Below are 64,163 nucleotides of genomic sequence, written 5' to 3'. Positions count from 1 at the left end.
GCATTGCATTCTGCAGCCTGATTGACAAATCTGCTCCGTGCCGTGTCTCCTGCGCTTGCCAAATTTATCACGTTTGGTTTTGATAACCATCACGTCCAATAGAAAAAACAGCACAAAAACACCCATAACTACGACCCTCATTCGGAAATACACACCTGCACCGCGAGGGAAAAAGGCGCACGAAAGTGGCGGGCAGATGAAGACAAACCGCGGCATAATAATACTTTTACGTTTTGCAATCTACAAAGGTTTGCACTTTGAGAATCAATTGTGAGAACTGTGACCAATGTTCATGTGTGTGGGGCAAAAAGTGTATAAAGTGTGTGGCGAGGGGCTAGTTATTCTGAGAACCCCTGCTGCAATAAATGAGGGACCACTGTCTACTCTACGATTATTATATTCAACCTGTTAACATTTAATACTGTATTGATAGAACCAACTGATTCTGCAGCAGAGCATCCCCAGTCCCTGAGCTCCTGCTGCTGCACCCACAGTTATGTACAGCAAGCACTGATACCTTTTTAGTCGGTGGGATTGCCTTGTGATCACCTTTACTAAATATCTACAACCAATCTGATTATATCCTGTTATTGTTTTTTTTTGTTTTTTTTTCAATGTTGAAATTAAAATCTAGTAGCAATCTTCTCATTTCTTTGTGTTTTGTGCTGTTTTACAGGCCCACAGGGGAGGACGGCTCCGAGGCAGATGAGGGACAGGTCCCAGGACGGTCCATCGGCGGTGGAGCTGGCCATCCTGGTGTCCCTGAAGAGGCCACACCAGTCTCCAATGGAGCATTTCCTCCTCAGCCATGTTCCTGCTCTGGAGAGCAGCTGGTCCTTTTTATTCCTGTCTCTCTGTAAATTCTTATATTTTATATATTTATGTTTAATGTTTTTCTGTTTGAGACTTTTAATATTATTTCAAATAAATTTTTATAATGACAAATGTCTCAGTTCTACTACACAGCAAATGTTGGCACACGACTTGACACATGTAGAATTTATTTCATATTATACTAATGACAAAATATACTAATACAGTGGGATGCAAAAGTTTGGGCAACCTTGTTAATAGACATTATTTTCCTGTATAAATCCTTGGTTGTTACAATAAAAAATGTCAGTTAAATATCATACAGGACAGACACACAGTGATATTTGAGAAGTGAAAAGAAGTTTACTGGATTTACAGAAAGTGTGCAATAATTGTTTAAACAAAATCAAGCAGGTGCATCAATTTGGGCACCACATAAAAGAAATGAAATAAATATTTAGTGTATATCAATGTGTGTGTCTCCTATATGATATATGGGGTGCCTTTGTCTGGACGTGCTTCCCATCCAGCTGCACAGCACAGAGGAAAGTTCCAGCGCTCCTGGAATCCCTCTGTGATGGACCGCCAGTCTCCAGGTTAAGGCACAGCCATGAAGTCGTCCACTAGACAGTCCCAGATGGCCGTCGCTGCCTGGGGGGTGATCTGGCTCACCGTGGACACACCGACTCCGTAACTGAATGCTTGGTCGTGAAGGAGTCCCCGGTGACAAGGAACCTGGACAAAATTGTTCAAAATCAGTATTATGTGTACTGCAGTTACAAAATACATTAGTCAAATTCCAAAATACTTTTGTGATGTCAGATTTAAATTACAAAACATGAATCTTACATAGAACATTTTGTAATTATAAGGGTAATTACAAAATGTATATTAGATCATATCTAAAACAGTTGTGTTTTGTTTTAACTTTAACATATCATAATTTGATTGGTAGCAACTTTCACAACTTGAGTGTGCCAATCACTCATAATTCCTAAACATGTCAATCAGGTAGGAATGAAGTAAGACATTAATAGAAATAAAGAGTTGTATGTTGACATGTAGCCCTTTCCTTGCTTAAATCATTAATATTTTTGAAAAATTAATCTGTGGTAAGACATAGCTTATCAAGATAGAACCATGTAGCTAAAGATGAACCAAACTGTTCACAGTTTTATCTAACTCTGTTTTAATAAAGGCTGGTGACCCCTGCTATAGAGTCTGACAGCTGCAGGGATTATATACAAATATTCAACTATCCCAGAATTAAACCAGTTCTAAATAAAAAGGAGTGAGTATTACTACAAAGGTTAACTCAGTGGTCCTAATGCTACAGTTTGATATCAGCAAACACCGAGCGCATACATTGATAGGACACCACAGCCATGCTGTCATTCAAACACTGATAACAGCATAAATCGAATTAAATCGGGACTTGATGAGAGCTTCTGAGTATCACTAGAAATATTATAAAGAGTCGTCTCTGTACCACAGTTTGCTATCAGTAAACACCGACAGCATTCACTGTTAGCATAGCACATCCATGTTAGCAGTGTATAAATGGATGGTTTAGCATATTAGCACAGGTATCAATAAAGGACTACCGTATTAAATAGTTTTACTAACCTCAGGCAGACGGACAGGCGCTCTGCAGGTGGGATTGAGCGTCTGTAGTTGGTGTCTAGGCGGGCGATGCTGGGACCGACGAGGGGAAGCAGGTCCTCAAACTGGCTGACGGTGATAGCGCTGGAATCGGCCGTCATCCAGGCGCAGCTCCTGGAGCAAATGGTGAAACTCACCAAACTGCTCACACCTCTGGAGGACCTGATGGACCCAGGTACGGCGAGGACGTCTTTTACGCCGCTGCTCTGCTCTCCACAGTACATAGAGAAGGGAGACTCTCTCTTCAAGCGCTAGCTCGACAGCTGCCATCTTGCAAAGATACCGGTCTGGCACAACTCCCTCCCACATTCCTCCCACATTTCCGGTTCACGCGCGATAGATTTTTCTTGAGACGTTGAGACGCGAATGTGCATGCGTCAAATTAGGGGCGTTTGGGGCGTTTTGCTCGCGTCCATCGCGTTCGGTGTGAACACACCGTAAAACATCCTCTGGGGAATTTCTACTCAGTGGGGGAGGTCTCCTACAATCTACTCCTAATTTCACGACACAGTGAGGCCTTTATTACTTTAAGGGCAGTATCAATGTCTCTACAGTAGTTCTACATTCTATGATAACACATTTCTAAACTCTAAAATAAGCTAAACATTCTACAGGAGCCACAGCCCCGTCCTCCTGGGCATGAAGCAGGTATGGAGGAAATCAAAACTCCAGACATCCAGAGGCCCTCAGAACACAAGAGACCAAGGAAGACAGAGGGGCAGCCGCGCCACTATCCCAGAAAGAGCTGAGGAGAGCCCCAGATGAGGGGTTACTCAGCAGCCGCAGAGCAGAAGCCAGGGGGGGTTGCAGTGACGTGCCCGTGAGCTCCGCCGGCAGCCAGCTGTGCCAGAGTGACTGAGCCCCAGGCCGAGAGGCCGGGGGCACCCCACCCCCAAAGTGGCCCGAGCGAGCCCCAGGCTCCAGGCCCCGACAAGCAGCCACCAAGGAGTGAGCCGGTGTGTACCTGGACGCCCATCCCCGGACACAAAGAACCACCAACGCACCGATGTCTGAGGGCATCTGCCACTGGCAGGGGGAGTGGTGGGGCGAGATAGGCCTCCATACCTTGGAGGGCCTAAGATGTCCCTAGAGCGGTGGCGTCTGATACCCAACCTGACATATAGACACTGACATACAGGCACACACAGATACAGACATCCATTCCCACCCTCATGCTCTCATATGCAATTACTCAACACTCACCCAACGTGGAGACAGACATAAAGAGACACTGTACAATACACAATCACACCCCCCAAGCGTACTCTATACCCCAGGTCTAGGTACCCTTGCCCCTGGAGGGGGAAACTGCACCCAGACCCCCCCGCTCCAACAGGCTGCAGAGAACAGGGGTGTGTGAAGGTGAACTGAATTTTAACAACACTCAACGCTCATCCATACTCATCCAGTACAGTCACACTCTACAACACACCAGCTCAACATCGCACCTTCAACATTGAGGGGCATCTTCCTATACTCCTGTTTCACACACCCTGCCTGGGACCCAGGTCTATAGGCAGTTTGTGGCGTGCTTTGGCTTTGTCCAGATTTGCTACAGGGCGGCATCTGCTCACCGACGCCACAGGAGAGAGGTTATCAATGTGTCCACATGTGTCCTTGTCCTTCTGTTTGGCACCAGTGGGTGGGTGAGAATGGTGTGTGTGTGTATGTCTGTTACGTTCCCCTGGGGGGTCTAGGCGTGGAGGAGGAAGTAACAAAAGTGACCGGGTCAGAAAACGGAGTCAAGGAGGCGAAACAGTTAAATAAAACAGTTTTATTGAAGTAATTCAACTAAAAGAGCAACCCGTTCTCACTCCCAAAGCGTAACATTTTACGCTAGGTGACAAATCGTCACCATATTACGTTTTCGGCTACCCACCACGTTCCTAAATGACGACCTCTGGAACCGTCTGGACTGAATCTACACATGTTTGCTCTTTTTCTTCAAATCGCCTAGAACCACGCTATTTAACATCATTATAGTCCTGGTTAAGGTCAGGAATAAGGTTATGGTCAGGGCTAGGGATAAGGTTAGGTTTAGGGCTGGAATACAGGGCTGGAACGTCTATTACCGCGGGAGCGTCATTGCACTGGATTCCAGCCATAACCCGCCGCGTACCATAAGAACGCCGAAGGTCTCCTTTCGCGTTCCTCAGGAACGCCGCGGGACGTGACAAAACGTCGACATGTTACGCCTCGGGAGTGAGAACGCTCTGAAAAGAGACGGACAAGCCGCTATCACCATAAAAGTAACACAAACAAAACTCAGGCGTTGGTCAGTAATGCAAAATGTCAAAAGGAAAACGCAGCTCACTAGCTGACAACCACAAAACACAGCTCACCAGCTGGAAACACCGCAAAAACACTCAGCTCACTAGCTGTACCCACACAAATGGCACTCTGGCCCAGAGCTCACCCTGCTCTGGGCTTAAATACCCTTAATTGCTGATGGGAGTCAGCTACGCCGGAGGGAAAGGTGGCATCTCAGGTAGGAGGTAGTGGGACACGCCCACACAGGCACCCTCAGGAGAGAGAGGCCCTGCTATGGCCGTAACACCCCTTCCCATAAATGCAAACCCATGGTTTGTCAAATTACCATAACCAAAAGCGAGTCCACAGCCGTGCCATGACGAAATTGCAGGCTTTCCACCTACCAAACCGCGTAGCAACGGTTAGGCATTTCCTGCGGGAGCTGCCAATCCCATCTCAGTGGGTTCACCACATTATGAGAGTGGCCCCAGACCCTCGAAACAGTGTCCCATGGGATAGCCGGGGCTTCGAACCATCACGTGTGGAGAACCCAGCAGGCAGCTAACAGGCTTCACTGAAACACAGACATGATTGTTAGCAAAAGGTGCAGATCTGAAGGGTGGTTTTAAACATGAACCGGAAAAAAGGGTCAACCAGCGGCAGCTCAGGGTTAGTTGGCCTCGTACACTGGTTACGGGATAATAATAATAATAATAATAATGGATTGGATTTATATAGCGCTTTTCTAGGCACCCAAAGCGCTTTACAATACCACTATTCATTCACTCTCACATTCATACACTGGTGGAGGCAAGCTACAGTTGTAGCCACAGCTGCCCTGGGGCAGACTGACAGAAGCGAGGCTGCCATATCGCGCCATCGGCCCCTCTGGCCATCACCAGTAGGCAAGTAGGGTATGCTAGGGATGCTACCGAGCAACTGTGCTCCAGGTTTAGCCTTTTAGTAGGCCTGGCAGGCTTGTCAGTTTGAGAGCCACGACTGACTTTACTCAAAACAGGCCCCTTTCGTGTTGAGTGGGCTTTCTGTTTGAGTGCCAGTCTGACACAATTGGCAACCACATGGCCAGGCTTGTGACAGAAAAAACACAGTTTGGGCCTAGGTCTTAACACCATAACTGCGTTTTCCTTCTTAGCTGGCCCACTTTTACCTGTCCAGGCTGCGCTATAGTGCAGAGGGATATCCTGTCCTACCGCACTTGCTGTATGAGTCAGCTTAACACTTACACCCCCGGAGAGCAGTCATTTCGGGGTAGTACCTTAGACCCCCGCGGAGTCATCATTTTGCGTTTCTACCTTTAAAAGCCGGAGAGCAGTCAAATGCTGGAAGTGGAAGCTAAATTGGCTAGTCATTCATATGTATATTGGGTCGTTACCTAGGAATTCTGGAGGGAGGGGATTGGGGGAGAAATCAACACACATGAGTCTAGGTCCTTTGTTGCTGACATTTATTGATAAAAACAGTAGTTTCATTTCATGTTATTTCCTTTTTCATTTCAAGCAAGGAAGTGGATGTAGTTAGTAAGTAAGATATTTCAGACATTATTCTGACACAGAGGAGGAGATACTGGAATTATAATTAGTATCTATGCATGCATTTGTGATTTTGTTTGACCTTCCCATTGCTTACAGTACAAAAAACCAACCATTTGTACACATATGTACTAATAATAATAAAAAGTGAGTGCAACACTGCAACCCGTCACCCCGTCGTTCAGTGGTCGTTGATCAGTGGTCCATTGTGGCACCATTCAGAGCACTGGTACAATAGTACCAGCAAGATATGGGAAGACATTGCAAATGTACTTGGATTTTAGGTTGCAAGCCACCCAAAACTTGATCCCAAACTTGTCAGGTTTACTTGCAAACACTTGGAGTGTTTCAGTATGCCATCTTAGGGAGAACTCAACACACATGTAGGTCCTTTGTTGCTGACATTTATTGATGAAAATAGAAAAAAAACCAACCGTTTGTACACATGTTTACAAATAATAACAAAAATTGAGTGAGTACATTACAACATTTTCAGCAATCACTCACAATCCTGGCACTGCCACGGTATCTGTCGCCTGCATTTACCACATGTGTACCTGTAGCAGTGAACACATCGCACAGTGGCCTGATTTTTTTTGCATCTGTGTTTGACCTGACACGTGGCCCTTTTTCCAGGGCTCGGTGTGGAGGGTTGTGTCCGAAGCAACTGTTCTTTTCTTTCCTTCTTCGCAGCTACATGAGAGTGAGCCAATTCGGTTGCAAGGGCTACCAGGAAGTCCACCCGTCTTTCCTTCGTCCCGGTGCATTCTTGATACAGCACATGTGCATTCAGTGCTGCCATGTCAATCATGTTATAAAACACGGCAACTGGCCAGCGCCGTGTTCCTTTGCGGACAGTGTACTCCCGAACCATCTGGTCCATCACATCCACGCCACACTTTGTCTTGTTGTAAAGGGTGACAGTGTTTGGCTTCCTTTTGGTAGTGTTTTCGGTCTGAACCACGCTGTGCATGCTGCTAAGAATATATACTGTCTTCTTCCGTTTGGCCGCATACGCCGTCAGCGTGGCAGCAGAGGTTGAAAACACCTAAGAAATAAGATAAATTGTTAATTCCATAGCCCTTTTACACACAATGAAACACATAAACATAGAACCACAAAAGACCTGCAACATACCTGAGTGGTGAATTCATTGCGATCTGTCTGTCTAGTGGATTGAGGAATTTCCCTGCGAATCTTGTTGACTGTGCCGAGGATGGTGGTTTTCCGTCTAAGAAGTTTTTGCGCAAGTGAAAGCGATGTGAAAAAATTGTCAGTGGTAACATTTCTGCCCTTGTCCAGGAATGGTTCCATCAGCCTCATAACTACATTTTCGGAAAGTCTCTCCCCAGTGGGACGATTGGGGTCCTTGCCAAGATATGGGAAGACATTGCAAATGTACTTGGATTTTAGGTCGCAAGCCACCCAAAACTTGATCCCAAACTTGTCCGGTTTACTGGCAATATACTGCAGGAAACTGCACCGAGTTTTTGATGGGAAAAGCTGTTCATTGATGGTGATATGTAGACCAGGGTTGTAGCACGTGATGCAGTTGGTGACAAATGATCCCCACACACTGGAAATTGCTGCGAACTTATCAGTCTTTGCTCGATCACAGCGGGTGGACTTGTCATCAAAGCGTAGGTGTTGCATGATGTCTTGGAAGCGGTTTCGTGCCATAGTTCCAATTATCTGTGGGTTTCCCAGGTTTGCTGACCAGCAGTCATTTACAGATGGAACCCTGTAAACCCCCCGCAAGATGACAATAGCAATAAATGCCATTAGTTCAGGGAGGTCCATGAACCAACAAACATGCTCCGTTTGCTGTGCATGTTGAATAGTCCATTCTTGAATGCTACGAAGCATGTCAAGAGTGATGAAACACAGGAAGCTCTGAAGGCGACTCAAGATACTTCTCCTGGCCTTAGCCGTTGGCTCTCCATCTGCAGCGTACGGTTCTATAGGGGTGAAAGGGAGACGGGTCCCCACATGTTCTTCACGCCACACTGTGCCATCTTTCGCTGTCTCAGTCCCCAAACAAGCTCTCTTTTTCGGTGGAGAAGCAGTCTCCTCATCTGCAGTGTGAACAAATTCAAATTGTGAGCAATGGGAAGGTCAAACAAAATCACAAATGCATGCATAGATACTAATTATAATTCCAGTATCTCCTCCTCTGTGTCAGAATAATGTCTGAAATATCTTACTTACTAACTACATCCACTTCCTTGCTTGAAATGAAAAAGGAAATAACATGAAATGAAACTAACCGGAAGACTGATCAGACAGCTCTGAGTCCGAATCCGGCTGAACTTCTAGGTCTTCTCCATCCGAGTCACAAGGGTCGACTTCCGCCAGGATCATTTCCAACGCCTGCTGGGTGGTGAGTCTTCTCTGCATTTTCTTTCCTTGGAGAGGAGGTCCGTACACCACAGGATTCTTCAGGGCAATGAAGGGTTAGGCTAAGTGCAGTGAGATTGTATCATATATATACCCTTGATCACAATTGATCAGTGGGGTCAGGTCACACTGATCAGCGGGGTCACACCCCCGTCGTTCAGTGGTCGTTGATCAGTGGTGCCACAATGGACCACAGAACGACGGGGTGACGGGTTTCCTGCAGTATATTGCAAGTAAACCTGACAAGTTTGGGATCAAGTTTTGGGTGGCTTGCAACCTAAAATCCAAGTACATTTGCAATGTCTTCCCATATCTTGCTGGTACTATTGTACCAGTGCTCTGAATGGTGCCACAATGGACCACTGATCAACGACGGGGGTGTGACCACATAACAATGCAACCCGTCACCCCGTCGTTCAGTGGTCGTTGATCAGTGGTGCCACAATGGACCACAGAACGACGGGGTGACGGGTTTCCTGCAGTATATTGCAAGTAAACCTGACAAGTTTGGGATCAAGTTTTGGGTGGCTTGCAACCTAAAATCCAAGTACATTTGCAATGTCTTCCCATATCTTGCTGGTACTATTGTACCAGTGCTCTGAATGGTGCCACAATGGACCACTGATCAACGACCACTGAACGACGGGGTGATGGGTTGCAGTGTTGCACTCACTTTTTATTATTATTAGTACATATGTGTACAAATGGTTGGTTTTTTGTACTGTAAGCAATGGGAAGGTCAAACAAAATCACAAATGCATGCATAGATACTAATTATAATTCCAGTATCTCCTCCTCTGTGTCAGAATAATGTCTGAAATATCTTACTTACTAACTACATCCACTTCCTTGCTTGAAATGAAAAAGGAAATAACATGAAATGAAACTACTGTTTTTATCAATAAATGTCAGCAACAAAGGACCTAGACTCATGTGTGTTGATTTCTCCCCCAATCCCCTCCCTCCAGAATTCCTAGGTAACGACCCAATATACATATGAATGACTAGCCAATTTAGCTTCCACTTCCAGCATTTGACTGCTCTCCGGCTTTTAAAGGTAGAAACGCAAAATGATGACTCCGCGGGGGTCTCAGGTAGAAGCCTTCTTGACTTGACTGCTCTCCGGCTTTTAAAGGTAGAACGGTAGAAGCTGGGAATTCCAGTGTTAAACTCATCTGCCAGGGTGGCAGCTTGCTGTAGAGTTGTAACCCTCTGTTCACTTAAATAAAGGCCCACAGACTTAGGAACAGAGTTTTTAAAATCCTCCACCAGCATAAGCTCACGTATGGACCCCACATCATTATCCTGGCTTGCCGCACACCACCTATCAAAGAGCCTCGCCTTCTCCCTGGCGAAGTCAAGATAGGACTGTCCCTGTGCCAACTCCAACCCTCGAAAATGCTGCCTATAGGCCTCAGGTACCAGTTCATAGGCTTGGAGGACGGCACTTTTGATCTTTCCATAAACCAGGCCGTCCTGCCTAGACAGACCAGAACACGCTTCTTGAGCCTTACCTGTCAACCGACACGGCAACATCACCCCCCACACATCTTGAGGCCACTGCAGTGCAGTTGCCAGGCGTTCGAACACACTGAAAAAGCTGTGAACACTGGATTCACAGAAGTCTGGAACCAGGTGAATGTTATTGCTCACAAACGAGCCTCTAGACACCTGTACACTAGCAGCTGTGTCAACCATTTTGGGATGGTGAAGAGTTAGAAAAACACAACCTAAGTAAGACAATTAACAGACCACTACACAACTTACTTTAGCTGACCAACTTACCTCCCGCCACACACACGTTAACAAAACAACTTACCCAGTTCCAAAACCTTGCCCTGTCTATCTTCCGGAGCGTGCTGGGCTCGAGGCAACTTTAAAGGCAGAACTTCAGCGACCGGAGCCCTGAATTGCCTACCCCCGACAGAATTAATCCCCACCCAGGATTACTCCAAAAATAAAGGCAAAATAACAAAAGAGTGCCCGAAGGAGGAACTTGGAAAGCTCAGCTGGACACTCACCTACCTTAACTGGGAAGTTAGGAAACTCTAAAAGGTGCCAAAGCGAGATAATAAAAAAAAACAAACAAACAAAAAAAACAAATTCAACACAGAACTCCCTTTTCAATTATCCCGGACAAGCCCCCACTTGTTACGTTCCCCTGGGGGGTCTAGGCGGGGAGGGGGAAGTAACAAAAGTGACCGGGTCAGAAAAAGGAGTCAAGGAGGCGAAACAGTTAAATAAAACAGTTTTATTGAAGTAATTCAACTAAAAGAGACGGACAAGCCGCTATCACCATAAAAGTAACACAAACAAAACTCAGGCGTTGGTCAGTAATGCAAAATGTCAAAAGGAAAACGCAGCTCACTAGCTGACAACCACAAAACACAGCTCACCAGCTGGAAACACTGCAAAAACACTCAGCTCACTAGCTGTACCCACACAAATGGCACTCTGGCCCAGAGCTCACCCTGCTCTGGGCTTAAATACCCTTAATTGCTGATGGGAGTCAGCTGCGCCGGAGGGAAAGGTGGCATCTCAGGTAGGAGGTAGTGGGACACGCCCACACAGGCACCCTCAGGAGAGAGAGGCCCTGCTATGGCCGTAACAATGTCTGTGTGTGTGTATGGCGGGCCTGGGGCTTGCTAGGCCTTGGCCCCAGGACACATGGTCACTGGATGCTTCTGCCCCTCCCGTGGATGCTTGTTGGTCCTGGTCTGCGTGTCTGGATGTTCTAGTGTGGTCGTTATCTCATTTCCTTGGTGGCTCGGGTTGTTGTGTTGTCCTGGACCTCCCCTGTATCAGGGGACCTCCCCTTTATCAGGGGAGGTCCAGGGGAGGTGACTGGGGAGGTGCCAGGGGAGGTGCCTGGGGTCCTGGGACCCTGCTCTCAACTTGTACTAGGGTGCTGGCCTCTAGCAGGGTTGACTGCACATTGCACCCGGTCCTCTGGGACTCTCACCCTTTCGTCATAGTCACCCCATTTGGAGCCTTGCCCCTTCTGCTGCTGGATACACAAGCACACACACTGTGTACTTTCAGATTTTTTGTGTTCCAGGTGCTATATGTTTGTTTTCTTTTGTTTGTTTTTTCGCTCTCACAGGTGCATCAGTGGGCGATACATTGTGCATTTCTATTTTATTTCAATCCCCCCATTTCTACCCCCACCCCACCACCAACACCTCTTTTTTTGTTTCCTCTTGCCTCTCTTGCCTTGGCCTTAGATATAGTCATTAAAAAAACACCCAGCACGCCCCTGCGGGCGGTTTATCCTTCAAGCTCGGGTCCTCTACCAGAGGCCTGGGAGCTTGAGGGTCCTGCGCAGTATCTTAGCTGTTCCCAGGACTGCGCTCTTCTGGACAGAGATCTCCGATGTTTTTCCCGGGATCTGCTGGAGCCACTCGCCTAGCTTGGGAGTCACCGCACCTAGTGCTCCGATTACCACGGGGACCACCGTTACCTTCACCCTCCACATCCTCTCGAGCTCTTCTCTGAGCCCTTGGTATTTCTCCAGCTTCTCGTGTTCCTTCTTCCTGATATTGCTGTCATTGGGAACCGCTACATCGATCACTACGGCCGTCTTCTTCTGTTTGTCTACCACCACTATGTCCGGTTGGTTAGCCACCACCATTTTGTCCGTCTGTATCTGGAAGTCCCACAGGATCTTAGCTCGGTCATTCTCCACCACCCTTGGGGGCATCTCCCATTTTGACCTCGGGACTTCTAGGTTATACTCGGCACAGATGTTCCTGTACACTATGCCGGCCACTTGGTTATGGCGTTCCATGTATGCCTTGCCTGCTAGCATCTTGCACCCTGCTGTTATGTGCTGGATAGTCTCTGGGGCATCTTTACACAGCCTGCACCTGGGGTCTTGCCTGGTGTGATAGACCCCAGCCTCTATGGATCTTGTGCTCAGAGCTTGTTCTTGTGTTGCCATGATTAGTGCCTCTGTGCTGTCTTTCAGTCCAGCTTTGTCCAGCCACTGGTAGGATTTCTGGATATCAGCCACCTCCTCTATCTGCCGGTGGTACATACCGTGCAGGGGCCTGTCCTTCCATGATGGTTCCTCGTCTCCCTCCTCTTTCTTGGGTTTCTGCTGCCTGAGGTATTCACTGAGCACTCGGTCAGTTGGGGCCATCTTCCCAATGTATTCTTGGATGTTCCTTGTCTCATCCTGGACTGTGGTGCTGACACTCACCAGTCCCCGGCCCCCTTCCTTCCGCTTAGCGTACAGCCTCAGGGTGCTGGACTTGGGGTGAAACCCTCCATGCATGGTCAGGAGCTTTCTTGTCTTTATGTCAGTGGCTTCTATCTCCTCCTTTGGCCAGCTTATTACCCCAGCAGGGTACCTGATCACGGGCAGGGCGTATGTGTTGATGGCCCGGATCTTGTTCTTACCATTCAGCTGACTCCTCAGGACTTGCCTGACCCTCTGCAGGTACTTGGTGGTTGCAGCCTTTCTAGCGGCCTCTTCATGGTTCCCATTTGCCTGCGGGATCCCCAGGTACTTGTAACTGTCCTCTATGTCTGCAATGTTGCCTTCTGGTAGTTCAATCCCCTCAGTTCTGACTACCTTCCCTCTCTTTGTTACCATCCGACTACACTTCTCCAGTCCGAACGACATTCCAATGTCATTGCTGTATAGCCTGGTAGTGTGGATCAGTGAATCGATGTCTCGTTCACTCTTGGCATACAGCTTGATGTCATCCATGTACAGGAGGTGGCTGACAACTGCTCCGTTCCGTAGTCGGTATCCGTAGCCAGTCTTGTTAATGATCTCACTGAGGGGGTTCAGGCCTATGCAGAACAGCAGTGGGGACAGAGCATCTCCTTGGTAGATCCCGCACTTGATGGTAACTTGTGCTATGGGCTTGGAGTTGCCCTCTAGTGTTGTACGCCACATCCCCATTGAGTTCCTGATGAAGGCTCTTAGGGTCCCATTGATCTTGTACAATTCTAGGCATTCCAGTATCCAGCTGTGGGGCATTGAGTCATAGGCCTTCTTGTAATCAATCCAGGCAGTGCACAGGTTGGTCAGTCTGGTCTTGCAGTCTCGGCTGATTGTTCTGTCTACCAGTAGCTGGTGTTTTGCACCACTGGTATTCTTGCCAATTCCTTTCTGTGTCCCGCTCATGTATTGACCCATGTGCCTGTTCATCTTAGCCGATATGATGCCTGACAGGAGCTTCCATGTAGTACTGAGGCAGGTTATTGGTCGGTAGTTGGAGGGGACCGGTCCCTTCTTGGGGTCCTTGGGGATCAGGACCGTCCGGCCTTCAGTTAGCCATTCCGGGTGTCTTTCGTTAACTAGCAGCTGGTTCATTTGTGCTGCCAGACGCTCGTGGAGTGCAGTCAGCTTCTTCAGCCAGTAGGCGTGAACCATGTCGGGCCCTGGTGCTGTCCAACTCTTCATACTGGAGACCCTTTCTTGGATATCTGCCACTGTGATGGTTACTGGACCCTGTTCAGGGAGGTCGCTGTGGTCTGCCCTCAGATCCTCTAGCCACTGAGCATTGCCGTTATGGGTTGCATCCTTCTCCCATATGCTCTTCCAGTATTGCTCCGTCTCCAGCCTTGGTGGTGCTGTTCTCTTATTGTTCCCTTGCCACTGAGAGTACACCTTTGCTGGTTCTGTGGAGAACAGCTGGTTTATTCTCCTGCCTTCTATCTCTCTGGTGTACCTCCTCAAGCGGCTGGCCAAGGCTGTGAGTCTTTGCTTGGCAGTTTCCAAGGCCTCAGGTATGGACAACTTGCTGTATTTCTTAGGCACCTTATTTGTCGCACCTTTCTGCAACTCCGTTAGTTGGCTAACCTCCCTCCGTGCTACTTTGATCTTGCCCTCTAGCCTCCTTCTCCATGGAGGGTACTGCCCCTTGTGGCTGTTCAACTTGTAGCATCTCACTGATCACTGCTGCCGTATTGTAGATCAGCTTGTTAGTGTCGGTAATCGTGGTTGTAGGTATTGCCCGTAGTGCTGCATTAACATCATCTAGCAGACCTTCTGAGGGTACTTCACGTAATCTTGGTAACCGGCTACGGGGGATCCAGGTTTCATTATATATATATATATATATATATATATATATATATATATATATATATATATATATCTCCGATGTTGTTCCCGGGATCTGCTGGAGCCACTCGCCTATCTTGGGAGTCACCGCACCTAGTGCTCCGATTACCACGGGGACCACCGTTACCTTCACCCTCCACATCCTCTCGAGCTCTTCTCTGAGCCAGAAGAGCGCAGTCCTGGGAACAGCTAAGATACTGCGCAGGACCCTCAAGCTCCCAGGCCTCTGGTAGAGGACCCGAGCTTGAAGGATAAACCGCCCGCAGGGGCGTGCTGGGTGTTTTTATATATATATATATATATATATATATATATATATATATATTAGGGGTGCAACGATACACAAAATTCACGGTTCGGTTCGGTTCGATACTTTGGTGTCACGGTTCGATATTTTTTCGATACAAAAAAAATGTTCATGCCTTTTTAATTTGTCATTTATTAAAATTATAAATATATATTTTAACTCAAAAGTACAGTTTTTAAATTTAACCCTAACCCTAGTGCGCGTTTTTTATTTTGACAGCGAATGCGCACCTGCGGACCACTTATGTGCACCCCTGGTTATTTAGCTCGTCATATTGCAGCCACAGAAATTCTTTTGTCCATGAAACCATAAAGCTGCACTTTCTTTTTGCCTTATAGTCTCATTTGTCATAACTTCTCCGTTTTGTGGTAAGCTTTTCTTTGGCTGTCACTTCTTCACCCCGACCTGTCTTATTTGGCTCAGCAGAACTGAAATGCTTTTACACACGCACTCACATAAGCTCAGCGATTCTCTGCGCGATCAACCTCTCACATGTTTAAGCTTGCTGCGGGAGATTTCACTTGTCATGTTTGCATAGTAAGCTAACGATTAATAAGACGATGTCAGAGGAATTGGTGCACAAATTTTCATCACTCACAGATCAGTGCTGTCGCTCTCTATACACAGTTCGCACGATTGCAAAGTGAAAGCAAAAAACAAGCGCAAATTCAAACGCGATTTCAATATGTCACATATTGACAGTGGCTCACCGATGCCAATGACATAATTACCCAGCTACATTTCTGAAAGAATGCAAAAGCATTGACATATATTTTTCCTACAATAGCCCGACGGGCAGGGAAGAGATAGATTTTGGTAGCCCGACTGAAAAAAATCGCTAGCTCCAGGACGTCGGGCTAGCGATATTGCAAGCCCTGTATCTGATTGAGGAATCACTCATCTTTGGAAAAGAGAGTTTATTACAGAGAAATGTCTCTTTCCAAAATAAAAGCTATACTATCCGCTTCTTCTGGGCTATATTCTCAGCAGCATAAGGAGAATCATGTGCTAACAGCTGTCTAAATGACTCGGCTAAAGTTAGTAGCATGCTTGTTGTTTTTGTCTTTGCAGTAGGATGATGTCGGCGTAAATGTGCAGTCATATTCGTTGTGTTCCCACTAGTGATTTCAGGTTAATCTGAAGTGACCTTAACGCCACAACACGGCAAATCTCCGTTAACGAGCTACCGCCGATCGCCCCGTGCATGGGGCTAGACGGCCAACACGTTAACGAGCTAACTACGCTAACACACTAGTTCCCTCCCATGTAATTGAGCATTGCACGGCACATCCAACATACTGTTTTACTTTAGTCCATGACTCGCTTACCTTCAGGGTCATACGTCACATGAAAACCAAAATAATTCCAAACGCCAGATCTGAATGGGGGAGGTCCATGTTGCAAGGAGAGCTTAACTTCTGTCTTGCTAGCTTGCCCTGCACTCTTCATTCTGACTATGCTGTCTGTGTTGAGCGCTCAGTGGATCTGCGCTCGACAGTGCAGCCTAGGCGGAGTAGTCGAACGCAGATTCACTGAGCGCTCAACACAGACAGCATCGTCAGAAGGAAAGTTGATAAAATAAATTACAAATGTTGTATTGTTCGATATATATGCGTACCGAACCGAAAGCACTGTATCGAACGGTTCAATATCGATACGAATATCGTTGCACCTCTAATATATATATATATATATATATATATATATATATATATATATATATAGAGAGAGAGAGAGAGAGAGAGAGATATGTATAGAGATATATAATAATAATAATAATAATAATGGATTGGATTTATGTAGTGCTTTTCAAGGCACCCAAAGTGCTTTACAATACCACTATTCATTCACTCTCACACACTGGTGGAGGCAAACTGTGGTTGTAGCCACAGCTGCCCTGGGGCAGACTGACAGAAGCGAGGCAACCATATCGCGCCATCGGCCCCTCTGGCCAACACCAGTAGGCAGTAGGGTAAAGTGTCTTGCCCAAGGACACAACGACCAGGACAGAGAGCCCAGGGATCAAACCGGCGACCTTCCGGTTACAGATGCGCTTCCCAACCCCCTGAGCCACAGTCGAGATATATATATATATATATATATATATATATATATATTTATTAGGGGTGCAACGATATTCGTATCGATATTGAACCGTTCGATACAGTGCTTTCGGTTCGGTACGCATATGTATCGAACAATACAAAATTTGTAATTTATTTGATCAACTTTCCTTCTGACGATGCTGTCTGTGTTGAGCGCTCAGTGAATCTGCGTTCGACTACTCCGCCTAGGGTCGACAGTGCAGCCTAGGCGGAGTAGTCGAACGCATATTCACTGAGCGCTCAACACAGACAGCATCGTCAGAAGGAAGAGCGCAGGGCAAGCTAGTGAGACAGAAGTTAAGCTCTCCTTACAACATGGACCTCCCCGACTCTCTTTCAGATCTGGCGTTTGGAATTATTTTGGTTTTCATGTGACGTATGACCCTGAAGGTAAGCGAGTCATGGACTAAAGTAAAACAGTATGTTGGATGTGCCATGCAATGCTCAATTACATGGGTGGGAACTAGTGTGTTAGCGCAGTTAGCTCGTTAACGTGTTGGCCGTTGTTCCAGATCTACTGGCGTTTAGATCAACTGGCGTTAGTCGAACAGATGTGTGGCAGTCTTGCGTTTCAGGAGCTCCTACCGACAAACCAGCAAAAAACGCCAAATGTGTCATTTGTGACACTTGTGAGGTTATCTCAAACACACTCCGTCAGTCTTGATGCTGTTGAACAACAAAATGTTTAAAAATGTGGCGAGTTTACCTGGTGATATCCTCACGCGCGACGCGATCGCGAAAACAGCAAACAAGTAACACCACGCCGATGTTGTTCACGGGACAGCAAGAGTAAACGATCGGGAGACTCTTGTCGTCGTTATCGTTCCCCTCGCACGGTTTATTTCTCCGGTTTCAGCGTTTTTGCTTCACAACTAAAGCGAGCAGTTTGCTTTGTGTGCACTAACATGGACTCGAGTCAACCAGCGCCACCTCTGGCCAAGTGCCACAGCCTACAGCCAGATCAACTGGTGACACACATCTACACCACGTTTGAATTCGTGTCATGCACAATACATTTGTACCTTTCAATTGTGTCTGTTTGTGCGTCATGCAAATAAACCATTGAAATGAATGAAATGATATCATGTATTTATTATCAGCCTACATTTGTACAAAATGCCAAACGACATACACATAGTCATAAGAATCACCATCCTTATATCAATACTTTTGCCCATAAGAAAAATGTCGTGAACAAATATATGACACACTAATATTTCACCAGTGTTGTAACATCACATGTCGTTAGCATAGTCTGTCTGTGTCTTCCCTCTGCAAACGAACATTTCAGAGTTGGTTGTGATATACAGTCTGTATAAGTGTGGTTAATCCAATGAAGATTTGTAAGGAGATGGCAGTTACTTTGAATTTACAGCAGTTACACAGTGATTAGTAATAAACAGCCAGTGAGAGTGAGTGGATTTAAGAAAGTCAGTGACTCAGGTGTGTAGCTTGGTTTGTCATCTGTTTGTGAGACTGGAGGAGATGTAGAAATCTGTTGTTTTAAATCTTAGTTAGGAAGGTTCCTGTTTGAAAACAAGCACTTTTTGTGAGAAATGCAAGAAGTACATCTGCAGAAAGCACACAGTTACATTCTGTCCATCATGTGGACAACATCGAAAATGTTGAGCATTGAAAAACTGAGAACGTTGGGCAAGTTCAACAGAAATGTGTTTGTAAGAACGAAAAACCAAATTGTTCCTAAAATAGTTATGGAAAGTCACTGTTGTATGTCTGTGTTCTACATGTTTATCTGATGGGAAATAAAGTTGCTATTGTTTTATTGCAGTTTTTGGATAATTCTGAGTGGATTTACACAGTACGGGTCAAAATGACCCGCAACAAAATCAATGTCACTTTTTTGTTTTTCAACATAATACAAGGGTTAATTTCCAAAACTTCCATATGATCTTCAATTTGTAGCAGATCCACTATCACACAGCAGCTGGAGCAGTTTCAAATAGAGGTCAGTCCACTACTACCATAGCCTACTACTAGATTAACTTGTGACACATCTGCACCTGCTGCTATGATCACATTGAGTAGAGGCTGAGTGGCTGCACTAACCCCTGGTACATCCAAATCTACCCACAAACATGTTGACAGATGCAATGCCAGCAATGTGGATTGTCAACACTGAAAACAATCAGTGAGCAAAGACAACAGGGATCACTTTTTTCTGTTTATTTAGCATGCACAACATTTGTAGTCGCCTTCTGCACAGGGGAAGTCCAGACACACTGTGTGATGCCACTTTCCACAGAAGGTGCATTCAGTCTGCAAGATTGAATGAGATTGTCAGAGTCATTGTCTGACTGTTTATTACTAATCACCTGCGGTACATTCACAGTAACTGCCATCTCCTTACAAATGTTTATTAGATTATCCACACTTATACAGACTGTATATAACAACCAACTCTAAAATGTTTGTTCGCAGAGTAAAGACACAGACAGACTACACTAACGACATGTGATGTTACAACACTAGTGAAATATTAGTGTCATTTCATTCATTTCAAAGGTTTATTTGCATGACGCACAAACACACAATTGAAAGGTACAAATGTGTTGTGCATGAAACGAATTCAAACGTGCTGCAGATGTGTGTCACAGGTTGATCTGGCTGTAGGCTGTGGCACTTGGCCAGAGGTGGCGCTGGTTGACTCGAGTCCATGTTAGTGCACAAAGTAAACTGCTTGCTTTAGTTGTGAAGCAAAAACGCTGAATTCGGAGAAATAAACCGTGCAAGGGGAACGATAATGACGACTACAGTCTCCCGATCGTTTACTCTTGCTGTCCTGTGAACAACATCGGCGTGGTATTACTTGTTTGCTGTTTTCGCGATCGCGTCGCGCATGAGGATATCACCAGGTAAACTCGCCACATTTTTAAACATTTTGTTGTTCAACAGCATCAAGACTGACGGAGTGTGTTTGAGATAACCTCACAAGTGTCACAGATGACACATTTGGCGTTTTTTTGCTGGTTTGTCGGTAGCAGCTCCTGAAACGTAAGACTGCCACACATCTGTTCGACTAACGCCAGTTGATCTAAACGCCAGTAGATCTAAACGCCAGTAGATCTGGAACACTGTCTAGCCCCATGCACGGGGCGATCGGCGGTAGCTCGTTAACGGAGATTTGCCGTGTTGTGGCCTTAAGGTCATTTCAACGAGATTAACCTGAAAGCACTAGTGGGAACACGACGAATATGACTGCACATTTACGCTGACATCATCCTAGTGCAAAGACAAGTGGAAGCAGAAAAAAAACAAGCAAGCATGCTACTAGCTTTAGCCGAGTCATTTAGACAGCTGTTTAATATGCTGCTGAGAATATAGCCCAGAAGAAGCGGATAGTATAGCTTTTATTTTGGAAAGAGACATTTCTCTGTAATAAACTCTCTTTTCCAAAGATGAGTGATTCCTCAATCAGATACAGGGCTCGCAATATCGCTAGCCCAACGTCCCGGGGCTAGCGATTTTTTCAGTCGGGGTACCAAAATCTATCTCTGCCCTGCCCGTCGGGCTATTGTAGGAAGGAAAAATATATGTCAATGCTTTTGCATTCTTTCGGAAATGTAGCTGGGTTATTATGTCATTGGCATCGGTGAGCCACTGTCAATATGTGACATATTGAAATCGCGTTTGAATTTGCGCTTGTTTTTTTGCTTTCACTTTGCAATCGTGCGAACTGTGTATAGAGAGCAACAGCACTGATCTGTGAGTGATGATAATTTGTGCACCAATTCCTCTGACATCGTCTTATCAATCGTTAGCTTACTGAGCAAACATGACAAGTGAAATCTCCCACAGCTTAAACATGTGAGAGGTTGATCGCGCAGAGAATCGCTGAGCTTATGTGAGTGCGTGTGTAAAAGCAGCAGGATTTATATTTGACTACAATGACCTGGATGACTGAGAACCTTCACAGACAGATATATATTTTAGTTCTGCTGAGCCAAATAAGACAGGTCAGGGTGAAGAAGTGACAGCCAAAGAAAAGCTTACCACAAAACGGAAAAGTTATGACAAATCAGTCTATAAGGCAAAAAGAAAGTGCAGCTTTATGGTTTCATGGACAAAAGAATTTCTGTGGCTGCAATATGACGAGCTAAATAACCAGGGGTGCACATAAGTGGTCCGCAGGTGCGCATTCGCTGTCAAAATAAAAAACACGCACAAGGGTTAGGGTTAAATTTAAAAACTGTACTTTTGAGTTAAAATATATATTTATAATTTTAATAAATGACAAATTAAAAAGGCATGAACATTTTTTTTGTATCGAAAAAATATCGAACCGTGACACCAAAGTATCGAACCGAACCGTGAATTTTGTGTATCGTTGCACCCCTAATATATATATATATATATATATGTATATATATATATATATATATATATATATATATATATATATATATATATATAAACAAGAGTACGCAACACTTGTGTCAGTGGATCTCCAGCTTCCTAACTGGCAGACCACAGGCAGTAAGGATGGGCGGACATGTCTCAGCCTCCACCACTCTCAGCACTGGAGCCCCCCAGGGGTGTGTTCTGAGCCCCCTGCTGTACTCTTTGTACACATATGACTGTGTGGCCACTACCAGCTCCACCACCATCATCAAGTTTGCTGACGACACCGTCGTGGTGGGCCTGATCTCTGATAACAACGAGACGGCCTACCTGAAGGAGATTAGGAATCTGGAGAACTGGTGCCAGAGGAACTACCTCCTTCTAAACGTCAGTAAGACAAAGGAGCTGATAGTGGACTTCAGCACTAAGCAGGAGAGGAACTACCAGACCCCCGTCATCAACGAGTGCCCAGTGGAGAGAGTGGACAGCTTCAAATACCTCGGAGTTCACATCACGCAGGACCTGTCATGGTCCTGTCACATCAACACCGTGGTGAAAAAGGCCCGACAGCGTCTCTACCACCTCAGACGCTTGAGAGACTTCCAACTGCCCTCCAAGGTGCTCAGGAACTTTTACTCGTGCACCATAGAGAGCATCCTGGCGGGAAACATCTTAACCTGGTTCGGGAACAGCACCATGCAGGACAGACGAGCTCTACAGAGGGTTGTGCGGTCAGCTGAGCGCACCATCCGCTCCGAGCTCCCTGACCTGCACTCAATCTACAGCAGGCGGTGCTGGACCAAGGCCAGGAAGATCGTGAAGGACCTCAGCCATCCCAACAACAGACTGTTCTCTCTGTTGAGGTCAGGAAAGCGATTCCGCTCCCTGAAGACCAACACAGAGAGACTGAGGAGGAGCTTCTTCCCGCAGGCGATACGGTCTCTCAATCACACCACCACACAGTACTGACCCACACATATGGTTCTTACACACACACTGGACTTTCTGGACTTTGGTTTTGCACAACACTGGTCACTATATTCTTCATTTCCGGTTAATACTTGTACAGCTGCTGTTATTGTGTATATATTTATTTATATTTAGATTTCTTCATACATTCTTATATAGTTCTATATTGTGTATTGTGTATTTTGTTGTACAGTTATTTTATTTTCAACTTTAATTTATATATTTATCTTTATCTTATTCTTCCCAGTTAAATTTACCCTTCATTCTAATTTGTGTTGTACAGTTATTTCATTTTTAACCTTAATTTATATTTTATTCCTTCCTAGTTAAATTTACCCTTTTTAATTTTTCATATTTATTTCCTTTCTTATTCATAGCCTTTTCCTTTTTTGTTTTCTTTAGGTCACGAGCAGTTGTCCAAGTTTTCCACTACATATCGTACTGTGTATGACTGTGTACGTGACAAATAAAAATTTGAATTTGAATTTGAATTTGATTTATCTGAAAAAAATCAAAATACTTTTTTTCCCCTGGGTCCATATATACAGTGGCTTGCAAAAGTATTCGGCCCCCTTGAACTTTTCCACATTTGTCACATTACAGCCACAAACATGAATCAATTTTATTGGAATTCCACATGAAAGACCAATACAAAGTGGTGTACACGAGAGAAGTGGAACGAAAATCATCAATGATTCCAAACATTTTTTACAAATAAATAACTGCAAAGTGGGGTGTGCGTAATTATTCAGCCCCCTGAGTCAATACTTTGTAGAACCACCTTTTGTTGCAATTACAGCTGCCAGTCTTTTAGGGTATGTCTCTACCAGCTTTCCACATCTAGAGACTGAAATTCTTGCCCATTCTTCTTTGCAAAACAGCTCCACAGCTGCCCTTTGACGGCCTCAGTGGTTGTCTAAGAGAATATTAGGAGCAACAACACCATGAAGTCCAAAGAAATCACCAGACAGGTCAGGGATAAAGTTAGTGAGAAATTTAAAGCAGGCTTAGGCTACAAAAAGATTTCCCAAGCCTTGAAAATCCCACAGAGCACTGTTCAAGCGATCATTCAGAAATGGAAGGAGTATGGCACAACTGTAAACCTACCAAGACAAGGCCGTCCACCTAAACTCACAGGCCGAACAAGGAGAGCGCTGATCAGAAATGCAGCCAAGAGGCCCATGGTGACTCTGGACGAGCTGCAGAGATCTACAGCTCAGGTGGGGGAATCTGTCCATAGGACAACTATTAGTCGTGCACTGCACAAAGTTGGCCTTTATGGAACAGTGGCAAGAAGAAAGCCCTTGTTAACAGAAAACAATAAGAAGTCCTGTTTGCAGTTTGCCACAAGCCATGTGGGGGACACAGCAAACATGTGGAAGAAGGTGCTCTGGTCAGATGAGACCAAAATGGAACTTTTTGGCCAAAATACAAAACGCTATGTGTGGCAGAAAACTAACACTGCACATCACTCTGAACACACCATCCCCACTGTCAAATATGGTGGTGGCAGCATCATGTTCTGGGGGTGCTTCTCTTCAGCAGGGACAGGGAAGCTGGTCAGAGTTGATGGGAAGATGGATGGAGCCAAATACAGGGCAATCTTGGAAGAAAACCTCTTGGAGTCTGCAAAAGACTTGAGACTGGGGCGGAGGTTCACCTTCCAGCAGGACAAGGACCTTAAACATAAATCCAGGGCAACAATGAAATGGTTTAAAACAAAACATATCCATGTGTTAGAATGGCCCAGTCAAAGTTCAGATCTAAATCCAATCGAGAATCTGTGGCAAGATCTGAAAACTGCTGTTCACAAACGCTGTCCATCTAATCTGACTGAGCTGGAGCTGTTTTGCAAAGAAGAATGGGCAATGATTTCAGTCTCTAGATGTGCAAAGCTGGTAGAGTGTAACCACGGTAACTTCTGACCCCACTTCCGCCAGTCCCTTTATTGTGGCGGGAATGAATCCTGTATAAGTTCCGGGTCAATCAGCTGCGTCTCCCTGCTCCTCTGCCTGCTGTTGTCCCTGTGGTTGGCGTACTTGTGAGATATCGACAAATTTTACACTACAGACCAGTTGACAGCGTGCAATAACCATTCATCTTTACACTACCTCACAATCGACTCAACGGTGAGTTATTTGTAGTGATGGTGAGATGAAGCCTCATGATGAACTGAAGCTTTCCATCCAATTGGTCGACTCATGGTTCGAAGCATTGTGATGATTCATTTGCTCTACTGCGCCATCAAGTGGACAATTCAAGTGAAGCGGGCTCTTTGATTATAATGATGTGTAAACCTTATGTACATCTGGATAATGACACAAACTAGTGTTTGGTGCTTCACTTTTTAATAAACTAAAAGACAGAAATCAGATTATAGGATGTGTAGTGTTGTTTATTTATATTTTGGTGTTTATCATTTGTGATATTTATTACTGTGTGCATACTTTATTAGGAGAGACAAAATAAAAATAAAAAACATCTCTTCCTTGCTGGTTCCATCGAAGAAAAAATGCACAAGTAACTATGTAGCACGTACGTAATCCAATTCCACAACATGGTGTGATGGGGAATCAGCTGTTTTCCTGCCCATGTTATTTCGAATCTGGCGCGAACCGATGAACCAGTCCCTGAATCAGTCACGTGGTACGGACTGCCCGCGAGGCCTCGAACGTCACTGCATACGTAATCAAAGCAAGCCTCGATACGCGCTTCAGAAAAACGCCCCCGCGATTACCCGACGCACGATTCGAAGCTTCGACACACAGGACACATCACTAGTTATTTGTTTCTTTTGTTTTGTCACAATTAATGAACATGCGGAGCCGCGATCGCGCATCCTAAAACGCCGGTAAGCTAATGCTAGGCTAGCGACAGTAAGTGCAATTACTAGTTTTATTTATTGAATATTGTTGTTTTTGTTTATTCCATTATGGCCGAATGTTGACTTAACGTATCTAGAGTTGAACGAGTTATTTGAATTTTGTAGTTTTGTCCGTTTTGGATGTTTTTTGTTACTTTTCTGATGAAATGCCAAAACGGCCTATGAGATTTTGCATAGTTAAATTCCATTGAGATTATTGAATCTGTTGCGCAACACCTGTGGTTAAATGAGTTTTGTAAATATATTTGGTTAACTTTGGATAATGTTTATTAGCTTTATTGCTGATATACTTTGATGGGACCCATAAGAATGTTTTTCTATAATAGTATTTTGAATGAAATTCATTATAAGAGATGATGGTTTATTGATTTTTGTGTGAAACATGGCATTAATTACTTGTCTTTGTTATTTATGGATTTATTTTGTCACAGCAGTAGAATGCTGTTTCATTTTCTTCGGTGAATGATAATTTATGTTTTTGACCTTGTTAGGTTTTTTTTTTCTCTCCCGCGATCAGCCCTGATCAGCGCGAGATGGCGAGCCACCCGACCACCGCTACGTTGCGGTAGGAATCGTAAACCTATGGACTGAATTAAACTGTTGACACATGACCTATCACAGGTCTATGGAACTAAACAAAATCTCATACTGGACTACACCTCATCCCACCTCCTTTTGGAACCTAATAAGCTGTTTTGTATTGTCAACATTATTTTTGTTTGTGATATATATGCATATTTATTTATTTTTTGTACATCTGTCTATACATGTCTCATAACAAACATAATATATATATTTTGAGCTCTACTTTGGTTTCCTGTGTTTTATTCACACACTCAGTATGTGTGTGTGTGTGCTGTTTGTGTGTGTGTGTGCTGTTTGTGTGACAGGTTGAAGGACTACTGCATATAAAACTGTTCAGTTAATACTAATTCATATCTGTTGATATAAGGATGAAAATAATGTAAATATGGTAAGAAAGTGGTTAAGAGTTTATTATTTTTCATGTTATATTAATGGCTTTCATGTTACTTAAGAGAACTACAATCTATACATCAGTGATCGGCTAGTAAGCCTTTTCTGGGCTCGATTAGTAGTGTCTCTATTCTCCACTAGGGGGCTTTCGCGCGTTCTCCTCACTGCAATAAACTACTGCATGAGAGACGCAAGTCATAATCACTCTCGTGATTCTTTTCCCCCTGTTTTCAGGTAAAAGTGTTTAAAAGTTGATATATTTCCAATGTGTACACTGTTAAGATATTTAAGAGGTAACCCTTCATTGTTTTGTAAGCGTTAGAAGCATTACATTGCAGTTTTGTGCACATATACGTGGCGGTTTTGAACTGTGTTTTGTACTGTGTAATGGCCATTGTGATAACGGCAGGAGCTAAGAACGCCGCGGTTGTCAGCCATTTTATCAGGAGGCCTGCTCAAGTATATGTATGATAAGCACTTTGGTGTTTCGGTTTATTGTTTGGTGTTTTTCTTCCACCATGTGACATTTAGCAGTACAGAATGTGAAACGTTTCTGCTCATTTTCACTGCAATAAACTACTGCATGAGAGACGCAAGTCATAATCACTCTCGTGATTCTTTTCCCCCTGTTTTCAGGGGTGTAACATTTGGAGGCACCGCTGGGATAGCTGCTTAGATGTCCGGTGTCCACAATCTGCACATCGTAGTCCAAGCCAGCTAAATCCCCCCCACTACAACCCAGGCAGACTGCAGTGAGGAAAGTGTTGCTGTCGAGGCGAACTGGTAGCTGTGTTTTAGCGCATGTTTCCTGAGGCCAGCCAGAGATCATCAGGGGCTGCAAAAGCGACTCAGCTCAGCGTCACCCGTACATGCAAAATTCTTCCAGCCTACTGCCACAATGTCTTCGGTGGAAGAGCTGCGAGAAGAGGTTGTGCGTGAAATGCACACTCTGTCCAAAGACCAACTAGTGTCAATCTGCGAGTTCCTTGGCATTGCAGAGAAAATAGATGTTAGCAGAAAAACACGACTGTCACTGCTAACACACATCCAAATACACATTGAGAGAGAAGGTATAACAGTACTTGAGGATGAAGGAATGTCAGAACTGTTGTTGCTTAATGATAAGATTGCTGAAATAATGAAAGAGACAATTGTTGAGACTGAACCAAATGCAAATGAAGAGGGTGATTCAGGACACAGAGAGCAACCAAATACTGCAACCTCACTGGTAACAGAGACAGCTAATGCAGTTAACACAGCAATTATTTCTCACTCCCAAGGTAATCGCTTTGTCCCTAACTCATCTGTGTCAAGTACCCCCCAACGACCAAGCCCTTACTGGCAGAAAGATTTCAAAATATCAGGCCAGATTGGCGAACCAGGTCAAAAAGACAAACTGACATTTTCCAGTCTTGCTCACCAGATCGAAAATGGACTGAGCAGAGGTTACTCAGAGCTTGACATTGTAGATGCTGTCATCAGAGCTATCTTGCCAGGTCTACAACTACGCAGCTATTTGGAGGGAAAAGCTCAACTCACCCTTCCGACTCTACGCCGCATACTGCGCTCCCATTTCCAGGAGAAGAGCGCCACCGAACTGTATAAACAACTTGCCTCTGAGGTACAGACCCCAAAAGAGACTGCTCAAAGCTTCCTGATGAGAGTTTTAGATCTAAAGCAGAAAGTCTTATTTGCTTCCCAAGAATCTGAGTCAGGACTCAAATACGACCCAGCTTTAGTTCAGCGTATGTGTTTGCACACCATACTCACAGGCTTCCAGAGTGACAGTGTCAGGATAGATATGCAGCCACTCCTGTTAGACTCTAAGACACCTGATGAACTCCTGTTAGAGAGGTTAAATATGGCTTGTGCCAATGAGGCAGAAAGGAAAAACAAGAAGAGATGTTTAGCATCACAGACTGCTACAAGTGTGAGTGCAGTGCAGTCAGATGATGTGTCACCAGCTAAGAACCCTGTGAAAGAAGTTAAAGCTAAGATACCACCCGAGCTTTTAACTGAGTTAGCGGAGCTTAAGACAGGTGTAGCCTCCCTGAAAGGTCTCAGTGCAGAGATAGCTCAGATTAAAGAGACTCTACAGCAGCCGGTGGCTGGTCCTCAGTCATATGCCCCACCACCAGTTATGCAGTATGATAGGGACCAGCAGTATTATAGCTTCCAGGGCCCCCGTCAAAGGCCACCACCCCCTCAGTATCCTGTACAGCACTACACAGGTAGTCCAGCCCGCCGTGAGAGGAGGTGCCACATCTGCCAGCAGAATGGAGTCAACGAGCGCTGCACCCACTGCTACCTCTGTGGGAGTAGAGAACACTTTCAGGCTGGATGTAGAAGCAGAGGTATGAGACCATATAAAGAGAAACATTTAAACCAGCAATGGTTACCACCGAGGGACGAGTGTTAACCATGCCCATCATCCACAAGTCCCAACATTGCTCCAAGTGTAAACAAGAAAAGTCAGGCATGAGACAGTGTTCAGCATGTAAAAACGCACTTTATTGTTCAAGAACATGCCAGAAACAACACTGGAGACAACATAAGAGACAATGCACTGGCTTAAAGACTAAGAAAGAAAATGAGACTGTCCAGGTACCACTGTCGCCAGCTCATGTAAATTATTCCCCTCACAAAGTCACATCTCTGGTGGGCAGGCAATGTCTGGTTGAGTGTTTTCTGGACGGCCACAGGCTTCAAGCTCTATGGGACTCAGGCTCACAGGTATCAATCATCGATGAGAAGTGGAAAAAGGACTATCTGCCACACACAGAGCTGAGAGATGTAGCAGATATTATGGACACATCTGAACTCACCCTGACCGCAGCAAATGGGACCAACATGCCATATCTTGGGTGGGTTGAGACAACCTTCCAACTTGTTTCCGGAACTGAACAAACTGAGAAATTGACCATCCCCATGTTGGTAATGAAAGGCTTTCAGCTCACATGCCCTATTATAGGCTACAATGTAATTGAATACATTGTGAATAAGACTGACCAAGCTAAACTGTACAGCACAGTGAGAAAAGCATTTCCCAGCCTCAAAAGACACAAGGTGAAAGCTTTTATACAGGCTGTTAGTGCAGATGCAGTTGACGAGTACAAAGTGATGACAAAGAAAGACTGTATTACTGTACCAAAAAAAAGCCACATGCATGTTGAGGGTCGTATAGCAGCAGGGCCATTTAAACAAGATATGGTCATGATATTTGAGCCAGACTTAAACCCCCAGTGGCCAGACAATCTTGAGTTTTTTGACACTTTGGTTAAAGTTAAGAAGGGTACTTTACCTGTCATAACACTAGGTGTCTCTAACCCAACTGACCATGAAATTGTCATTCCAGGCCGTACATTAGTTGGCTCGGTTCAGACTATTACAGCTGTTTTACCTGCCCAGGTGTTTGAAAAAGCCACATCTGTAGCTACTGTTAACCAGACAAATACACAAGCCCAGTGTAGCGCTAGCGAAGAGTGGGACCCACCTGTAGATCTTAGCCACCTGGGTGAAGAGCAGAGAGTATTAGCAAAACAGATGCTCAGAGAGGAATGCCAGTCTTTCTCTAAAACAGACAATGATATAGGCTGTATTGAAAAACTGAAAATGACCATATCACTCAAAGACAATGAACCAGTCAAACGAACATACCTGTCTGTGCCACGGCCGCTCTACCAAGAGATGAAAAGTTACCTGCATGATTTAATAGCACAAGGCTGGGTCAGGAAGTCAGACTCGTCATACTCCTCACCAGTTGTTTGTGTTAGAAAAAAAGATGGTACTTTAAGACTGTGCATAGACTACAGAGACCTGAATCGGAAAACCCATCCTGATCGCCAGCCCATCCCACGCGTCCAGGACATTATGGACAGTTTGGGTGGAAACTCCTGGTTTTCGCTTTTAGATCAGGGGAAAGCGTACCACCAGGGGTTCATGTCAGAAGAAAGTCGTCCACTCACTGCTTTTGTGACCCCCTGGGGATTATATGAGTGGATTCGCATCCCCTTTGGACTTATGAATGCCCCTGCAGCATTTCAGCGCTGTATGGAAGAGTGCCTGGATGGGCTGCGCGACAACATCTGCATCCCCTATCTGGATGACACATTAGTTTACAGCAAAACGTTCAAAGATCACTTGGAGGACGTGAGAAAAGTGCTCCAGAGATTGAGAGGCTTTGGTATAAAGCTTAAGCCAAGTAAGTGTGACATGTTTAAGTCTGAGGTGCGCTATTTGGGCAGAATAGTGTCTGCAGAGGGCAGTAAAGTGGATCCTGCAGATTTTGAAGCAGTCAAAGCACTCAAAGGTATAAAACCACAAAATGTTGGTCAGCTCAGAAAAATGTTAGGCCTTCTCTCCTACTACAGACAATACATAAAAGACTTCTCCAGAAAAGCAGGTTGTTTGTATGAACTGTTAAAAGCTGACAAAACCACAGAGAACTCAGACACCACAAAAGGGACAAGGGCAAGACCAAAGAGAGCCAGTCAAGTTGTGCCCTCCTCAAAACAAATCTTGTGGACTGACCAGCATCAACGTGCGCTTGAGGAACTAATAGACTGTTTGCTCCACCCACCAGTGCTGGGGTTCCCAGATTTCACACAGCCGTTCATCGTACACACAGACGCCTCACACAAAGGGCTAGGCGCAGTGTTGTACCAGAGACAAGATGGTAAGCTGCGAGTTATTGCTTATGGCTCCCGTACTCTAACAGCGGCTGAAAAAAACTACCACTTCCATGCAGGAAAACTAGAATTTTTAGCATTGAAGTGGGCTATCACTGACAAATTCAGAGACTATTTGTACTATGCCCCAACATTTACTGTCTATAGCGATAACAACCCGCTAACGTACATTCTGTCAACAGCCAAACTGAATGCCACCACATCAAGATGGGTCGCTGAGCTCGCTGATTTTCACTTCACCATTAAGTACAAACCAGGGAAGGAAAACAGTGATGCAGATGCTTTATCAAGAATGCCACTTGATGTCGAAACCTTGATGAGAGACTGCTCTGAGGAAGTGCCACCGGACACTATTGCAGCTGCTATCCAGGCCATTGAGGTACAGAAAGACACACCTGCCGCATGGACACTCTCAGCTGCAGCAATGTCAGTCACAGCAGACGGTGAGCCAGCAGAAGCAACATTCACACCCATACCAAAAGAACAGCTTAATGAAGCGCAAAAGTCTGATCCTGTTATAAGCCCTGTATTACAGTGTAAACAGACAGATTCAAAACCACTGCCCAAAGAGCTAAGAACATTTGACCCTAAGACAAAATGCTTGTTCAGAGAGTGGGGCAAGTTAAGACTAGATAACAATGGCATCTTGTACAGGCTCACTTCTGCCCGGAAACAGCTAGTCCTGCCAGATCAGTTCAAAAAGACTGTACTTGAAGAGCTGCACAATAATATGGGCCATCAAGGTGTTGATCGCACAGTGTCTTTGATACGTGAACGCTTCTTTTGGCCACACATGCAGGCAGACATCGAGCATTATGTGACCAACGTTTGTTCCTGTGTAAAGCAGAAAAAGCCCAGCCATGAAACAAGAGCTCCTTTAACAAACATTGTAACTACGCAGCCCTTTGAGCTGGTGTGTATAGACTTTCTCCATCTTGAAAAATGCAAAGGCGGTTATGAATATATTCTAGTGATAACTGACCACTTCACACGTTTTGCCCAAGCCTATGCCACCACCTCAAAGTCAGGCAAAACTGCTGCAAACCTGATATTCAATGACTATGCCCTAAAGTTTGGCTTCCCCTGTCGCATTCACCATGACCAAGGAGGTGAATTTGAAAATCAGCTATTCAGTCAGCTCAAGAAACTGTGTGGCATGGCCGGTTCTAGGACAACACCCTATCACCCAATGGGGAACGGTCAAGTTGAACGTATGAACAGGACATTGTTGCAAATGCTTAGAACGCTAACTGAAACACAAAAGTCAAACTGGAAGGAATCTATCAACAAGTTAATGTATGCATATAATTGCACACGTTGTGAAGTCACTGGCTACTCCCCATTTTACCTACTGTTTGGACGGTCACCCAGGCTACCAGTAGATATGCTCTTTGGACTGTACTCAGAAACAGATTTTAGTGACCACAGAGACTATGTTGAAAAATGGAGAAAGGGCATGGAACAAGCATACTCTATAGCAAATGAGAATGCAAAGAAAGCTGCTGAAAAGGGCAAAAGACACTATGACACAAAAGTAAGGAGTTCTGTGTTACAACCTGGCGAGAGAGTTCTGGTCAAAAACCTGACACCTAGAGGAGGCCCAGGGAAACTGAGAGACTATTGGGAGGACACTGTTCACACAGTAGTCAGACAAATGGGGCCTGACCTCCCTATCTATGAGGTAAGACCGGAGAGAGGCAGAGGGCGCTCTAGAGTGCTTCACAGAAACTTGCTTATGTCATGTGACCACTTACCTTTTGAAAAAGTGCCTGAAAAAGATCATCGTACAAGACATGAACAGAAAAAGACTGATAAACCTGTCGCTGTTGTGCCAGACTCTGATGATGAGGGCAGTGTTGATGAATACCGCTGTCATTACACACCACCTCAACCTGTGTCCCAGCCATCAGAACAAGAACGTCTCACAGCAACGTCTCAGCCCGCAGCTTCAGTCCCTGCTCTTGCACCAACACCAGAGCCTCTTGCTGGAGACCATCTGGAGGCGCCTGACCCAGCTGCCGTGGAGACAACTTGTGAGGAGGCAGAGCCCACTGCAGGTGACATACCTGCCCCTCCTCCACCTGTGGTACTCGAGAGACTTGAGGAGGAGACACCTCAGCGGCCACAGCGAAAGAGACACCCGCCAAGACGGATGACGTATGACCAACTGGGCACCCCATCTTGCTACAGTGTTCAGCCAGCACCGCAACTGCTTCCTGTGTACCCGGGCCTGGTTCCATGGTTTCCAGCTGTGCAGTCATACTGCACCCAGCCCATTGGTTTGTATGGACTCCAGCAAATGTAAGTTGACACTTTTCCACTGATGACTTGAGAACTGTACTTAAAGACTGTCATCAAGAAAAAGACATGAACTTTTCCCCATCTGTGGATTATAACCATAGACAATAGACTTTGTGAAGACTCACATATGGACTGGTTAGAGACTTTGTCTTCAGTCACCAGTGATGGACTGTGGTGAAACAGGTGTTAAACCCACAGAATTAAGGACATTGGTTCACTCTACTGTTGATGTCCTGACTACAAGAGAATATAGACTGAAAAGCATCTTGTTGGTATAATGTCGGGACGACATTTTTTGAGTGGGGGAGAGTGTGACAGGTTGAAGGACTACTGCATATAAAACTGTTCAGTTAATACTAATTCATATCTGTTGATATAAGGATGAAAATAATGTAAATATGGTAAGAAAGTGGTTAAGAGTTTATTATTTTTCATGTTATATTAATGGCTTTCATGTTACTTAAGAGAACTACAATCTATACATCAGTGATCGGCTAGTAAGCCTTTTCTGGGCTCGATTAGTAGTGTCTCTATTCTCCACTAGGGGGCTTTCGCGCGTTCTCCTCACTGCAATAAACTACTGCATGAGAGACGCAAGTCATAATCACTCTCGTGATTCTTTTCCCCCTGTTTTCAGGTAAAAGTGTTTAAAAGTTGATATATTTCCAATGTGTACACTGTTAAGATATTTAAGAGGTAACCCTTCATTGTTTTGTAAGCGTTAGAAGCATTACATTGCAGTTTTGTGCACATATACGTGGCGGTTTTGAACTGTGTTTTGTACTGTGTAATGGCCATTGTGATAACGGCAGGAGCTAAGAACGCCGCGGTTGTCAGCCATTTTATCAGGAGGCCTGCTCAAGTATATGTATGATAAGCACTTTGGTGTTTCGGTTTATTGTTTGGTGTTTTTCTTCCACCATGTGACATTTAGCAGTACAGAATGTGAAACGTTTCTGCTCATTTTCACTGCAATAAACTACTGCATGAGAGACGCAAGTCATAATCACTCTCGTGATTCTTTTCCCCCTGTTTTCAGGGGTGTAACATTTGTGTGTGTGTGCTGTTTGTGTGTGTGTGTGCTGTTTGTGTGTGTGTGTGCTGTTTGTGTGTGTGTGCTGTTTGTGTGTGTGTGTGCTGTTTGTGTGTGTGTGTGCTGTTTGTGTGTGTGTGTGTGTGCTGTTTGTGTGTGTGTGTGTTGTGTGTGTGTGTGTTGTGTGTGTTGTTTGTGCTGTTTGTGTGTGCTGTTTGTGTGTGTGTGTGTGTGCTGTTTGTGTGTGTGTGTGTGTGCTGTTTGTGTGTGTGTGTGTGTGCTGTGTGTGTGTGTGTGTGTGTGTGCTGTGTGTGTGTGTGTGTGTGTGTGCTGTTTGTGTGTGTGTGTGGCAGTCAAATGCATTCCAAACAATCTCACTAGGGCTATAGTTCTTGAGACCAGCAGGTTGGGGTTTTTATATTGTTTTATCTTTTTTTTTTTTTTTTTTTTTTTTCCTGTTTGTTTTCAGCAGATCACAGGGCAGCACTCTTGGCAAAAACAAGAGTACGCAAAATCTGCTTCTAAATCAATAAAGGCAGGTGTACTGATGTGACTGTGTTAGGAAGGTCATGTAGTTCTCACCTGGAGTCTTTTCTTATAAACTGCAAACCTTTTAGTTTAAGGAGCTTGGAAAGAAAAGTGGTTGGACTTCTTTAAGTTTCTTCAAGACGTTTCTCCTCTCATTGGATAAGCTTCGTCAGTTCTTCAGATTCCCAGGTATTTAAGCTCTACTGGGAGTTGTCCCTTAAGAGAGTCGTTCATGTGCCTCATCACATGAGTCAAGGTGTGATTATATATAAGGCCCTGTCATGACAATGACTGATGTATATTGCATATACTGCCTATTTTTTAAAACAATTCATTGCATGCACAAGACGAAATTGAACCGCAGTCGAATTCCTGTTTCGACACTTGCAGTTGGGATGTAAAGTGAAATGATTAGTATGAGATATGAGAACAGAGATGTTGTCCCTCTCTTATATTTCTAAGCCAAAGCAGTTTGCTCCTATGTTCTGATTCTGAGTCTGCACCCAACAGCTGATTCTGGGCACACATTAACATTAATGGAACCTACATCAGTGCCCAGAGGCATTGCGCTTGGTTCTAATCAAAACTGCTGTTGACTATTGATTTTCTGAGACTGTTCATGCTAATGAAGTCTGCAGGAGAGAGTACTCTTGCTTCTTTTTTCCTGGGACTGTCTTTTTTTTCATCAAACTGGTGATTTTCTTTCCTTGTCTAAAGAGGCTCTTAAATATCTTGGTGTTTTTTATTTTTTTTTTTATTTAAAAATTTTTTTTTTTTCTTTAAACTATTCATGTATTCAGTATCCATGAACTGTCTACTCTTTAAAACACTAAGATGTTACTGATTAATGTACTAAAAATAGGGGTAGTTTTCTGGTTACCAATGCAAATGTAAACAACTAACGTTTTCAAATACATTTAGGTCATGAGAAACTTGTCTTATCTTTTTAAAAATGAACTGAATATTGTCACTAACACAACATCTAGATAAAGTCATACATTTACATCTAAGTTTGGTGACAGGCATTCTACTCTTCAAATCTCCACCAGCTTTTCAGGCAACCAGAACTTTTTTGCTGTCAGGTGTTACTGATTAACCAGCAAGTTGTGAATGCCCAGAGGCCCAAATAAATAAGTTCAGAATGCAATGCGAAGACAGACATATTTTTAAAGGCCCTGTTGCTGATCCACAATGACTAAACAGAAAAATTATATGATGATGTATTGTCCCTTTTGGGTTACCAGTTACATGGAAATGTATCATCATTACAAATGACTGCTAAACTGTGAAATGTTTGAGTCGTTTGCTTGTTAATATTGCTGAAATCTGAGGTGATCATGTGACTTCTTAAAGTTTATCCTTTTTTTTTTTTTTTTTTTTTTAACATGAAGATTGATGACCAACTGGCTATCAATGGAAACACAATTGCACTAGTAATTAGCAGGAATAGAGTGAGCCATAGTACCACTAATCAAAACACAGTGGGACTCTCTTTTAATTAAACACAAACAACCCTGTTGTTTAAAAACTATAAATAAGTGCTTCAGCCTAGGAATAGCATTAAAGTTACTAATGAAAGTCAGATTGTTTTTGACGTCTCAGAAAAATGTGTAAACATTTCTCAGGAAAAAACACTGACATCCTCCATGCCAACAAGCGTAGTCTCTCTCAACCAAAAATAAGAAATATGAAGAAAAGTACTGTGTTCTGCGTACATTTCAACTTAAATGTTGATTTTAGATAAGAGAATATTCCTGTTGAAATTATTTTTTCATTATTTATTTACCATTTATGATTTTAGTTAATATCAATTCAGTAATTCACAATAGAAAATAATCATTTGTTGCATTTCATTTCACAAAGTCAGGAAAGGAATATTGAAGTCTAGACTGCTCTAATTTCCAATTCAGTTAAATTCAATTTTATTTCATTTTATCGACTGGAAAAAGACTGCACAAAGCAAACAGCAAAAAGTAATTATTTATTTATGGTTAAATCCAAAAACAAAAAGATGTATACAGAAAATATAAGCTAGGCACAGCTGTGTCTGCAGGATGGATGCATAAAATTAGAGTTTCAGTGATTAGTATTGCTGTAATGTAGCTGTTTTCTTCTCCTTTCTGTATTACATTATGTTACGCTCCAGTAAACTGTTTTAATCTCTCACCCTCTTTCTATTTAATATCTAATACACACGAAAGAAAGTCTTCATTGGGGTGTACGTTTCTAAATAAATAAATACACCATAAAAACTAGAATCACATTGATCTGTAATCATGCAGTGTTGAAATTATTCCAGGAAAGCCACTGTTATGATGAATTTATGACTTTGAATTTTTTATTCTCAGCAATGTATTTATTGTCCATAAAAACAGGCTTCCATCTTAATCTAAAAAAATGTTAATGTGGCAGACTTTAAAAGCCAGAGGCTCATGTATCACTATGCAGGTCATCAAACATGCTCTGCATGAGGAATATGACTGTTCATAATCCACTTTAACATTATAGACTAATACTAATTTTCTATGAGCCATCCACATTTCATCACACATCCCTTATCATGTTTGTTTTCTTCAGTGCCTGTGTATTGCCATTATACATTAAGGAACACTAGAATTAAGGCCTTTAGGTCTTGGATTATTGATAGTTGATGCAAAGACACGACTTCAAACACCCAGGAAACAATGAAAGAAAAGCTAAAGTTTCCTGCTTGTCTATCATCACAGTATCAGACTGCTTGCTGTTTAATTTACTAAGCATCCTACTTCTCATGTAAATGTCAGATATCCTTCATGCCACTACTACTTATTTCCAACGTATATGGTACAAGGTATTTGGCATTGAGGGGATGGAAAATTTTGATGAAAAACACGAAACCATAACCTGTGTTATTAAAATATGTAATATCCCTTTTGTAAGCGTTAAGCTAAGTCTTTAACATTTAATTTCAAATAAATAGATTTAATGAAATGAGTTTTATACTAAATATTGATAATAAAAAAAAAATATAAGAAAAAAATTGAAAAACAAAATCTATGCCAAAATACAGAAGCAGTGTCTGATGCATGTTGAATAGAATAGAATAGAATTCAACTTTATTGTCATTGCACATGCACAGGTACAGGGCAACGAAATGCAGTGAACAACCTTTAGCAACAATAACTTGAAGCAATCATGTTCTGTATAACTTTATTAGTCTCTCACGTCACTGTGGAGGAATTCTGCCTACTCTTGTTTGCAGAGCTGTTTCGACAGAGCTCTTTTAAGGTCCTGACACATCATGTCAATTGGGTTGAGGTCTGGACTTTGAAACACCTTTACTTTTTTTTTTTTTTTTTTTTTTAAGCAGTTCAGTTGTAGAGTTTCTGGTGTGCTTTGGATCAGAACTCAATTTGGACCAAGGTTTAGCTCTTAGACAGATGGCCTTATCAATGGTTTGAGAATACTTTGGTATGCAGATAAATTTGTGGCTAACTTAATGACTGCAAGCTTCCCAAGTCCTGTGGATGCAATGTGCTGATATTCTGTCTTTCATTCTTGCTAAAAAGGACACTGTGCATTATGGCCAAACATTTCCCCATCTGGTCCTGTCCAAATACACCATTCTGTGAGTGGTTTGTTCAGATATAAACCTAAGCCCTTTTCCTTTTCAGAGGAAAAAATATTTTCCTGGCAACTCTTCCAAATATCCTGTACTTATACAATCCTCTCCTGATAAGAATAGCAACTGTGTTGAATGTTTTCCACTTGTGAGTAGCCTTTCACACTGTAGAATGATGGATTTCAAATTGTCTGGAAATGGCCTTATAGCAACCCAGTATCATGACAAAATGTGTAATAGACACGCATGTCCACCGTGTCCATTTCACACTTTGCCTCTCCAAAACATGGAATGGACACATATGAAGAAGTTGCTTAACTGCATGCAGAATTTGCATTACCAGCATGGGGAGATAGTATAGTTAAAATCCACAAAGTCTGTAATGAGCAAAAAATGTATGAAGTACATTCCATGGTCCTTAATCGCTGTGAATGATTTAAGCTAGGCAGCTAATATGTATTTACAAGTAAATGTGCTAATTATATCTGATTAAATTCTTTCCAGTGATTATTTTCATGTGGGCTTGAAATAAAATATCTCCCTCTGCTGTTACTGCAGCTTCCTGCAACTTCTGCATGTGTGTACATTTCACATTTTGGATAGGTAAAGCATGAAATGGACACACCTGCATGTCTTTTACACGTTTTGCTTATAGATCTTCAGTACAGTGGGCAGCAATACTTGCTTCTCTAAGATCCTTCTTCACAGTGTATAGATGTTACAGTAACTGGAGGAACTCAAACGCAGGACTCCTTTGCTCAAAGGAAGAACAGAGGGTTCATTCACAAACACCAGGTGAAATGTGTGACAGTGACAAAATGCTAAATACAAGGGTGCGGGGATCAGGGCTCCAGGGAATCCACAGGGAAAAGCAGGGGGACACTCTCACTCCTCTTCAGTCTCTCTTGGTATCTCACCAGTCTCTCCCTCCTCTCTCGCACCAGGATCGCTGTAGGGAACAAGGGCAGGTCCAGGGTGTCTGTATACAGGGAAACAATGTGTTAACGCAAGAAGCAAAACCACGGGAACTAGACTGCAAGGTCCTAGCCAGGATTTCACTGACACAGGTCAAGCAAAGATTCAGCGAAGATCAGTCTCGCTTCTTCCCTTTAGTAGAGGCCAGTGAATGAGACGCAGGTGTTGATCATCTCCCAGGTATGTAGGCCAAAGGTGGGAGCCCACAATGAACTCTGCCCAGGCGACAGAGGGAGAGAGAGGAAGAGAGGAAAAAGAGAAAACAAAGCAGAATTTCTCAGGCAGATCTGTTGGACCGTGACAATAGATGGATATAGATAGATATACATATATAGCTTATGTCTTAATGTGCACTTTTTTAAAGGGACTTTTTTTTCACATCAGTCCCTAAGGCTCTCAGTATTCACCTTATGCCTTTTAACATCCTCAACCGCGAGCAATCAACTTGCTCGTGGTTGAAGTAATTTTACCTTTTATAGCTCGATATTCTGCCCACACTACCACCTAAAAGTGGCAGAAAAGTAAAAGACCTTGCTGATGACTTGTCCAAAAATGGAATTGGGAAAGGGGAAACGACAAAGGACAGGAATAATATGATGAAAATAGATGGGCTAATGCAGGTAGGAATGTAAATGACATAACATAGGCAGAGTTTAAAGAAAAAGAACATAATGTCAAGTTGTATTTTTGTTCAGTTTTTTCTTTGTTGTTTTCTTTTAGGGGTGTACGGTAGAGTTTGCTCCTGAGTGGTTTCCTAGAAAAGCCATGCATATAAGCTTTGACGATGTAGGAGTTTATGGTTTATCAAGTCTTTTGAAGAGTGTCCTTTTAATTCTGAACCATTAATGGAAAATGGTAATTTGTTAAAAAGAATAAATGCACCACAGTATGTGTGAGACCTTGGGAAAGCTGCAGGCATCTGAAACATACGATGTCTTAATGTGCAGTTATAATCCATTGCCAATTAATTTTGTACTTAAGGTGAAGAATCTATCTCACTTGCTCTCCCTGTTTTCATGTAGTAGTTAAATGGATTTTATTGACGTGGGAAAGGCAATGCAAGGGACAACAAATATTATATAAATATTATTAGTTCCTCATAGTGTGTGCGGCCAACCCATTTTAACGGTGTCTGTTAATATCATTTTGTCAGAGCCACTGACTCACTTAAACACAAGGTATTACTTGACCCAACATATCTGTCATTCATAAACCTAACCAAGACGTTTTCAGTGAGTAAACCTAATCACTGACTTGCAGCTAAAGCAAAAAATACAATTTTCTTTTTTTTAAATTAAAGTGAAAATAAGGCAAAAAAGAGTAGCTCTTTTAGGTCTTAGTTACAAATTCATACAGACCAGCCATTTCAGTCAGTGCACACCGTAGCAACTTCTGCTCGCTAGGGAAAATTGTGTGTTTCTCAACTAGAACTACACATGATTGTTAAAGTTGCCCATAGTTTACATGCGAAACATCAGCTCCTCTCAAAACACTTTCTTCACTCTCTGAGCTGAGAACATGTAACTTCATATTAAAGGTTGGACCATTTGAAATGTGTTAGTTGCAGTGGTTAGATACTTGTGACATGTTGTCTAAATAGGGAGATGCGGGCTGATTCTAACAAAATGGTACTATGAACAACATAGTATGAACCAGGATAAGAACATCTTAGTATTTCTCACCAATGGACAATAAAGAAAGAAAAATGTGTACCACATAAATCTGAAATATTTCCAAAAAACAGGAAAAAGACCAAGGCTGAGTGTGGGCATACGGTCTGGAGGTACACAGAACCATGCACAGCAAGCTGGGATGCACTTTGTCCTGACACTTGTCTATCAAAGTCAGCTTTAACATTTTGAGTACTGCAAGCTTCTTTTTATGGGTCCTGGCTGTTCATAACCCATTTATCATTTTAGTATCTACTAACCTAAGTATTTAATACCCCACAAGACACTGGATCAAATTTGACCCACACTGTAAAAACTGTGACTAGAGGCTACTTAAAAAAGTTATGGCAACAAAGTGACACTTGAAATAATTAAGTAGATTTTAATTTCAAAAGATTTATGTAAAATGTAGAGAAAATGTTAATTAAATTCAAATAGAAAACAAAAGTAGATATTAATAGAATTAAACTGTAAATATGTGTTGGATTTAGGGTCAAAATCTCAAACTGAAGGTTTAAATTGCCCAACTTTACCAAAAAAAAAAATTGATATGAAATAAGTCTCTGAGAAAACTTACTTTGAATTTACTATCTGGCAAAGGTTTAGTAAAAACTTCCTAAAATATCCATTGCAAAGAAATGAAATCTTCTTGTTTTTTCAGTAAAACTCAAATTGGATTCAATAATTTTCCAAATAAACCTTAAAAATAATGACTGAATAATAAGAGAAAATGAAATGAATTTAACTTATTTTCTGAGTAAAATGAATCAATTTCACAAAGAAAACATCAAAACAGCAATGTGTTTTATTGTGGAAAATAAAACACAGTAATTTATAATATAACATTTTTCTGCTCGTATACACTGAATTCTTATCAATCTCCTGATCTCCTAAATACATTCCTCTGCTGTAAATTTGTTTTAGTGTCATAAACAGTTTATCACACAGCTTTGTGTACAGAGCAACAGCAACATAAAGGAACTGCATGAATGTAAACCAGTTTTGTAAAAAAGAAATTAATCTTTAGATTAGACTGTAATATCAACATGAACCTGAAATTTGAATATCCTTTACCGTTTCCTTTATCTCTGTTACTTATTTATGATTGACTAACAAAAGGTTTTGTTAGTCAATCTTTTGTTAAATTGAATCACTCAATATAACTGTAGAACAAAGTTTTTTCACTCATGTACATGGAATATCAATAATGTAAATCAACCTTTTATCCCAATTTGGATGTTTAACCTGAGAAAATCTAAGACACATGTAAGAGGAAGTAACATTTCTACAGCTACAGGACTGCACTTCTGTTAAATTTTAAAGTTGTTTTAAACTAATGTTTTATAGTAACATACACTATAAACAAAGAAAAGCTTCACTAGTGATTCCTCCAATTTGTTGCCTTTCAAACAGAATATTCCTAAGAAACTTGTAGGTAATAAAAAACAAACATTAAAATGAAGAGCACAAATACAGCCTGACACATTGCAGGTCATTTGGGTAAGATATGAATAAGTTGAAATTAACTTGAAAACTGAAAAGATAGCTGCATCTAACAAAGACAAACCAAAGGTTTTCAGTGAGCTTACTTCCTTTTCATTCTTTCAGAGTCCTCGTTTAAGCCAATAACTTGTTCTTGAGGCTGTTCACTTTTGGTGAGAGCTTAGCACAATCCAGTTCAAGGAAAAGTTTCTGGAATACTTCCAAGGTGTATTTTAGCTCTTTGAGATAGGCAAGATCGACTGCATATGTCAATCCAACCAGCATTGCGCATGCTCTTGGAAAATTACCCAGAGCAGGCATAACTCTCACACCCTCCAGCACAATGCCAATGTCATCCTCCTCAGATCCAACAGCCTTGATTTTGTAGATTTTCATCCTCTGTTCAGAAAGATCTTGTGACACACCATCCTCATCAGCATCCTGAAACAACAAACACATGGGTTTTCTGACTGTAGTTGCACACATGAAATATTTCCTGGACACATCCTGTAGCTGAATGACAAATAAAACATGATAATGCCTCAAATTATTTGAAACTTGACAAACACATATGAATAACAAAAACAGAATAATGTTTCTACTTCAACACTTACACTGTACTCTTTGATCAGTTGATCAATGGACTCCCCAAGGGTACACCATCAAGCACTGAATAACCAGATTTCTGGTTATGTTATTGCTAGGATTGCTTGGTGACTGAAAATGAACAAGAATTCCAAAAATTATCATCAGATAAGTGACCATTTATTAAGACAAAACTGTGAGAATTGGCAGTATTAAAAAAAAAACTGTTAAATATCAAATTATCATCACATGGAACATTATGTGCGATAATTAGCTGATGTTAATGCACATGCCTGGTTGCTGACAGTCAACACAAAGGTATTGTCAACACTATATAGGTAAAGACAATTCCAAGTTGTATGCTTAAACAAGTTGTATGCTTGTAAGCTTCAATCTTTAAATGTGTCGTTTTAGTAAATTACATTAATTTAGTCATTTAGTTTTTTATCTAATTTAGTTTGTTTGTCAGAAAGGGTTTTTCCTTCTTGGGACAAAACAAAAACCCAGCAATACCTGTATTACTTTTTTTTTTTTTTTTTTTTTTTTTTTACTAAGAACAGACATGTATTTAAAATACAATTAAAACATGAAACCCATAATTGTGTTGTTAATTATATCAGTGGCGTCCTCTTGCACTGACAAAAACATGCAAACAAATTAGTGGAGCTGTGCACCATGCAAATGAAATTTGACAAAAAAATTCTTTAAATAAAATTCCAAGCTGAAATGTCTGTGGAAAATACCTTGGCTATGACAGCCTGCAACTTCAATCCCATGGCTCCCCCCTTGGAATGGAAAAGGGCTAACAGTTTGGGAGTGTACTCATCCAGCATGGACATGAATTTGGGTTCAAGGTGTACCAGGGTGATCCTGTAGAACTCATCCTGCAGCTGAATGACAAAAAAAACCATGATGCAGCCTCAAATTATTTGAAGTTTGAAAGATTACATTAAAAAAAACCAAAAGCCTACCTAAAATGAATTTGGAACTCACATGAGATGCCTCAAACAAAGCTGGCCATCTGGCTTTGATGTCTTCAATGCTGGGGGACAGGTTGACAATTTCATGTCGTCTATGTGCAAATGTTTTAGCCATTTTTTCTTTTATCACTTTGTTGTTGTCTCTTTTCTTGACTTCAGTAAGCAACTGAATTCTCTCTTCTTCTTGACTGTCCTCATCTTCACCTGCTGGATATGGCGGAAGGTAATTTACCTCTGCTTTCCGAGGCTTTTTCACTTTATTTGCAGACTTCTGGTCACCTGGACTCTTGTGTTTCATGGCATTGCATGTCAACTCAGGAACACCAAACCCTCTAAGTTTTGTACGATAATTGGCCATCTTGTATTTGATGCTTTGTTGCCAACCATAATAACCTGAGAAAGAGCCAGGTTCCTTGAGACAAGGGTATTTTGTCACAAGTGCCTCAGCAACATAACTAACCTGTGCACTTGAAGGATGGGCCGTAAATGTAAATATAGTTTCAGCCAACTTCTCAAGAATATCAGTCTTTACTTTGGAGGTGGGCAGAAGATTTCCATTCTTTTTATACTCCTCAGTGGCTCTTTCCAGGTACATCTCAGTTTCATATGCAAACTGTGGAATGGGAAACTGTTTTGGCCAGGGCTCACAACGTTCTGTGGTCTTCTGCCTTTTGAGAATAATGGTGTCCTGAGAAGAAGTAGTTGCAGCAGAGTCTGCATTGACATACAACTGACTCAGCATATGAGGAGTCATAGTCAGACAGTTGGCCAGAGGGGCCGCCAAAACTGTCATCAACCGGAGTCAAGCTTAGCATGACCGGGATGATGCCAACAACCTTCACAGTGTCTTTGTCTTTTATCTGGTCAGCTCTGTGAAGAGTGAAGTCTTCTTCCTCCTAGCGTTTTTCCCGCTCGGTTGCAGGGTCCGCTTTTCTGCAAAGTCGTCTCCACTTGGGTCGGTCAAGGGCGTCGGTCAGATCGGCTTCGATCTTCTTCACGTCGTCCTTGATTCGGTCCATCCATCTCCGCTTTGGTCTGCCTCTAGGTCGACGTCCTTGGGGGCTGAGCCGCAGTGCTGTTCTCACCACTGAGTTCTCATCGCTCCGTACCACATGTCCGTACCACCGCAGCCTCGCTTCTTGCATCTTATCTGTGATTGGCGCAATTCCCATCCTCTTTCTAACGTCGTTTCATGACGTGGTCCCATCGTGTCAGGCCTAGGCACCATCGCAGCATCCGCATTTCCATCGTGTGAAGGGCTTGTTCGTGCTTTGCGCTGGCTGGCCAGCACTCGGATCCATAGAGGGCGACGGGGCGCACTACACTCTTGTAGATCTTTGACTTGAGGCGATTGGGCATTCTTCGGTCACACAGGACGCCGGTGACTTGGCGCTATTTCATCCACGCTGCGTTGATCCTGGCTCGTACATCTAGTAGGATATCGCCGTCACTGTGAAGAGTGAAGTAGTCCTGGAATTCTGGGTCAAAATACTGAAGACTGAAGTCATTTGAAATCCCAAAAGTATCCTTCACAACACTCTGCAGCTCCTCCAATGTTGGTGGGATCCCTGATGGAAGAACCAACTTCTCGATTTGGTCATCAATAATTACACGAAGCTTTGCCTCCATCTTGTTCAACCTAAAATAAAATGTAAATGGGCAGAGTTAAATTTCCCTTCAATTAAATAAAATTAGTTATTACTTTTCATTTATACAATAGTTGAGATATAAAACTATAAAAAAAAACACGGATGTGTTGGTATGGGGTGATCCTATAAATATATATACATACATCATAATTATTGGTTTGTAATAGTAAAATCTGGCCTATGAGGCGTGATATATTTAACCCAGTTTTCCCAATATGATGTAAATTTCTCCAGCTTGTGGTTAACAGAAGCTGTTATCTTTTCCATGTTATAAATTTCCATTGTGATTTCCATCCATGTACTTATGTTTGGGCTCTCTGGGGATAACCATTTTCTGGTGATATTCTTTTTACAGGCCACCAATAAAATATTTATTAAATGTTTATCATATTTAGGCCATTCCTGAGGTATATATCCAAAGAATATAGTCTTACTCTCGAGAGGTAGTTCACGTTTAAAGATATCCTGTAAGGCATTATGTATTTCTCTCCAATAATCCCTCAAGATTGAGCAGTCCCAGAAAATATGGTGATGATTTGCACTTTGATTTCCACAGTTCCTCCAACAAGCAGGGGGGTTATCATCATAATGAGACTTCTGAGAAGGTGTTATAAAGTATCTAATTAGGCACTTCCAGCCAAATTCCCTCCACTTTTGTGAGCTGGTACACATCCACTGATATCTCCATATTGCCGTCCATTCTTCCTCTAATATTTTTATCCCTCCTTCCTTCTCCCATTTTGTTCTAATATATGAAGTTGAATGTGGTTTCAAATCCATTAGACCCTTATAGAGACATGATACAATTCTATCAATAGTTTCTGAGTTATAGCTTTTTATAAACAGTTCCATCAAGCGTGTGTTTATCATTGTTACGTTTCTCATCTTCGTGTCGGCATAGTGCCTTAACTGCAGATATCGATAGAAGTCTTCTTTTTCTAATGAAAATGTTTTTCTAAGCATGTCAAAGCTGAACAATTTTCCATCCTTCATTATACTGCACAGGGCTGTTATGCCCTTACCTGTCCAGTCCTTGAATCTAGAATCCAGTTCATTAGGTTTGAACTCTGAGTCGTAAGCACACCATTTAAGAACTGTAATATTGGTCTCGAGTTTATATTCCTTTATAATAGTTCTCCATGTTTTAAGGGTCCTTTTCACCCACATGTTATCAGTATTTTTTATATAGGTTTGTAAGTTATTGTCAGCTAGAGTTGCCTGAATAGGTATAGACAGCATTTGTTCCTCAATGGTTTTCCATTGGGCAGTGTATGATTGGTTACACCAGCATATTATTGCTCTCATCTGCGCTGCAAAATAATAATATCTGAGGTCAGGGAGGCCCCATCCTCCCTTTTGCTTAGCCAGCTGTAGTGTTTTAAGGCGAACCCTTGGTCTTTTACCTTGCCATATATATCTAGATAACATTTTATCCCACTCATTAAATTGACTTTGGTTAATCTCTATTGGTAGGGTTTGAAATAGATACAAAAATCTTGGCAATACATTCATTTTAATAGAATCAATTCTTGAATTAAAACTAAAGAAAGGAATTAAATTCCATCTTACTATATCTTCCTTTATTTTTTTGTATAAGGGTAGGTAGTTCTGTTCGAATAGTTTTGTAAGATCTTTCGGTAAATTTATGCCTAAATATTTAAAACACTCCGTTTGCCATACCAGAGAGTAGCTACATTTTATTTCTTCTGGTGGGCTGTAGTTATATGAGAGTAGCTGGGTTTTACCTATATTAATTTTATAGCCTGATAATTGGCCGTATTGTTCAAATGACTGCATCAGCTTGGGTAAAGAATATGTTGGGTGTCCAAGGTAAATCAAAATGTCATCCGCGTAGCAAGCCAGTTTATATTGTGTCCCTTTGATAAAAATTCCCTTAATGTCCTTGTTTTGCCTGATGGATTGAGCTAGTGGTTCCAAGTATAGTGCAAAAAGTAACGGTGACCATGCACAGCCCTGTCTAGTGCCCCTTTTTAGGGTAAAACTGTTGGATAGGCATCCATTAATTTTGATCCTGGCTGTAGGATTATCATATAATGCTTGTATCGTTTTAATAATCATATCATGAAAGCCAAATTTATATAGTACCCTGTAGAGGAACTTCCAATTGACAGAGTCAAAGGCTTTTTCAGCGTCTACACTCATCACAATTGCTTTGATTTTGTGTTTTTGTATATGGTCCATAATGTGTAGTGTCTTTCGTATATTGTCCTGTGTTTGGCGTTGATGTATGAAACCTGTTTGATCATTACATATCAGTGTTGGTAGGAACTCTTCTAGCCGTTTGGCCATGATAGATGTGAAAAGTTTATAGTCCACGTTAAGAACAGAGATTGGCCTGAAAGATCCACATTCCATTTTATCTTTGCCTTCTTTTGGTATAACTGAAATAATTGCCTCCTTCCAACTGGGGGGCATTTGTGCCTTTTTCAAAACCCAATTCAATGTAGGCAGTAAGACAGGTATCAGTTCCTTTTTAAATTCTTTATACCACTCTGCCGTGTAACCATCTGGTCCTGGTGATTTACTTAATTTAAGCCTATTAATTGCAGCTTTTAATTCTTCCTCAGTTATATTCATTGTCATTGCTTGATTTTGTTCTTCATCTAGAGTGGGTAAGTCTAGAGAGTTCAGAAAGCTATCCATCTGAGCTTCAGTCCCGCCCGGGGCTTCAGAGTATAGGGTTTTATAAAATCTTTCAAAGGCTTCCTGTATTTCATTTAATTTATTTTTTATCACTTTTGTACTTGGGTCCCTAATTTTATAAATTGTATTTTCCGCTATCTTTTTTTTCAATTTCCACGCCAATATTTTGGTAGATTTAATGCCACTTTCATATTGTCTCTGTTTCGAAAACATTAAATCTTTCTTGATTTCTTGTGTGGCTATATTGTTAATTTCGTTCCTAATGTTTTTGATGTCCCTTAATATATCCTGTGTTAAGTCCCTTTTATGTCTTCTTTCTAATTCCTTTAGTTTCTTACTCAACTCTTCTAATTTTCTATTCTTATCTTTTTTCCTAAATGAAGCTATTGCTATAATTTTCCCTCTTAGTACCGCCTTCAGAGTATCCCATAGTATGGGAGGTGGTACTTCTCCGGTATCATTGAACTCTAAAAAGAGACTAATTTCTGATTTAATTTGTGCCTTGAAAGGTGAATCATTCAATAGACTTGATGTCATGATCCTGGGTCCTTTTGACCCAGCATTTTGTGTTTTCTCTTCGATTTTGGTTCTGTTCTTCCTTTGTTTAGTGTTTACTCTGTTCTGCCCGTGTGTTCCTGTTTTATTGTGAAGGTCTGCGTCTTTTGTGAGTGTTTTCAGTTTGCCTCCCTAGTCTCGTTATGTTAATCACTCCCAGCTGTGTTTCCCACCTGTGTGTAATCTCCCTGTGTTCTCTGAGTGTATTTAAGTTGTATTTTCTGTCTTAGTAATTGCTGGTTCGTCTGTGTTGTTTCCCCTCGGTCTCCCTGCATGTATTTCCCCGGCCCTCCCTGCACCGTCATTCCTGGTTTGTGTGTTAGTTTACCCAGTTTAGGTTTCGGTTTCATGTTCACACCCTGTTGCTGTTTGTACCCACTGCTGTAAATAAACACTCACCTGCACCAGAGCTGCCGCCTTTTGGATCCTCACTACAAATCCACACGGCTTGCCCCGCAAACCGTGACAGAACGAACCAGCCACCATGGACCCAGCGGCAGTCAATCCGTCCGAGGAGCTCCAGGATGACATCGGCTACAATGTGGAGATCCTCCTCGGGCTGTGGCTGGAGAATCCTCCGCACGAGCTTCGCCGCGCCGTGGAAGGTCGGCTACAACGGCTCTTTTCCGGCCTGCCATGGCTACTAAATTCACTTCCTCCGACCATACAGGCTTTTCTCCGGCACACACCCCACCTTCTCTCAGCCACTCCTGCCTCGCTGCCCGACTCGCCGGATGCGATCTTGCCCGGCCCGTCGGAGCCGTCTGCGGGGAGGAGACGCCGATCGCGCCGCAAGCGCGCCACCCCACAGCTGGACGTTCGGACTTCTAATTCGCCGGCTGTGGTGAGTGAGGACTGTTTTCCATTTGCGGACTGTATGACTGTTCATTCAGGGGCGGTGTTCTGTGCGGCAGATGACTTTGTGAACAGCATATCACCTCCCCCGCAGCCACTCTCAGCCCAGTTAGCTCCCGCGCAGCCACTCTCAGCCCAGTTAGCTCCCCCGTCTCCAGTGCCACCCTCAGCTCCGTCTCCAGTGCCACCCTCAGCTCCGTCTCCAGTGCCACTCTCAGCTCGGTCTCCAGTGCCGCCTGTAGCGCAGGCCCCAGTAGCTCCAGTGCCGCCTGTAGCGCAGGCCCCAGTAGCTCCAGTGCCGCCTGTAGCGCAGGCCCCAGTAGCTCCAGTGCTGCCTGTAGCGCAGGCCCCAGTAGCTCCAGTGCCGCCTGTAGCGCAGGCCCCAGTAGCTCCAGTGCCGCCTGTAGCGCAGGCCCCAGTAGCTCCAGTGCCGCCTGTAGCGCAGGCCCCGATAGCAGTACGGTCCGCTGGTCAGCTTAACATTCAGCCAGGGGTCTCAAATCTCTCTGGCTCTGCATCAGCTCCTGCTGGGAGCTCGGATGAGCTCATCCAGGACTCCGCGGCTCCCACGCCGCCATCTACCTCGTCAGCTGGAGGGTCCGAGGGGCCCGTTCAGCCTCCTGTCTCCGCTGGAGGGTCCGAGGGGCCCGTTCAGCAACCTTCCTCGTCAGCTGGGGGTTCAGGAGAACCGCACCAGCACCATGCCACATCAGCTGGAGGGCCCGAGGAGCCCATCCAGCCACCTTCTGCTACGCCAGCTCCAGCCTGTGCTTCGTCAGCTGCAGCTCCAGCCTGTGCTTCGTCAGCTGCAGCTCAAGCCTGTGCTTCGTCAGCTGCAGCTCCAGCCTGTGCTTCGTCTGCTGCAGCCTCAGAGCCTTCGTCTGCTGCAGCCTCAGAGCCTTCGTCTGCTGCAGCCTCAGCCTGTGCTTCGCCTGCTGCAGCCTCAGCCTGTGCTTCGCCTGGTCCGGCTTCATCAGAGTCTTCGTCTACGCCTGGTCCTGCGGCCTCTGCTTCTGCTACGCCTGGTCCAGCTGCATCTGCTTCTGCTACGCCTGGTCCAGCTGCATCTGCTTCTGCTACGCCTGGTCCAGCCTCTGCCTGTGCTTCTGTTACGCCTGGTCCAGCCTCTGCCTCTGCTTCAGCATCGCCTGGTCCTGCCTCTGCTTCAGCGTCGCCTGGTCCTGTGCCCTCCAAGCCTCGGCCGGTGCGCCTGACACTTGGGCGCCGCCGCTGCCTTCCGCGCGGCCGGCCCCCTGATCGCCATCGCCTGAGTCGCCGCCGTCGCCTTCCGCACGGCCGGCCCCCGGACCGCCATCGCCTGAGTGGCCGCCGTCGCCTTCCGCACGGCCGGCCCCCGGACCGCCATCGCCTGAGTGGCCGCCGTCGCCTTCCGCACGGCCGGCCCCCGGACCGCCATCGCCTGAGTGGCCGCCGTCGCCTTCCGCACGGCCGGCCCCCGGACCGCCATCGCCTGAGTGGCCGCCGTCGCCTTCCGCACGGCCGGCCCCCGGACCGCCATCGCCTGAGTGGCCGCCGTCGCCTTCCGCACGGCCGGCCCCCGGACCGCCATCGCCTGAGTGGCCGCCGTTGCCGTCCGCACGGCCGGCCTCCCGAACTGTATCCACGTCGCCGCCGTTGCCGTCTGCACGGTCGGCCCCCCGAACTGTTTTGGACTCCTGTGCTGTCGGCCCCCTGAACTCTTCTGTTTTGGACTCTGTTTTTTTTCCTGTGTTTTGGTGTGCTTCGTTTCTTTTGGTTTTGGGCTCGTTTTTTGTTTTTGTCTTTTGGCCTTCTGGTGCTCCGGTTTTGTTTTGCTTCGAGCCCTCCTTCCTGGGTCCCCCGCCGCCCGCCCTGGTCGGGTTGTTTTCTGTTTTTTCTGGCTGTTTTGTTTCTTGTTGGGCTGTCTGGAGCCAGCCTTTGAGGGGGGGGGGGGGGGGGGTACTGTCATGATCCTGGGTCCTTTTGACCCAGCATTTTGTGTTTTCTCTTCGATTTTGGTTCTGTTCTTCCTTTGTTTAGTGTTTACTCTGTTCTGCCCGTGTGTTCCTGTTTTATTGTGAAGGTCTGCGTCTTTTGTGAGTGTTTTCAGTTTGCCTCCCTAGTCTCGTTATGTTAATCACTCCCAGCTGTGTTTCCCACCTGTGTGTAATCTCCCTGTGTTCTCTGAGTGTATTTAAGTTGTATTTTCTGTCTTAGTAATTGCTGGTTCATCTGTGTTGTTTCCCCTCGGTCTCCCTGCATGTATTTCCCCGGACCTCCCTGCACCGTCATTCCTGGTTTGTGTGTTAGTTTACCCAGTTTAGGTTTCGGTTTCATGTTCACACCCTGTTGCTGTTTGTACCCACTGCTGTAAATAAACACTCACCTGCACCAGAGCTGCCGCCTTTTGGATCCTCACTACAAATCCACACGGCTTGCCCCGCAAACCGTGACACTTGAGTTCAATTTCCATGTATTATTTTTTAACCGTAAGTTAAAATCAATGGATAAATATATTGGTGCATGGTCACTTATATCTATCGTTCCAATTCCACAAGTATATATTTTATCCTTATCTTTACCAAATGTTATAAAATAATCTATCCTTGTATAAAGAGAGTGTGGGGCAGAGTAGTAAGTATAGTCCTTTCTATTAGGAAAAAGGTCTCGCCATATGTCCATTAATCCTACCTCCTCAAAAAGTGCATTCATTTTGATATATGGAGATTTCATATCGTATGTTTTCTTGCTAGACGAGTCTAATTTTGGCTGCAGGTGTATATTTAAATCCCCTCCACAGATCAAAAGGCCTTCTGTTTCTGTTACCATAATATTAATAATCCTTTGGAAGAAGCTAATATCACTCTTTGGCGGGGCATAAACATTTAAGAGGGTGATCAAATTCCCATCTATTTTCCCTTTTACTAGAATAAATCTGCCCTCTTTATCACCCATTTCAGATACTTTTTCAAAGTTTAATTTGCTTGAAATAAGGATTGCAACTCCTCTCCTATGTCCTGATATGTATGAAGAAAAAAACAGATTAGTAAAACCCATTCTCTTTAATTTTACGTGCTCCTTATCTGTCATGTGGGTCTCCTGTAAGTAGACTATATGGGCTTGTTCTGCTTTCACTTTAGTTAGGATTTTAGTACGTTTAATTGGATTTAACAGCCCATTAACATTGAAAGATATAAATTTTACTTTATCACTAGCCATATGTAATCAGCGTATGTCCATAAAGCAAGTAAAATTAAACTTATCAGATCTACTCCCTAAACAGACAAACATATCAAACATAAACATCAAATACAGAGAAAAAAAACAAACAAAAAACTGTGATTCCAAGGCTGGGGTCTCGGAGAAATGACCCTGTGTAGAGCTAGAGAAAACGTCTAGCTGTGGAGGAAAGCCTCTCCCATATATGGGCTGAGGGCCCCCATCATGGCACTTGAGGCGGCAGAAAACAAAGTCGTTGTTCATTTCACAAAAAGTGTGTCCTTATGTGTCTCTCGCTTATATCTGTGTAATCTCATCCAATTGGGGTAAAGATATACTCACAAAACATCTTGAAATATATTTAACACCACATATTTTTACCTCATTTTAACGTCCGACAGTACTTATAGCTCCTCTGGCGAGGGCATGATCTGTCTTCTGAAGGTTCGCAGTCTCGCCCTGATATCTTTCTCTCGCTCGTCGTCTGTCCCTCGCTGAGTTGGACCTCTCGTGGTTTCCCAGGCGGTACGGGACAGCTGCTCGACCAGACTCTCCTTCGGTGTAGTCACATTAACTGGAAGTCCTCTGTCCTTCATGTCTGTAGTCGCCTCCTCCGCCGTCTGATACAGAACTATTCCATCCTCATAAAACACTCGTAGTTTTGCCGGGAACGGAGTATGGAAGCGGATGTTTTTCTGCTTTAACACCCGCTTCGCCTCTACGTACTCCTTTCTCTTCTGCAGTACTACTGGAGGGTAGTCATGGTCAAAGAATATCAATTTCCCATTCAGAAAAACTTTCTTCTTTTCCCAAGCTCTACGTAGGATCTCTTCTTTAACCCTATAGCGGAGAAATTTGACTATTATTGATCGCGTTTTATCTTGCCTGTCTCCGGCGGGTCTTAAAGCCAGCGCCCGATGTGCTCTCTCAATGCCAAACTCCTCGTTAGGGTTTATCTCCAGAGTGTCCCGCAGTAGTTTTTCCACAAAGTCCACCATAGACGAGCCCTCGGCTCCTTCCGGGACATTATAGATCCTTAAATTTTTTCGTCGGGATCTTCCTTCATAGTCAAGTAGCTTATTTTCTTGTTGATGCATGACTTTTATCATCTTATTCAGAGTCTGTTCCAAGTTTTGAACACGGTCTTCCACTTTTTCAATTCGTACCTCTGCCTCTGTTATTTTTTGATTAACGCTGGTAATCTCTGATTTAATATCAGTTAATTGTTCTTTTATGTCTTTTCGGAAGTCCCGAATCTCCTCCAGGATTTTTGTCAAACTTACGTCGGCACTTGAGAGAGCTGGGTTAGCATTAGCTTCGCCTTCTTGTCCCTTCGTAAGAGAGCTGCTCCTCAAATTTTCTGCATCTGCAGTTTCTGCTGCGGTGGTTTCTTTGTTTGCACGCGTCTTCCCCATTCTTGCCCCTCTCATCTATTCGAGTATTATTTGTAGGTCTAGTATTTGATGTTCTGAAGGGACGAAATAACTATTTTCGCGAGGGAGCTATTGCTTTAGCCTGCCATTCGGGATGGTGACGTCACCGGAACCTTAACTTATTTTCTGAGTAAAATGAATCAATTTCACAAAGAAAACATCAAAACAGCAATGTGTTTTATTGTGGAAAATAAAACACAGTAATTTATAATATAACATTTTTCTGCTCGTATACACTGAATTCTTATCAATCTCCTGATCTCCTAAATACATTCCTCTGCTGTAAATTTGTTTTAGTGTCATAAACAGTTTATCACACAGCTTTGTGTACAGAGCAACAGCAACATAAAGGAACTGCATGAATGTAAACCAGTTTTGTAAAAAAGAAATTAATCTTTAGATTAGACTGTAATATCAACATGAACCTGAAATTTGAATATCCTTTACCGTTTCCTTTATCTCTGTTACTTATTTATGATTGACTAACAAAAGGTTTTGTTAGTCAATCTTTTGTTAAATTGAATCACTCAATATAACTGTAGAACAAAGTTTTTTCACTCATGTACATGGAATATCAATAATGTAAATCAACCTTTTATCCCAATTTGGATGTTTAACCTGAGAAAATCTAAGACACATGTAAGAGGAAGTAACATTTCTACAGCTACAGGACTGCACTTCTGTTAAATTTTAAAGTTGTTTTAAACTAATGTTTTATAGTAACATACACTATAAACAAAGAAAAGCTTCACTAGTGATTCCTCCAATTTGTTGCCTTTCAAACAGAATATTCCTAAGAAACTTGTAGGTAATAAAAAACAAACATTAAAATGAAGAGCACAAATACAGCCTGACACATTGCAGGTCATTTGGGTAAGATATGAATAAGTTGAAATTAACTTGAAAACTGAAAAGATAGCTGCATCTAACAAAGACAAACCAAAGGTTTTCAGTGAGCTTACTTCCTTTTCATTCTTTCAGAGTCCTCGTTTAAGCCAATAACTTGTTCTTGAGGCTGTTCACTTTTGGTGAGAGCTTAGCACAATCCAGTTCAAGGAAAAGTTTCTGGAATACTTCCAAGGTGTATTTTAGCTCTTTGAGATAGGCAAGATCGACTGCATATGTCAATCCAACCAGCATTGCGCATGCTCTTGGAAAATTACCCAGAGCAGGCATAACTCTCACACCCTCCAGCACAATGCCAATGTCATCCTCCTCAGATCCAACAGCCTTGATTTTGTAGATTTTCATCCTCTGTTCAGAAAGATCTTGTGACACACCATCCTCATCAGCATCCTGAAACAACAAACACATGGGTTTTCTGACTGTAGTTGCACACATGAAATATTTCCTGGACACATCCTGTAGCTGAATGACAAATAAAACATGATAATGCCTCAAATTATTTGAAACTTGACAAACACATATGAATAACAAAAACAGAATAATGTTTCTACTTCAACACTTACACTGTACTCTTTGATCAGTTGATCAATGGACTCCCCAAGGGTACACCATCAAGCACTGAATAACCAGATTTCTGGTTATGTTATTGCTAGGATTGCTTGGTGACTGAAAATGAACAAGAATTCCAAAAATTATCATCAGATAAGTGACCATTTATTAAGACAAAACTGTGAGAATTGGCAGTATTAAAAAAAAAACTGTTAAATATCAAATTATCATCACATGGAACATTATGTGCGATAATTAGCTGATGTTAATGCACATGCCTGGTTGCTGACAGTCAACACAAAGGTATTGTCAACACTATATAGGTAAAGACAATTCCAAGTTGTATGCTTAAACAAGTTGTATGCTTGTAAGCTTCAATCTTTAAATGTGTCGTTTTAGTAAATTACATTAATTTAGTCATTTAGTTTTTTATCTAATTTAGTTTGTTTGTCAGAAAGGGTTTTTCCTTCTTGGGACAAAACAAAAACCCAGCAATACCTGTATTACTTTTTTTTTTTTTTTTTTTTTTTTTTTACTAAGAACAGACATGTATTTAAAATACAATTAAAACATGAAACCCATAATTGTGTTGTTAATTATATCAGTGGCGTCCTCTTGCACTGACAAAAACATGCAAACAAATTAGTGGAGCTGTGCACCATGCAAATGAAATTTGACAAAAAAATTCTTTAAATAAAATTCCAAGCTGAAATGTCTGTGGAAAATACCTTGGCTATGACAGCCTGCAACTTCAATCCCATGGCTCCCCCCTTGGAATGGAAAAGGGCTAACAGTTTGGGAGTGTACTCATCCAGCATGGACATGAATTTGGGTTCAAGGTGTACCAGGGTGATCCTGTAGAACTCATCCTGCAGCTGAATGACAAAAAAAACCATGATGCAGCCTCAAATTATTTGAAGTTTGAAAGATTACATTAAAAAAAACCAAAAGCCTACCTAAAATGAATTTGGAACTCACATGAGATGCCTCAAACAAAGCTGGCCATCTGGCTTTGATGTCTTCAATGCTGGGGGACAGGTTGACAATTTCATGTCGTCTATGTGCAAATGTTTTAGCCATTTTTTCTTTTATCACTTTGTTGTTGTCTCTTTTCTTGACTTCAGTAAGCAACTGAATTCTCTCTTCTTCTTGACTGTCCTCATCTTCACCTGCTGGATATGGCGGAAGGTAATTTACCTCTGCTTTCCGAGGCTTTTTCACTTTATTTGCAGACTTCTGGTCACCTGGACTCTTGTGTTTCATGGCATTGCATGTCAACTCAGGAACACCAAACCCTCTAAGTTTTGTACGATAATTGGCCATCTTGTATTTGATGCTTTGTTGCCAACCATAATAACCTGAGAAAGAGCCAGGTTCCTTGAGACAAGGGTATTTTGTCACAAGTGCCTCAGCAACATAACTAACCTGTGCACTTGAAGGATGGGCCGTAAATGTAAATATAGTTTCAGCCAACTTCTCAAGAATATCAGTCTTTACTTTGGAGGTGGGCAGAAGATTTCCATTCTTTTTATACTCCTCAGTGGCTCTTTCCAGGTACATCTCAGTTTCATATGCAAACTGTGGAATGGGAAACTGTTTTGGCCAGGGCTCACAACGTTCTGTGGTCTTCTGCCTTTTGAGAATAATGGTGTCCTGAGAAGAAGTAGTTGCAGCAGAGTCTGCATTGACATACAACTGACTCAGCATATGAGGAGTCATAGTCAGACAGTTGGCCAGAGGGGCCGCCAAAACTGTCATCAACCGGAGTCAAGCTTAGCATGACCGGGATGATGCCAACAACCTTCACAGTGTCTTTGTCTTTTATCTGGTCAGCTCTGTGAAGAGTGAAGTCTTCTTCCTCCTAGCGTTTTTCCCGCTCGGTTGCAGGGTCCGCTTTTCTGCAAAGTCGTCTCCACTTGGGTCGGTCAAGGGCGTCGGTCAGATCGGCTTCGATCTTCTTCACGTCGTCCTTGATTCGGTCCATCCATCTCCGCTTTGGTCTGCCTCTAGGTCGACGTCCTTGGGGGCTGAGCCGCAGTGCTGTTCTCACCACTGAGTTCTCATCGCTCCGTACCACATGTCCGTACCACCGCAGCCTCGCTTCTTGCATCTTATCTGTGATTGGCGCAATTCCCATCCTCTTTCTAACGTCGTTTCATGACGTGGTCCCATCGTGTCAGGCCTAGGCACCATCGCAGCATCCGCATTTCCATCGTGTGAAGGGCTTGTTCGTGCTTTGCGCTGGCTGGCCAGCACTCGGATCCATAGAGGGCGACGGGGCGCACTACACTCTTGTAGATCTTTGACTTGAGGCGATTGGGCATTCTTCGGTCACACAGGACGCCGGTGACTTGGCGCTATTTCATCCACGCTGCGTTGATCCTGGCTCGTACATCTAGTAGGATATCGCCGTCACTGTGAAGAGTGAAGTAGTCCTGGAATTCTGGGTCAAAATACTGAAGACTGAAGTCATTTGAAATCCCAAAAGTATCCTTCACAACACTCTGCAGCTCCTCCAATGTTGGTGGGATCCCTGATGGAAGAACCAACTTCTCGATTTGGTCATCAATAATTACACGAAGCTTTGCCTCCATCTTGTTCAACCTAAAATAAAATGTAAATGGGCAGAGTTAAATTTCCCTTCAATTAAATAAAATTAGTTATTACTTTTCATTTATACAATAGTTGAGATATAAAACTATAAAAAAAAACACGGATGTGTTGGTATGGGGTGATCCTATAAATATATATACATACATCATAATTATTGGTTTGTAATAGTAAAATCTGGCCTATGAGGCGTGATATATTTAACCCAGTTTTCCCAATATGATGTAAATTTCTCCAGCTTGTGGTTAACAGAAGCTGTTATCTTTTCCATGTTATAAATTTCCATTGTGATTTCCATCCATGTACTTATGTTTGGGCTCTCTGGGGATAACCATTTTCTGGTGATATTCTTTTTACAGGCCACCAATAAAATATTTATTAAATGTTTATCATATTTAGGCCATTCCTGAGGTATATATCCAAAGAATATAGTCTTACTCTCGAGAGGTAGTTCACGTTTAAAGATATCCTGTAAGGCATTATGTATTTCTCTCCAATAATCCCTCAAGATTGAGCAGTCCCAGAAAATATGGTGATGATTTGCACTTTGATTTCCACAGTTCCTCCAACAAGCAGGGGGGTTATCATCATAATGAGACTTCTGAGAAGGTGTTATAAAGTATCTAATTAGGCACTTCCAGCCAAATTCCCTCCACTTTTGTGAGCTGGTACACATCCACTGATATCTCCATATTGCCGTCCATTCTTCCTCTAATATTTTTATCCCTCCTTCCTTCTCCCATTTTGTTCTAATATATGAAGTTGAATGTGGTTTCAAATCCATTAGACCCTTATAGAGACATGATACAATTCTATCAATAGTTTCTGAGTTATAGCTTTTTATAAACAGTTCCATCAAGCGTGTGTTTATCATTGTTACGTTTCTCATCTTCGTGTCGGCATAGTGCCTTAACTGCAGATATCGATAGAAGTCTTCTTTTTCTAATGAAAATGTTTTTCTAAGCATGTCAAAGCTGAACAATTTTCCATCCTTCATTATACTGCACAGGGCTGTTATGCCCTTACCTGTCCAGTCCTTGAATCTAGAATCCAGTTCATTAGGTTTGAACTCTGAGTCGTAAGCACACCATTTAAGAACTGTAATATTGGTCTCGAGTTTATATTCCTTTATAATAGTTCTCCATGTTTTAAGGGTCCTTTTCACCCACATGTTATCAGTATTTTTTATATAGGTTTGTAAGTTATTGTCAGCTAGAGTTGCCTGAATAGGTATAGACAGCATTTGTTCCTCAATGGTTTTCCATTGGGCAGTGTATGATTGGTTACACCAGCATATTATTGCTCTCATCTGCGCTGCAAAATAATAATATCTGAGGTCAGGGAGGCCCCATCCTCCCTTTTGCTTAGCCAGCTGTAGTGTTTTAAGGCGAACCCTTGGTCTTTTACCTTGCCATATATATCTAGATAACATTTTATCCCACTCATTAAATTGACTTTGGTTAATCTCTATTGGTAGGGTTTGAAATAGATACAAAAATCTTGGCAATACATTCATTTTAATAGAATCAATTCTTGAATTAAAACTAAAGAAAGGAATTAAATTCCATCTTACTATATCTTCCTTTATTTTTTTGTATAAGGGTAGGTAGTTCTGTTCGAATAGTTTTGTAAGATCTTTCGGTAAATTTATGCCTAAATATTTAAAACACTCCGTTTGCCATACCAGAGAGTAGCTACATTTTATTTCTTCTGGTGGGCTGTAGTTATATGAGAGTAGCTGGGTTTTACCTATATTAATTTTATAGCCTGATAATTGGCCGTATTGTTCAAATGACTGCATCAGCTTGGGTAAAGAATATGTTGGGTGTCCAAGGTAAATCAAAATGTCATCCGCGTAGCAAGCCAGTTTATATTGTGTCCCTTTGATAAAAATTCCCTTAATGTCCTTGTTTTGCCTGATGGATTGAGCTAGTGGTTCCAAGTATAGTGCAAAAAGTAACGGTGACCATGCACAGCCCTGTCTAGTGCCCCTTTTTAGGGTAAAACTGTTGGATAGGCATCCATTAATTTTGATCCTGGCTGTAGGATTATCATATAATGCTTGTATCGTTTTAATAATCATATCATGAAAGCCAAATTTATATAGTACCCTGTAGAGGAACTTCCAATTGACAGAGTCAAAGGCTTTTTCAGCGTCTACACTCATCACAATTGCTTTGATTTTGTGTTTTTGTATATGGTCCATAATGTGTAGTGTCTTTCGTATATTGTCCTGTGTTTGGCGTTGATGTATGAAACCTGTTTGATCATTACATATCAGTGTTGGTAGGAACTCTTCTAGCCGTTTGGCCATGATAGATGTGAAAAGTTTATAGTCCACGTTAAGAACAGAGATTGGCCTGAAAGATCCACATTCCATTTTATCTTTGCCTTCTTTTGGTATAACTGAAATAATTGCCTCCTTCCAACTGGGGGGCATTTGTGCCTTTTTCAAAACCCAATTCAATGTAGGCAGTAAGACAGGTATCAGTTCCTTTTTAAATTCTTTATACCACTCTGCCGTGTAACCATCTGGTCCTGGTGATTTACTTAATTTAAGCCTATTAATTGCAGCTTTTAATTCTTCCTCAGTTATATTCATTGTCATTGCTTGATTTTGTTCTTCATCTAGAGTGGGTAAGTCTAGAGAGTTCAGAAAGCTATCCATCTGAGCTTCAGTCCCGCCCGGGGCTTCAGAGTATAGGGTTTTATAAAATCTTTCAAAGGCTTCCTGTATTTCATTTAATTTATTTTTTATCACTTTTGTACTTGGGTCCCTAATTTTATAAATTGTATTTTCCGCTATCTTTTTTTTCAATTTCCACGCCAATATTTTGGTAGATTTAATGCCACTTTCATATTGTCTCTGTTTCGAAAACATTAAATCTTTCTTGATTTCTTGTGTGGCTATATTGTTAATTTCGTTCCTAATGTTTTTGATGTCCCTTAATATATCCTGTGTTAAGTCCCTTTTATGTCTTCTTTCTAATTCCTTTAGTTTCTTACTCAACTCTTCTAATTTTCTATTCTTATCTTTTTTCCTAAATGAAGCTATTGCTATAATTTTCCCTCTTAGTACCGCCTTCAGAGTATCCCATAGTATGGGAGGTGGTACTTCTCCGGTATCATTGAACTCTAAAAAGAGACTAATTTCTGATTTAATTTGTGCCTTGAAAGGTGAATCATTCAATAGACTTGATGTCATGATCCTGGGTCCTTTTGACCCAGCATTTTGTGTTTTCTCTTCGATTTTGGTTCTGTTCTTCCTTTGTTTAGTGTTTACTCTGTTCTGCCCGTGTGTTCCTGTTTTATTGTGAAGGTCTGCGTCTTTTGTGAGTGTTTTCAGTTTGCCTCCCTAGTCTCGTTATGTTAATCACTCCCAGCTGTGTTTCCCACCTGTGTGTAATCTCCCTGTGTTCTCTGAGTGTATTTAAGTTGTATTTTCTGTCTTAGTAATTGCTGGTTCGTCTGTGTTGTTTCCCCTCGGTCTCCCTGCATGTATTTCCCCGGCCCTCCCTGCACCGTCATTCCTGGTTTGTGTGTTAGTTTACCCAGTTTAGGTTTCGGTTTCATGTTCACACCCTGTTGCTGTTTGTACCCACTGCTGTAAATAAACACTCACCTGCACCAGAGCTGCCGCCTTTTGGATCCTCACTACAAATCCACACGGCTTGCCCCGCAAACCGTGACAGAACGAACCAGCCACCATGGACCCAGCGGCAGTCAATCCGTCCGAGGAGCTCCAGGATGACATCGGCTACAATGTGGAGATCCTCCTCGGGCTGTGGCTGGAGAATCCTCCGCACGAGCTTCGCCGCGCCGTGGAAGGTCGGCTACAACGGCTCTTTTCCGGCCTGCCATGGCTACTAAATTCACTTCCTCCGACCATACAGGCTTTTCTCCGGCACACACCCCACCTTCTCTCAGCCACTCCTGCCTCGCTGCCCGACTCGCCGGATGCGATCTTGCCCGGCCCGTCGGAGCCGTCTGCGGGGAGGAGACGCCGATCGCGCCGCAAGCGCGCCACCCCACAGCTGGACGTTCGGACTTCTAATTCGCCGGCTGTGGTGAGTGAGGACTGTTTTCCATTTGCGGACTGTATGACTGTTCATTCAGGGGCGGTGTTCTGTGCGGCAGATGACTTTGTGAACAGCATATCACCTCCCCCGCAGCCACTCTCAGCCCAGTTAGCTCCCGCGCAGCCACTCTCAGCCCAGTTAGCTCCCCCGTCTCCAGTGCCACCCTCAGCTCCGTCTCCAGTGCCACCCTCAGCTCCGTCTCCAGTGCCACTCTCAGCTCGGTCTCCAGTGCCGCCTGTAGCGCAGGCCCCAGTAGCTCCAGTGCCGCCTGTAGCGCAGGCCCCAGTAGCTCCAGTGCCGCCTGTAGCGCAGGCCCCAGTAGCTCCAGTGCTGCCTGTAGCGCAGGCCCCAGTAGCTCCAGTGCCGCCTGTAGCGCAGGCCCCAGTAGCTCCAGTGCCGCCTGTAGCGCAGGCCCCAGTAGCTCCAGTGCCGCCTGTAGCGCAGGCCCCGATAGCAGTACGGTCCGCTGGTCAGCTTAACATTCAGCCAGGGGTCTCAAATCTCTCTGGCTCTGCATCAGCTCCTGCTGGGAGCTCGGATGAGCTCATCCAGGACTCCGCGGCTCCCACGCCGCCATCTACCTCGTCAGCTGGAGGGTCCGAGGGGCCCGTTCAGCCTCCTGTCTCCGCTGGAGGGTCCGAGGGGCCCGTTCAGCAACCTTCCTCGTCAGCTGGGGGTTCAGGAGAACCGCACCAGCACCATGCCACATCAGCTGGAGGGCCCGAGGAGCCCATCCAGCCACCTTCTGCTACGCCAGCTCCAGCCTGTGCTTCGTCAGCTGCAGCTCCAGCCTGTGCTTCGTCAGCTGCAGCTCAAGCCTGTGCTTCGTCAGCTGCAGCTCCAGCCTGTGCTTCGTCTGCTGCAGCCTCAGAGCCTTCGTCTGCTGCAGCCTCAGAGCCTTCGTCTGCTGCAGCCTCAGCCTGTGCTTCGCCTGCTGCAGCCTCAGCCTGTGCTTCGCCTGGTCCGGCTTCATCAGAGTCTTCGTCTACGCCTGGTCCTGCGGCCTCTGCTTCTGCTACGCCTGGTCCAGCTGCATCTGCTTCTGCTACGCCTGGTCCAGCTGCATCTGCTTCTGCTACGCCTGGTCCAGCCTCTGCCTGTGCTTCTGTTACGCCTGGTCCAGCCTCTGCCTCTGCTTCAGCATCGCCTGGTCCTGCCTCTGCTTCAGCGTCGCCTGGTCCTGTGCCCTCCAAGCCTCGGCCGGTGCGCCTGACACTTGGGCGCCGCCGCTGCCTTCCGCGCGGCCGGCCCCCTGATCGCCATCGCCTGAGTCGCCGCCGTCGCCTTCCGCACGGCCGGCCCCCGGACCGCCATCGCCTGAGTGGCCGCCGTCGCCTTCCGCACGGCCGGCCCCCGGACCGCCATCGCCTGAGTGGCCGCCGTCGCCTTCCGCACGGCCGGCCCCCGGACCGCCATCGCCTGAGTGGCCGCCGTCGCCTTCCGCACGGCCGGCCCCCGGACCGCCATCGCCT

The 64,163-nt window shown here is 43.5% G+C and overlaps 1 protein-coding gene and 3 long non-coding RNA genes across 4 annotated transcripts; all 4 read right to left on the bottom strand.

Annotated features, from left to right (window-relative positions):
- Nucleotides 1–6,175: 6,175 nt before the first annotated feature.
- LOC309697169 (piggyBac transposable element-derived protein 4-like) lies at nt 6,176–9,835 on the bottom strand. Its single transcript, XM_082518862.1, has 3 exons — nt 8,543–9,835; nt 7,413–8,350; nt 6,176–7,323 (listed from the first exon to the last, which is right to left on the bottom strand). Exons 1-3 carry the CDS (start codon nt 8,670–8,672, stop codon nt 6,775–6,777), a joined length of 1,617 nt encoding a protein of 538 aa, XP_082374988.1. The 5' UTR covers nt 8,673–9,835; the 3' UTR covers nt 6,176–6,774.
- Nucleotides 9,836–24,517: 14,682 nt separating this feature from the next.
- Nucleotides 24,518–34,438, bottom strand: LOC309697623. The gene is made up of 3 exons (XR_014273872.1): nt 34,388–34,438; nt 25,859–26,231; nt 24,518–24,613 (listed from the first exon to the last, which is right to left on the bottom strand). It is a non-coding gene; the product is annotated as an uncharacterized lncRNA (long non-coding RNA).
- A 7,320-nt stretch (nt 34,439–41,758) lies between these two features.
- LOC309697409 lies at nt 41,759–45,879 on the bottom strand. The gene is made up of 4 exons (XR_014273819.1): nt 44,207–45,879; nt 43,957–44,103; nt 43,243–43,345; nt 41,759–43,069 (listed from the first exon to the last, which is right to left on the bottom strand). It is a non-coding gene; the product is annotated as an uncharacterized lncRNA (long non-coding RNA).
- An 8,898-nt stretch (nt 45,880–54,777) lies between these two features.
- On the bottom strand, nt 54,778–58,653 carry LOC309696481. The gene is made up of 4 exons (XR_014273509.1): nt 56,981–58,653; nt 56,731–56,877; nt 56,017–56,119; nt 54,778–55,843 (listed from the first exon to the last, which is right to left on the bottom strand). It is a non-coding gene; the product is annotated as an uncharacterized lncRNA (long non-coding RNA).
- Between the last annotated feature and the right edge of the window lie 5,510 nt (nt 58,654–64,163).

Source organism: Aulonocara stuartgranti (assembly GCF_965226115.1).
Source record: "Aulonocara stuartgranti genome assembly, chromosome: 20".
Classification (NCBI taxonomy): domain Eukaryota; kingdom Metazoa; phylum Chordata; class Actinopteri; order Cichliformes; family Cichlidae; genus Aulonocara; species Aulonocara stuartgranti.
Note: the sequence above shows the minus strand (reverse complement) of the source record. Positions and strands in the feature narration are given on the sequence as shown.

Excerpts from the sequence above, each read along its gene's own strand:
- LOC309697169 (XM_082518862.1), bottom strand. The coding sequence starts at position 8,672 with ATGCAGAGAAGACTCACCACCCAGCAGGCGTTGGAAATGATCCTGGCG. Across the intron at positions 8,351-8,542 it reads GCTGTCTGATCAGTCTTCCG|ATGAGGAGACTGCTTCTCCA; the intron begins GTTAGTTTCATT and ends TTCACACTGCAG. Across the intron at positions 7,324-7,412 it reads GCAATGAATTCACCACTCAG|GTGTTTTCAACCTCTGCTGC; the intron begins GTATGTTGCAGG and ends CTTATTTCTTAG.